Source organism: Perognathus longimembris, chromosome 2 (genome assembly GCF_023159225.1).
Source record: "Perognathus longimembris pacificus isolate PPM17 chromosome 2, ASM2315922v1, whole genome shotgun sequence".
NCBI lineage: Eukaryota > Metazoa > Chordata > Mammalia > Rodentia > Heteromyidae > Perognathus > Perognathus longimembris.
Genome location: NC_063162.1, coordinates 113,669,717 through 113,741,805, shown reverse-complemented (window position 1 = coordinate 113,741,805; position 72,089 = coordinate 113,669,717).

The window sequence follows — 72,089 nt, the reverse complement described above, 5'->3', positions numbered from 1 at the left end:
GGAAAATGCCTGAGTGAAGGCTTTATTAAAAGCAGTTCTTGAATTGGTAGTTTGTACATCCAGATTTTGCTCAGGAAAGCATGAATCATATAGATACCATTATGTGATTATGCAAATATACGCTAAATATGCAATTATAAGCAAATATGGGCAGTAAAATTTAATTAATTATTATGACTCAACTCATCCACTGAATGTACTTTTATTAACTAACAGTCTACAGATGTGTTTCCTCTCTTGCTTCATTTACATTTTAATACCATGTATAAATGATAAATTATTGTAATGGCAGATGATAAAAACAGATGGAATAAACAGAATTGAACTCTAGATGATTTACATAGATTTGAATTAAATATTTTGTGTATTTAAGATGGGTTTAAATGCTTTGTTCTGTATTGTGGCTCTTTAGGAAGAACTTTTTAAAGCCACACAAAGACCAAGGGTATTTAAAATGCACATTAAAAAGTTAAAAATAGCTCTTTAAATTGCTGTGCAAACATTATTTATATTTGAAAGCATACATGTCATAAAAGTAACCAAGAAGATTAGACATAATAACCTAGATGTTATACAACTTATCAGAATGCAATAATCATAAATACACATTTGACAAATTACTAGATAGTATTGAAATCTCAATCACATCTATTACTTTGACATCAGGAGGACTACTTTCCAAACTTTAATAATTGATCATCTTCCCAAAGAAGAAATCCAATACCATTAGAAATAATTCATTTCAAAATAATATTTGTACATCCATATGAATCACCAATTATCTTAAATGGCATACAGTTGAACAATCCCTTTCATTTGTTTAAAGTGACATTGATCAAAACTCATTGTGTTTATTAACTGCTTTGTTGAATGGCAATTTCTTTATACAACTGCTTGACAATAATAAAAAAATGGAAAAACATAAAAATGTTTTAAACTTGAGCATCTAACTCTTTAGTGTCTGAAGATGAAGAAAACTTATTCTTGCTCATCACAAAGATTTCAGGAATATAAAAGGACATAAACTAGTTGCTAGAAAAATAACTGTTCAGTGGTCCACAACAAGCCTTTTATTCCCCTGTGTCTAGGGCTTTCTTGGCAGATTCCCTGTGTACTTGAAAGTAGAGGATGATACTTCTAGCAACTTGAAACTACCCTTGCTCTATTTGAACACTTATTTTTAAACATAATTCATATCTCAGTTGGTATCCTTGAGTTGCATGGCCATGACATTAAAAGAAAGAATGAATGAAATACATTTTCTAAAATTGAGTGGTTTTATTATCTGACTTTTTATTATTTATTTTTAATTTTTAATTTATTTTAGTTTTGGGCTAGTCAATTTTCTAAAAATATTTGGACATACATTTCTAGAGTTAAATTTAACAGTGAATAAATGAATTTTGGAACCCAACTTCCCTTTAGAACTCAGAAATCCATGACACCTTACTTGTCCTCCAGGTAGAAAAGGCCATGTTTAGCTGATGGGAAGTCATCCAAGCTGACCACTATTGCAAATCCAGAAGTCAGAAGGGACTGACTCGCTGGAGACAATGCAATGGCAATAAACTAACATAATTTAATTAGGAAAAGCAGGCCTCAAGTGAGGGAGTCTCAAGCATGTGTTAGTCAGCACAGCTATTTGTTTAATTTTGAAACTTAAATTTAAAAACAAAGTGAGTACAACAAATATGTTCTTCTTAGAAGGAAAATGGTAATTGGTATTCATATACTGAGATATATTATACCCCTGGGTCTCACTGTCATTTGTGCTGGATGTAAGGGTAATTAATGGCTTACTTTTGAACTTCCAGTTATATCTAAACTAAAAGGATATAATGATGTCTGGAAATATGGATGTCACAACTCTCCCCTTACCAGCACCCTGACTCTCCCTCCACTGCTCTAGCACCCTGCTTTCACCTTCAGTGAAGGGATACTAGCTTCCACTGCCAAAACTCGAAGAAACTGGTTAAAATTAAAACAGAATGAAGGTGAGCACAGATGGCTCATTGCTTTCAACCTAGATAGTCAGGAGACTAAGACCACGGAGATCACAGTATAAAGCCACTCAGAACAGATAAGTCAGGGAGACTTCCTAACTAGCAGAATGCTAGACTGGAGACATGGCACAATGGGAGTGGGCCAGGTCCATAAGAAAGCTGAACAAAAGTATAAGTTCAAATCCCGGTTCAAACCAGTACAAGCCCCAAAAGAAGAAAAAGAAAAACACAATGTCCATGAATCAGGTATCAAAGCTAGATAGTTTGAGACCTCACGAAAAACTTAATATATTTATGCTCTAGTGTTAGAATTTTGAGCAATTATGCATGTATTTATTTATCTTTCCTTGAGTAATTCATTCCATTTTAAAGCCTTCAGAGTCACTGTACTTGAAAATCCCTGCTTCAAAGTCTTCCTTACTAAAGGGGTTTTGTATAAGAAACACTTCCTCAGCAGGGCCTTGCTTGAGTTCTCATTCTGAATTAGTATTTCCACACATACACATTATACAAATAAAGTTTCAACAGATGTACCAACATTATTACTATGATATTCCCCAATATACCTAAAAATGACTAACAGCTTAAGCTGGCAAACATGCCATCAATTTATTAGGCCAAGAATAAATTTTTCATGCTGTTTCAGAAATTGACCTAAGGTTAAGGTCTCCCCCCACCACATAATATGATCTTGAACCATCTTCTATAACAGAATCATAATATTACTTTCAGGATGAAGGCACTCAATTTCCATTTGAGTTCTTGGCAAAACAGCATTCTGTCTAATAAATTGCATGAGATACATAAATCTGAAACAATTTGCAATGACACAGAATACCTTGACTAATACAAGGGAGAGGCTTATTGATTAACTACATGTAGACCAAATTTTTAAAGAACTGTATATTCTCTAACAGATACAGTGATATGTGAGTCAACATTGTAGTATAAATTGAAACATTCTGAAATAAAGTATAAACACTAAATCTCTGATTCATTGAACTGTGTACCATTTTGGAGTCATTCCCTTCATTTTCACTAGGGAACTCATTTTTTATTTATTTTTATTTTATTTAATTATCAAACTGAATTACAGCGAAGTTACACTTTGATACATTAGGCATTGGATACATTTCTATGAGGGAATTCATTTTTAAATGCAAGTACTTTTGGAAAAAGTGCCACCACCTTATTGGATTGTATATTCAGGTTCTGTATGGCAGGAAATCTCCACTTGACCCCAATCAATAGAGCTCCTGGAAGCTAAGGGTTTATTATGTGATTTTGCCCTAACTAGGCCAGCCAAGCTTTTTTCCTTCCTGGTATTTAAAATCCTGATCTGAAAAAAAAAAAAGAACAGTCTTTAATACTGGCAAAATAATAGCAGAGCTCTCAATGTTCAATGCAGTGTCTATTTTACATTAAATTAAAAATTCAAATGTAAAATTCAGTGCTTCATTTGTATTAGCCATACTTAAAATATTCGATTTTAAAGAACATTTTTCTCATCAGAGAAGATTCAATTAGACAGACATAATTTAGAGAAAGGATCCATAAAATGCAGCTCATGGGACAAATATGACTTATTGTCTGTTTCTATAAGATCCACATAAATGTTTTGTTAGTTTGTTTTATTTGGTCATTGAAGAAAATGCCTTATGTTTGCTAGGCCAAGGCTCCCATACTTGACCCCTTTCTGTTTTATATTTGGTTTTTGAAATAGTGTCTCTCTCACTTTTCCTTGTTTGTCCTCCAACTCAGAATTCTCTCATCTCCACCTCACTGGGATTACAGGTGTGCACCACTATACTCATCATTTGGTCTTTGTTATTCTAATCATTATTTTTACAATAAAGAGTAATTTATGATTTAAGCATTGTGTGGAATTCAAATTTCAGAATTCATAAGTAAAGATTTACTGGAATACAGATATGTTCCTACATTTATATGGCTCTCTACTTTTATGCTACAACAGTAGAATTGAGTTCTCATGACAGGAAGCATAGGATTAGCAAAGCCATATTTACTGTTTTCTCCTTACAGAAAAAAAATAATTGCTGACCCCTGCCTTTGATGAAGACAAAGGTCTGCAAAAATGCTTTGCCCTCCCTGATTCTAACAATTTAAAGGGAAACATGATAATTGTACTAAGGAATGCTCAATATGCAGAATGACGTTACTGAATTCAAGATTGGAAAGGAGAAGCACCACTATTAAAAGTGTACCAGCTAAATATCGGTGGCTTATGTCTGTAAGCATAGCTGCTTGGAAGCCATGATCTGGAAAGCTGTGGTTCAAACCAATCTCAGTAGAAAAATTTATAAAACACCATTTCCAATTAGCCAGCTGAAAGTTGGGTTGGATGTGTCAAATTGTAGACTGCCAGCTGTAAGCAAGTTTGTGAAGCCCTGAATTCAAATCCTCGTACAGACATGGATGTGTGTTGGTAGAGGTAGAGTAGACATGAAGGAGAAGAATGGAATTGTCCCCAGTAAAAACCAACAGGTGTTGGAGCACCATAAATATGGTGCACCATATTTATGGTGCTTACCCAGTGGAAATCCTGCCCCACCATTGCTGGAAACCGTTTTGAGAAAAGTGAAGTCCTGGCACTTCTCCAGTCTGAACAAAGGTTCCCTGACAGCCTCTGTGAGCTACACTAAAATCCCTTTAAGAGCACAGTAGCAAATCTCCTCTCAACAATACAGGATACAGCCAGACATACAGGCCAGTGCTGATGGCATAATTAGTCTTCAAACCAGGTGTAAGTATCATCGGAGTGGAAAATACGCCCCAGCATCCTCAGTGAACTGTGAAAACTTCCCTGTACTAAAAAGACACAGAAATGCTTGTATGTGAACATTTCTCAAAAAGATTTCATTATCTAAGGGTAATTGTCACAATCCAAGGAATAGCCAGGGTCACTCACATTGTAAGAGTTAGATTTTACTGGGACTTGCCATAAATTGACAGATAAAAAAGGATCCCAGGCAGAAGGACACAGAGATCAAGACAGCATTCCTAGAATGTGTACAGAGAGGACAGCATCTATGAGCTCAGGAGAGAGGCTATGCTTCACAGGAATTCTGGGTCACTCATTATGACAAGTAATTTTCAGTTCAGGAATCTCATATAAAATGACTCCAGAGATTCTTGTCTCCAGTAATGAGCCTGACAAATCACATTTCATTCTCTCAAGTGGGTGCCAGGTAATCACTTTGCCTCTAGAGCTAATATAATTGCTGTGTAAGTATAGGTGGAGCACTAGCCTGACATCAGATGGCCTGAGTGTGAATCTTTGCCACTTAAAAGCCGCCTAATGTTTTTAGCTTTAAATGGTGGTACCTGATTCTGAATTGGTTTTGATTAACAATAAAGGTAATTCAGATAAAAGTACTTACCACTGAGCTACACAAAAGCAGCAAACATGAAGAATGATGTGGAAGACATTGCTAATGGAAACCTGATACACTTTCCCTCATACTAGGTCTCTTTCTTTTCAGATTTTAGAGAACCCTTACAGCTACTGCTTACTTTTGAGCAAAGAATCATGATAGGTCTAGCCCAATTGTTATAACTCTGATTTCCAATTTCCTAGCATCTCTTGAAGGTGGGGTTTACAGGTGACCATTTCTAGCCAATGAGATTTTAACATGAAGTTTCTAGATATGAAAGAAGAGAGAGGAGCTAATTAGAAAAGATTTTAATGTCATGAACAGAAAAGGCAAGCAATAAAGAAACAAATATGAGGGAAAGTCTGCAAGAAGCTTTTGGTCACAGCTTTTACTCCTGAGCCACTGAACGATTATTCTAGACTCTCTGAATTGAAAGAAAAGTAAACTCTTATCTGCTCTATTTTATCTTACCCAGCCACTTCAAAGAATGGATTATTCACAATAAACATATCCAAATTGTACTGGTGAAAGGTTAATTTTAATTTATCTAGATATTTTCTAAATACTACCATGAACAATAAATTAAAAGCTGTCAAGTGCATTTCCCCGACTTGCATTAGCATAGGAAGAAATCTACAGAGGCAAATAGAGAATCATGGCTGTCACAAGTTACTGCATTGTCCTCTGGCTGGGAAATACTTACATGTGTATAGGGAGACATGAGGACAATAAAAATTACTCAACATTTTTTGAGTACTTCCTATATGTCAGGAACTCTTCTAATAGTTTTAGGTATATTGACTTGTTTGACTCAAAATGATACAGTATTTGTGAACTCACTTTACCAATAGAGAAACTGAGGGACAGATGGTCTCAGTAACTTTCCAGAAGTCACACAGTTATAAAGTAGTGGAGCTAGGATTCAAAATCTAACATTGTCTGTAAAACTAAGGATCACCTCCTGGTGCCTTTCCTTCTAAAGATGATAGCAACCAACCCAAGTTCAGCAAAGTAAAGAGTTTGAACTGATTTGACAAATTGATCTGGCAGATCATTTAAAATACTTAAATTGCAATTTTTGCTAGGTTATCTATTTAGTTTTTTTTAAGTGCCCATCCATGAGGAAATAGGTCAATTGGTTTCAAAAGTTAGATAACTCAAGTGCCTCCAAAGTACTAGAAGTGGGTGGAAGGTGATTAACTTGGAAAAAATTGATGAAGATCCATTGAATAAAAGAGAAATTAACAGTAGATACAGATATAAAGGTGAAAATTTGAAGTGCTAAATAGCATTCATCTCTGAGGGTGCTAGCCCTTTTGCTATCAGATTGTAGCTCTCCTCTACCAGCATTGTCAGTGTTGAACCTGGCTTATTACTTCTTTGTTTGCTTAAGGCACAGTCTAGAAGTAAAACAATCTATATTTCACAAATTTATTGTTAAGAAGCAAAGACACAACATGAATGTGGACTAAATCATCCTGGTTGAGATAAATAACAATGTTAAATGAGACAGCTATAAAGTTCCCTGTTCGTATTTTATCTGAAGTAAATTATGTTTAATTTCTTTTAACAGGAATGAATGGCCAGAAAAAAATTTTTTTTCATTTGTATTGATTCTTGGTAGTTATTACAGTATTTCTAAAAGATGTCAAATTCACATAGCTTACAAAACCCAAAAAACAAACCATGTGTTCTTCTGATTGTGATGGGCACAGTACAAAACATACCAAGAAAATGAAATATCTGCCCCATAAACTGTAATTTTTTTTAAATTTTGGGCAAGGAAGCTAATTTGTATGCCATACATAACATGCCATATATTCACCTGCACTCATGAAACAAAACCATGAATTGTCAGACAAGTACAATGGTAAGAGAGTATAGTCAAGCTCTTTCAGAAAGGATGTATCTGGAAGTTAACCTCTGAATTGAAAAATGATAAATGACAAAGGACAATAAAGTATTGAAGGCAGAGGTTCCAACAAGGGAAGGTTGACTTTTAAAAGTATTTGATAAATTCCTAAAGATTCAAACCAGCAATCTGCTTCTTCTTACTCTAAAGAATGAATTCCTTCCTTTAGTCTGTCATTGCAAGGAATGTGGACTGTCTTCAGGGACACACACACACACACACACACACAGCTATCATCATTCACCCTAGATCCTTCCCCCAAGCCATAGATTCAAGGAATTCGAAAGTACTTTCTATCCCCCACACTCATACTCTAAACAAGTTCCCAGGATAATTTCATCACTAAATTCCTTGTTCAAGTTTCAGTCACTGTTCCGAAGGAATTTGTTTACATGTATAAAGAACTCAGCATCTCACTAGGTTTCAAGCAGTTTTTACCGAGCAAAATCAGACCAATGAACCTAAGACCCCAATACGTTTCTTTTTTTTTTTTTTAAGTTTTTATTATAAAACTGATGTACAGAGAGGTTTCAATTTCATACGTTAGGCACTGGATACATTTCTTGTACTGTTTGTTACCTTGTCCCTCATACCCCCCTACCCCCTCCCCCTTACCCTTTCCCCCCCCCCTGAGGTGTTCAGTTCACTTACACCAAACAGTTTTGCAAGTATTGCTTTTGTAATTGTTTCTCTTTTTTTACCCTTTGTATCTCAATTTAGTATTCCCTTTCAATTTCCTAGTTCTAATACCAGTATACACGGTTTCCAATATACTCAGATAAGATTACAGAGATAGTGTAGATACAATCACAATCAAGAAGATGATACAAGAACGACATCAATAGTAGAAACTACAGATACACATGGGATGTTGAAAGTAGTTCCAACTGTGATATAACAATCATTTCCATAAAATGGAGTTCATTTCACTGAGCATCATCTTATGTGATCATAAGGGTAAAGCTATTGGGCTCTTGTGATCCTCTGCTGTGACTTGCCTAAACCTGTGCTAATTATTCCCAATAAGGGAGATCATAAAGTCCATGTTTCTTTGGGTCTGGCTCACTTCACTTAGTATAATTTTTTCCAAGTCCTTCCATTTCCTTACAAATGGGGCAATGTCATTCTTTCTGATAGAGGCATAATATTCCACTGTGTATATGTACCACATTTTCCTGATCCATTCATCTATGGAGGGGCATCTGGGTTGGTTCCAGATTCTCGCTATGACAAATTGCGCTGCAATGAACATTGTTGTGCTGGTGGCTTTACTGTGATTTTGTTTGTGGTTTTTCAGATAGATACCCAAAAGTGGGGTTGCTGGGTCATAGGGAAGTTCTATATTTAGCCTTCTGAGGAGTCTCCATACTGCTTGCCAGAGTGGCTGAACCAGTTTACATTCCCACCAACAATGAAGTAGGGTTCCCTTTTGGCCACATCCCCTCCAACAACTGTTATTGTTAGTTTTCTTGATATATGACATTCTTACTGGGGTGAGATCAACAGCAAGCATAACTCTAAATGGTGAAAAACTAAAGCCATTCCCTTTAAAATCAGGAACAAGGCAGGGATGTCCACTCTCTCCCTGCTCTTCAACATAGTACTAGAATTCCTAGCCAGAGCAATCAGGTAAGAAGAAAATATAAAGGGGATCCAAGTAGGTAAAGATGAAGTTAAACTCTCTCTCTTCGCAGATGACATGATCCTATACCTAAAGAATCCCATAGACTCTACCCCCAAGCTACTAGAACTGATCCAAAGCTTTGGCAAAGTTGCAGGATATAAAATAAACCTTCAAAAATCAACGGCCTTTCTGTATGCTAACGACCCGAAGACCGAGGCTGATATCAGGAAAGCAACTCCCTTTGCAATAGCCCCCAAAAACATAAAATACCTAGGAATAACCTTAACCAAAGAAGTGAAAGCCCTCTTTGATGAGAACTTTAAAAGCTTGAAAAACGAAATTAAGTCAGAACTAAGGAAATGGAAAAACCTCCCATACTCCTGGATTGGGAGGATTAATATAATCAAAATGGCAATATTGCCAAAGGCTATCTACAAATTCAATGCAATACCCATTAATATCCCAACACCATTCTTTGATGAAAGAGGAAGCAATCCAGAAATTCATATGGAATAATAAAATACCTAGAATAGCAAAAACAATCCTAAGCAGAAAGAACAGTGCTGGAGGAATTACAATACCCAACTTCAAGTTGTATTATAAAGCTATAGTAATAAAAACAGCTTGGTATTGGCACTAGAACAGGCCTGAAGACCAATGGAACAGAATTGAAGACCCAAGACGTTTCTTGACAAGACAAAAACAAAGGAGTCTGGGGTCATAAAGAGTATTATTGCCTCTGAGTTCTGGAACAATGGCACCAGATGAGAGTAGGAACAGGTGCTTCTCCAGTTTGGGGGCCTGTGTTGTCCCTTTGCTGCAGTTATCTCTAAAGCCTTATAAACAGACATCATGACCCAACAACAACATCATCTGGGTTTTTAATCACATGACTGGAATGCTAGCACTCTGTAGGCTGAGGAAGATTAAGAGCTCACAGTCAGTCTAGCCTATAATAGTGAGTTTTAGGCCAGCCGGAGCTATATAGCAAGGCAGTCTAAAAAAAAAACACGCCAAAATCTGCAATATATTTAATATAGTCCTCCACAGGACTCTCTAACTCTTATGGAAATTAAGAAACAATTCATGAAAACTACAGGTGGCTACACGGTTCACCTCTCTTCTAAATTTGAAACAATTACTTTGTGTTCAGGTTTTTCAACCCCTTTGGCAGTGCCACTTGCCAGAAACTCTTAATAGAGCTGAAGAGACAAAAACTGTCAGCTGCAATAGTAGGCCACAACAGATGAATAATGTGTTTTCAAATTAGTAGGAACATTTGGCCATGTCTGCAAGATTTATTTTATTGTATGATTTTCAGGCTAATAATGAAGACTGAGTTCTTAATTATAAGGTTTACATTCCTCAACTCTATCATGAAAGCTCATACAAAAGCTCTCCTTTCATTCAATGAAATAGGAGTTTGAATGTTTGATAAAAAAAAAAGGATGGATCAGCAAACCACAAGCTTTCCTAATGAGTACTGTTTTTGTAATTTTTATTATTATATAATTTTTACTTTTACAATATATATTTGTGGTATGTATATATATATACATATATATATATATAGCAGTGTACTTTGAACAAATTTACCACCCCCTCCATCATATTCCCTTTCCTCTCTTCTCTCTTACCTCCTCCACTTATCAAACCATATTTGATGGGTTCATAATTCTGTATTTGTGTGTATGCATTTGTGTATGTATGAATGCATGTATATATGTATGTATGTATGTACATATGAAATATCTCTTCATCACTAAGTAGTATTTCTTTTTTCTTTTCTTTATGGTCATTGTCCTGGGGCTTGAACTCATAGCCTGGGCTCTGTCTCTGAGTTTTTTTGGTTCAAGGCTATCACTCTACCACTTAAGTCACAGGCAGGTGCATTTCTGGCTTTTGGTGATTCTCATGGAGTTTCTTTCCTGGGCTGGTTGAGAACCTCATCTCTCAGCTTCCTGAGTAGCTAGTTTTATCTAGGCTTACAGGTGTGAGCTACCAACACCCACCTTTACTAGTATTTCTTATGGACTCAGTTCCTTCTCAAGTTACAAGAAATTATCAATAAGAGTCTTATGTGTTGCACACTCCAAAATGTTTTGTTTCTTGCAATGTAAGCCAAAATATTTGGTATAGTTTTTACATACAAAGAAATCCCTACAAGGTACCATCACTTGAAATATGAGCTATGAGTTATTTTTCAGTGTAGATTTTAGTTTGAGCTAAATCCTATGTGGAACTGATTTAGCAACCATGAGATGACAAACTGAAATCAAACTGTGAACTCTGAACAACAGAACAAAATGAATCTGACAGGTTCCCCTACAGAGGAGCTCATGATACTACCTCAGTAGCTCAGTGACAAAACATGCTGAGAGACTGCCTAACTCTCCACTTAGCAGCACTGACACCTTGGAAGACAAGAATGATGGCAGTGACCAAAGCATAGAACACACTACCACCAATACTTTATAACAAAAGATAGGAGAAAGCAGATGGTTCTGGCAAAAGAATTTCATTGAGCTTGATGACAGAGGCCATGCCAGAAAGTGGTTCTTAAGGATAGAAGAAATTGAGAGTTTGTAAAGGTTCCTGATTTCACATTTTAGCCTTTGGTGAAAGAAAGAGCTGAGTGCAGAGGCAAAAGATTTGTAAGTGAAGACAAAGATATTTGAAATAATGTGTTTTAGTAATTGTCAAACCAACATGCATGAGAGTCACCTGAAATGCTTTTCAAAACATAGGCTCTGGACTACACTCTGACTAGGAGGCCAGCATGAAGGCCTGGGGTACTCACATGTTTAAGAAGTCTCCAGACAATGCTGATGCTGTGGGTCTAGGGACCAAAATCTAAGAACCACTGGACAGGGGGCTTGGATACATCTTTGTGCTGAGGGTTGGCCCTTCACAGTGTAGGATGTTTAGAAGCAGCTCTGGTCTCTACCTATGAAAGGCTCACAAAATATGCTTTTTGTCAGCTATCTGCTATGATTGATAATTTTGTATAGCCAGTGAATTATTGTAATATCTGAATAGCTATAGGTATTAAAAATTATTCCACTTCTGCATTCCTAGATATGCACCAATTAACACATTCAATGGACTAATTGTTCGAATAGACTTTTTTCTATAGTTTGATAACCTTTTATTTATTTATTATTTTTATTATTTATTTATTTTATTTAAATTTTATTGTAAAAGTGATGTACAGAATGGTTACAATTACATAATTCAGGTAATGAGTATATTTCTTTTTGAACAGTGTTAATTCCCCCCCCCCATTTTCTCCCACTTTCCCACTCTTGAACCTCCCTTCCATGTTGTAAAGTTCATTTCCAACACACTGTGTAGTTAGTATGATTGTTACTTTGGTCTACCCTTTGTCTCAATGTTCCTATGATTTCTCCTTCCTTTCCCCAAATCTGATAAACTTATATACAAGATAAAGGGTAGAGAAATCAAAAACAGTGACAATAGTGAATAAAGTAAAGAAAATAAAAGAAGAAATAACTGCAAATAGTGTAATTAAAAAAAAACTCTTGTTTCCATTTCTTGGAGTTAATTTCAATAAACAGCATGCACATACCTAATGAACCATTGTGATCCTCTCCTAAGAATATCCTAGACATATTCTAGTTATTACAAGTGAGTGAAACCATGTAGCCTATGCTTCTTTGGGTTTGGCTTAATACAATTTATTCCAAGTCTTTCCATTTCCTTACAAATGGGGCAATGTCATTCTTTTTGATGGAAGCATAGAATTCCATTGTGTTTGATAACATTTTAAACAGGAGAACTTGAGAGATTTAATTTTGTTTCTCATATATATATACATATATACATATATATATACACATATTATCCACAATACTCCAAAATGGTGGTATAGAGGAAGCGTGAGCTCTATGTAAAAGGAATCTATGAGATACTTGAGGAAGAATAAGAAGGCAGCATTCCTCAATCCTATCACATAGTAGAGGTGGGGAGTTGAAAGTCAAAATTTACTTACATTTGTAGCTCAAAACAATGTGTATAAATATGGTAGATGGGAAATAAAGGTTAAAATGTAAAATGATTATGCCTTTGATCTTCAGTAGAGTTATTTTTTTAAGTTTGGCATTGTCAGAAATGGAGAATTCTGAACAATTATTGATCAAACATTCCTGAGCCTGAGTAAGCTATCATAGAAAGATCTTTTGTTAATCCTTCTCTTCTTGCTGGCACAGATTTTATTTTTGTTTGATTGTTTTCCTCAAGGAGAACAGATTTTTCTAGCATCTATTTATAACACTACTGCGTGACTTCTCCCTTTCTAACTAATTCTACAACTCTCTGGGTATTAACTGTACGTACAACAGTCAAATTCAGTGCTGAGACTGACTACTTAGATAGTGGTCAGACCCACAAATCAAAGACCTCAGTTACAGAAACTGTCTTCACTTAGGTGCCAGGTGCTCAACTATTGGTTCCCAGCTTTCTATACTTTGCTCTAATGGCCTGGCCTGTAAGTTAGAAATTCCCCCAAACTCCCAGAGTTTTTATTTTGTGAGCATGAGTCACAGATTTTAATAATATTATTTACTTTACTACTATCACTTCATTATAAAAGATACACTTAGGAACAGCTACCTGTGAGCTAGAGCAAGTTATAGGAAAGGGGAAGGTAGGCACAGCACTTCTGTGTCTTCTCTATAAATGTTACCTTCTCAAAAAGTCTGTGTTCACCAACCTGAAAGCCTTCTGAACACCACTGTCAAAGAGCTTTTGTGTGGTTTCACATTGACTGATTAAATTACTCAGCATTTGTGACTGAATGCAATCTGTGGTTGTTCTCTCTCTCTACATATGTAGGCTGATGACAATGAAAGTTCCAACATCTAATCACATGATTTTGTCTTTCTAAAGACACACACATATTTTGACGCTATCTAGAGATCTCAATGTACTAGTTGGCTCATCAGCATACAAAAAAACATACTACTAGCTTTATACACAAAACCAGAGCCACAGATCAAATATGTATTTGCAATTATGCAAGATAATTAGTAGATAGCTTCTTATACAGAAGATGATGTAAGAGCCATAAAAATACCTCTAAACTGTATAGGTGTAGTTTCAACATATTTTATCTACTAAATATCGTTTAATAATTTTGTCTTCAAATCTGTTTCATAAAATGATAATCTGTGGGAAGCTAGTCAATGTTAAATAAAAATAAAATAGTTAATTTTCTTAATGTGATTAATATCTGCATCAAATATATGTAAAGATTTTATGTAAACCTATTTTAAAGAAAGAATCTTGATACAGTAGACACCAGAGAACAAAGTTTGGAGAACACTGAAGGATATCTTTGGTTCTATTTTATATTTCAGTGTCAGTGTTTCATTATGAAAATTAAGACAGGATAGATAGCACAAGTAGCATGCAGTAAATATTCGTTCATATCCCTCTTTTTATCCACTTAGAATTTTAGTTCTAGGATTATACTATTATTCTTGGTTGTGCAAGATTAATGCTGAACAAAGTGGGAATTTTCCCTGTGTAAGGTTTTCTGGATAGGACCCAGAGGTTTTTAAATGTTTTAGTCAATTACTTCTTCCTTAAAGCCTGGGGTATTATACCAACATTGTTTAATTGAGTTGAAAAAGGTTATTTACAGTATTTTCCACATAGCTGACTTTTTCAGCCAAGTGATTTGCATATAGTACACATTGCTAATTTATACTAATGACTGAGGAAACACTAGAGATCACAAATTCAAGAATTAGTGAGTACTATAAGAGAAAGCATGAAATTAAAAGCAATTAGAGCTTGCTCATCATGAGGATTTGCTAAGACTGTGCTTATTACTTATAGTAGTGATTTATTATATACTATCATTTATTTTGTAATGAAACCTTCTTGAGATGACAATTTTATTATTATCCTACAAGAAATATTGACAAACCTTCCAGAAAGTAACTTCTCAGCTTTCCTAGCGAATCCATATTCAGCATTTATTGCACTATGCTTCTGCCCATATAAAGTGCCTTTTCCTAAGTCTTCTCCTAAGACTAATAGATTTAACTAGAGCTTGGAAAACATTTAAAACTTCACAAAAACAGGAAAAAAGATCACCAAAATTCCATCATCTTATAGAGGACTACATTTGCCATGTTTGCTTCTAATACTTTTCTGTACAGTTATAAAAAGAATAGGTCAAATATGCATATTTGCTTAACTGTGGTCATATTTTATTTATATTTTACACACTGAATTACCCCTAAAATTTGATGAAAACATACAAAATAATATCTCTGACAATTGGTATTTCCTACTTAGAGTGTGAAGTTTCATTCATTTCAGTCCAATGGATACTAAAAAGTTAGAAGTTGCCTACTATTGATTGCTAGAAAATAAACTTACAAAAACAATTCCAGGAGTCTATGCTGGTTTTCTACTGTTGGAAGTAGCTATTTGAATATTTTTTCAGAATAGCAGAGAATATTCTATTTTGGAAGATAAGATAAACTCAATTCAAACTCAGTATCAGTCACACTTTCTACTGCAGGGTTGCCTTCTAGATATGAATAGCAAGAATATGATAGAGGTATGAACAAGTACTAAAACTTCATTTAGACTTCCAGTAACATTAAGCTCCCTCAGCCATTGAGTTGCTTCACAAAGTATCAACTTTAGCTCACTTCAATTTGAGGAGCTCAGGGGGAAAACAGATTTTATTTAAAATTTTATTTGAAATTGTTACTATTTCTGTTCCATGGAAAAATTAGTCCACACTGAATGAGTAGGTGATTTTCATAGACTGCCCAGGAGTTGGATTCTGACATTCCTAGAGGGTTTTTTTTGTTTTTGTTTTTGTTTTTTATGCTACATCACCTACACACTTCTTCAAATGAAGACTAAAATTGTGCCTGGAGGAAGCAGATGTGTCACAGTCATTCTCAATTGAAGCTATGACTTTCACATCAGTTAACTAGCATTAATTAACTCATTAAACAGCATTCAGCTGACTATGCATTTGCACAACTTCCCTGAAACTTTTCTAAGACCATTTCCTGAAGTATACCCAAAAATGTTTTAGAAGCCCCTCAGAATCCCTTCAGCAGACTTGATAGAAATATTTAGCCCAACATGTTTCCCATCTCTTCTAAGGTTAATTCTACACCTAATAAGATGTTCAATAAGACTGAACATTGAACATTGAACATCTAATACAATTGCGAGCTCAAAGTAATCCCTCAATAAATATCTGAAATCACACATTCTTAGTGGAAATGTAAATGGCTGCTTAGGTCTCTCATCACCAGAACTGATGAATTATGTTCCTTTCATTGATTTTCACTGGCAAGCTGCTACCATCTGAAAATATCTATTGTGAATTTGAAGTATTCAGAGTTAGTTTTTATTTTAAAAAGGAAGCAAAAAGCCCTTCATTCTATTTCTTCCAGTTCATAAATTAATCTCCTTAGTGTGCATTCATGTGTTAAGGCAAGTTAAATTCCTCTGTAGTACTAGGGGAGATTACAGTGGGAGGAAAGAAAAAGAGCATTTTTCCCAAGAAAAGAAAAGTCATACTACCTAATTTGAGCTTCATAGTACCTTTTAGTTGAAAAAGAAAGCTTGGCAGACAAGGGCCTTATATCTAAAATATACCTACACCTCCAGAAATTAAACACCCCCAAAACAAATCTCCAAAGAAACAACCATTCCATTAACAAGTGGGTTAAAAACTTAGAAACTTCTCTGAAGAGGAAATACAAATTACCAATAGACACATGAAGAAATGTTCAACATCTCTGGCCATAAAAGAAATGCAAATCAAAGTTGCATTGAGATTCCATCTCACCCTATTTAGAATGGCCATTATCAAGAAATCTAATAACAACAGATGCTGGCAGGGATGTGGCCTAAAGGGAACACTACTCTACTGCTGGTGGGAATGCAAACTTCTACAATCACCCTGGAAAGCAGTATGGAGGTTCCTCAAGGGACTAAACATAGATCTCCCTATGATCCAGCAATCACACTTCTGGGCATTTTACCCAAATGTCCACAGACAAAGCCATATTAAAATTAGCAGCACAACCATGTTCACTGCAGCATTATTTATCATAGCAAAGATATGGAACCTGACCATATGCCCCTCAGTAGATGAAGGAATCAAGAAGATGTGGTACATATACACAATGGGGTTCTATGCCTACATCAGAAAGAATGACATTGCTACATTTGTAAGGAAATGGAAAGACTCAGAAAAATTATATTCAGTGAAGTAAACCCAAAGTAAAGTAGGTTGCAAGGTTTCCCTCACTTGTAAAATCTAAAATAGTTCTATGATATTCTTAACAGGGGATCTTAACAACCAATTGCTTAATACATAGGACTAACATGCACTAACATGATCTCCAAGATATGGAAACAAGAGGTTCTTATTATGTACTGTATGTACATTTGTTGCTGTTTTATTTTTATTTTCCAGGTGATATACAGAGGGGTTACAGTTACATATGTAAGATAGTGAGTACATTTCTTGTCAAACTTTTTACCTCCTCCCTATTTTTTCTTCCACCTTCCCTCCTCCCCAATTCCCTGAGTTGTACAATTGGTTTATAACATATTGTCTTGTAAGTATTGCTGTCGTATTGGTTCACCTTTTACCCTTTGTCTCACCATTTTGATGTTTCCCTTCCCTTCTCTAATTCAGATAAACATATATACAATACCCAGGGTACCAAAATAAAATAAATTGACAACAAAGGCTAAAGCATAGGGAAGAAAAACAAAAGAAAGAGGCATAATTTCACATAGTACATTGAAAATAACAACCACATTGATAAACCAGTTATTTCTATAACTTGGCATTCATTTATTTTAGCATCATCTTATGTAGTCATATGTACATCGCTACTGAGATATTGTGATCATCTGTTAGGTCTATTTATTTTTGGGTTTTTTTTCTTTCATCTCTTTTAATTTTCTGTACCTTTTGTCTTGTATATAGGATTATCCAACCAGGGGAAGGGAAAGGAAATCACAGAATCAGCTGGTCAAAGGGCCAACTAATACAACAATGATATTCACTTATCAATAGGTTGGATATCAACCTTACAACTTGGGGGAAGAGAGGGGAATAGGAAGGTATAAACAGGAGAAAATGAGGGATAAGGTAACAATGTTTTAAAAATGTAATCATTACTTATGAAACTTACTTATGAAACTGTAATTCCCCTCCTGCTCATCACTTTTTCAATAAATATAAAAATTTAGAAAGAAAAAAAAAGCTTGGAAAAGTTAAATCCATGATCTGACCTGAATCTACATCTAACTGACTTCATACTTGTGTCATTTTTACCTCAGTAGAACTACATAACATTCTTTTCATCTTCCAATACATTTTCATTACCCTAGGATATGTCATATGACTGTGAGGTCTAACCTCACTGAGACCTATTTGGGTCTTCTGTACTCCAGTGAGTATATTGTCAGACTTAAGTCACTACCCAATAACACAAGTCTAGATAAAATCTGGGTATTTCCTTCATTTACTAATATTCCAGTCCAGATACTAACCTTGTAGGATACTTCCATGAAATCGTAGCGAGACAGATTTTGTTAGTATTTCAAAGGAATATATAATTGGCCAACTCTCCCTCAAAGTCCCCCAAAGAATATGTTGACTCTTTCTAACAAAAAAGTATCATGACCTAGAAACACATAACCACAAAGTCCAAAATACTCTAATGCTTAAAAAAAAAAATAAAACCTGAATCTCTAGGGCAATGAGGGCCCTAAAGTCACTTGTTCATTCAATAAATACATTTTGAACCACTTTTTTGTCTTGTCCCAAGAACTTAAGATATATATCAGCGAACCAAGCAATGATCTTAGGATCTCAGCTTTCAGGAAAAATAGAATTATGGAAAGATAAAGGCAAGACATAATAGGTATAATAAATGTGTTATACACAAGAAAATTATGCATCACATATCAGCCTATTAAAAAAAAAACTATCCAGCATTGCCAAGAGGATCCAGGAATGCCAGGATCTCAAAGATTACATTTTTAAGCAAACTTGCCATAGTAGACCCCATTGAAATGTTGGTATCTGACCAAAGACTTAATGGAGTGAAGTGATTAACCATGTACACATCTAGGTGTAGGAAGTTTCTGAGAGAAGCACTAAATCTCTAGGACAGAAGCATGCTTAACATGATTGAAACAGAAAAAGTACCTGTGTGATTGTGGTGAAACACACTTCAGGGACAGTAGCAAGTTAACAGAAGGAGAAAGGGTGAACCATGAATTCTTTTTCGAGTGGTATCTATTGCTAGATTTTAAGCAGAGAATGAGGAATTATGTGTTACAGGCTCATAAAAATGCTCACTCTGGATGCTGTTTCAAGAGCAGATAATAAAACAGTGGGAAGTTAATGAAAACGATAAGAACAGTAGAAAGAAGCTTATGTTACAATGCTATTACAGTAGTTAAGGTGGAAGGGTGATGGTGCCCTGGACCAGTGGTAGTAATAAAGCTGGTTAAAAAAAAAGTGGTCAAATTCTGGAGATAAACTAAAGGCAGAATGCATAGAGTTTTCTGAGAAATCAAATGTGGAATATGAGGGAAATAAAACCTTAAGATGTCTCCCTTATTCTGAACATTTGCGAAGATGAATTTGTTGTCATCTACAGAGAGGAGAACAGTGTTTTATATTGTGTGGGTCAGTTTGTTTTACATGTTCTAAATTTGAAATGACTGCAAGATAGCTAAAGAAAGGGAAATTAAGCTTCCAAAAATAATAATTTCAAGTGATTTGTGATGAATGTTGTAAATCAGCATTATTTATTTGTTTTGCTTATTCAGTTAAGCCACAAGATTTCAGGAATTCACTTAAAGAGTAAACAAAGTTAGATAAGCATCCAAGGAAAGAACCCTGGGTATGCCAAGGTTAAAATGTCTGTGAGATGAGGAATAACCAGCAAAAGCACCTGAGAAGGGAAAGCTGAAGACATAAAATTAAAAGAAGAGCATTGTGTCCTGGAATTAGGAAGAGAGAGTTCCGTGTCCCAAATGCTACAAAATTAAATAAGATGAGGAATGACCACTGAAAAAGTAAAAAGGAAGACAGATGACCAAGAAAAAGAGATAAGTGGGTATAAAAAATAGAAAGAAGTTAAATGGGAGAAGATAAATTGCAAACTGGGTTTAGATAGCTGTCATTCAAAAAGGTTTCCTTCAAAGAAAGAGGTTTTTGATGGAACTAGAGTTGAAAAGAGCTGGATTTTGTTGAATTTTTTATTGTTATAATTTTTTTGTTTTTTTTTTATTGTCAAAGTGTGATACAGAGGGGTTACAGATTCATATGAAAGGCAGTGAGTACATTTCTTGTTCTACTGATTACCTCCTCCCTTATTTCCCCCCTCCCTCTTCCCCTTCCCCTCTCCCCCCAAGAGGTGCAGTTGGTTTACCCCAAATGGTTTCTAATTGTTGTTTTTTGTCCCTTGTTGTCAGATGGGTCTCTTGACGACAACAGACAGCTATATTTTGTCTGCAAATCCACTCTGCCAATCTTCTCCTCTTTATCGGAGAGTTTAATCCATTTATATTTAAGGAGATCATGGATAGGTGTGTTTTTTTTCCCTTCCACTTTCCTGTTAGGCTGTGTTTTGCCTCCTTCCTCTAAGTGTTGCTTTTTGAGTGACTTGTCTGTTTGTTCTTTGTCTCTCAATTTTGGTATTCCCTCTCCCTTCCCCATTTCTATTACCCATATAGACAGTATCCAGGGTTCTCAGAAGTAATACAGTAGTAGCAAGGGTACAGCCACAGGAAAGGACTACAAGAGAAACAAAACTAGACAAACCACTCAGTCAAACAAACAGACAAGGAAAAAGAGAAAAAAAGGTAGTACAAGTTCACATAGCATGTTGAGAATAATTACAACAGTGGTATAACTCTTGTTTCTGTAACATGGACTTCATTTCACTTAGCATCTTCTTGTGCAGTCATATGGGTGTAGCTATTGGGGTATTTTGGTCTTCTACCATGACTAGCCTATTCCTGTACTAGCTATTCCCTATGAGGGACACCATAGGGTTTATGTTTCTTTGGGTCTGGGTCACTTCACTTAGTATGATTTTTTCCAAGTGCTTCCATTTCCTTACGAATGGGGCAGTGTCATTCCTTCTGACGGAGGCACAAAATTCCATTGTGTGTATGTACCACCTTTTCCTGATCCACTCATCTACTGAGGGGCATCTAGGTTGGTTCCATGTTTTAGCAATGACAAGTTGTGCTGCGATGAACATAGTTGTGCTGGTGGGTTTAGTGTGGTCTTGCTTGTAGTCTTTTGGGTAGATGCCACAAGTGGGACTGCTGAGTCATAGGGGAGCTCTATGTTTAGCCTTCTTAGGAACCTCCACACTGCTTTCCAGAAGGGTTGAACAAGGTTGCATTCCCACCAACAATTTAGTAGAGTTCCTTTTTGGCCACATCCCCTCCAGCATTTGTTATTATTAGATTTCCTGATAATAGACATTCTTACTGGGGTGAGGTGGAATCTCAATGTTGTTTTGATTTGCATTTCCTTTATGGCCAGAGATGTAGAGCACTTTTTCATGTGACTCTTGGCCATTATCATTTCTTCTTCAGAGAAGTCTCTTTTTTAGGTCTTTAGCCCATTTGTTGAGAGGGCTGTTGATTCTTTGATTGTTTGTTTTGGAGGAACTTAACTTTTTGAGTTCTGTGTATATTGTAGATATCAGGCCTTTGTCCATTGTATGGCTGGTAAAGATCCTTTCCCAATCTGTGGGCTTTTACTTATCTTAGAAGCTATATCTTTTGCCCTGCAGAAGCTCTGCAGTTTGATACAGTCCCACTTGTCCAGCCTTTCTTTGATTTGTTGGATTTCTGGGCCTTTGTTGAGGAAGTTTCTTCCAGTGCCAAGGAGTCCTAGAGTTTCTTCTAATTCTTCTTGTAGAGTTATCAGGGTGTATGATTTTATTTCCAGGTCTTTGATCCATTTGGAGATGACTTTGGTGCAGGGTGATAGATAGATAGGGGTCTAGTTTTAGTTTGTTACAGATGTTGACCCAGGTTTGCCAACACCATTTGTTGAAGAGGCTGTCTTTGTTCCAGCCTATAATTTTAGCTTCTCTGTCAAAGATTAGGTAGTAGTAGGTCTGTGGGTTTATTTCTGGGTCTTCAGTTCTGTTCCATTGGTCCTCAGGCCTGTTCTTTTGCCAGTACCAAGCTGTTTTTATTACTATAGCTTTGTAGTACAATTTAAAGTTTGGTATTGATATTCTTCCTGCACTGTTCTTTCTACTTAGGGTTGTTTTTGCTATTCATGGTTTTCTTTGTTCCATATGAGTTTTTGAATTGCTTTCTCTATTTCATTGAAGGATGATGTTGGGATATTGATGGGTATTGCATTGATTTTGTAGATATCTTTTGGCAATATTGCAATTTTCACAATGTTAATCCTCCCAATCCAGGAGCATTGGAGGATTTTCCATTTCCTTAGCTCTGCCTTAATTTAAATTTTTTTTGTTTTTAAATATGAGGTAAGTACATGTATGAATGATCATTTAAGTAAATAGATTTATAATTTTACATAACCTATAGGGAGAATTTCTGAAGGAAAAACCTTGGAAAGAAAAAAAAACAGAAAACAATACTTAGTGGCTCAGATAAGGATGCTCACCTGAGGTCACACCTAGGAAGGAATTTTATGGGGGTTCAGGCACTGAAAGCTTGTTAAAATGTGTATCATGAGAGTATATGAAAATACTTTCACAGTGTCCCAATTTTCTTTTGAAAATGGAAGTGGAGAAAAAAATATTGACGTATAGGATTGAGGAACAACCTAAGTAATTATCATGTACAACAGAAAATAAAAGGTTATTCATTTTTGTATGGTTGTCAGTGAAACATTTAGAGCTTAGTTGAAGTTAAAGAGTCAGTGTGCTGTATATTTTACTACAGGTGCATAGATGATGGCCTGGAGAATTCAATGAATTGTACTTAGTCTGACTTGCTGTTTTGGAAAGAGACTATGATAAGGGGGATGAGATGTGGGGAAGTCTACAGTCCTTGAACATGGAGGGACATTCCATGTAGAATCACAGGTTGATTAATTCTCCCTTTTGATTCTGAGAACACTACTCAAGGAACCATGTAGAACATTCCTGAATTGTTACTAAGGACTCTGTCCAGCCAGCCCCAAGACTAGCCCCTCTACTAGTAATAGAGGCCTGGACAGAGTGAGAGAAAATTTTTTTTTCTCTATGTGAATTTTGCTCTTTGATCTACACAATTCAATCTAATTCTTCACTCAAGTGACTCTGAAAGATTTATGAAAACTATAATTAATCTTCACATTTTTGTTTTCCTGTTTTTGGTTTGGTTTTAGCTCTTTTGATGCATATTTTATAAATAGCTCAGACTGAGCTTGAACTCATAATTCGCCTATGTTTCAAGCACCAAGATTATGAACTTGTGCTGGCCCCCAAAGTACTTTTATATTTGGATTCTATATGGTGGTGTGTTTCCATGTTGTTCAAACCAAATATATTTTTTCTTGTTATATACATAAATATTGCTATGTGTATCAATTATTTCCATTGCTTTTCTTCTAAATCTCTTTCATTTCTGACCATCTAGCATCTTTCTGATACTCAGGCCAAAAATGGAATGCAGAATGTAAAACAAGTATACTCATCTGCTGATAGACTTATTATATCCAAAAAAAAAAGTAAGCCAGTGTTTTTCAGGATTCTTTTTATGTGACAGTATACATTCACTGTTCACTTTAATCTTCAAAACAATGCTCTAAGTACACTGTTATTATCAGCTTCATTTTATAATGATAAAATTGAGCTCAGAGAGATTATGTCATTTGCTCAGTAGCACAGAGATTGTACCTGGTAGAGCCAGATTTTCACACAGTTGTACATACGTCTTATCACATGCTGTTGTGTCATCCCATTTCATTAAATTTCTAGCTCTCTGAAATGTGTTTTATAAGAAATGGTCTCAAAATGTTAAAGTTAAGATTTCTGAAGAAATTGTACTGCTTCACTCATTGTCCCATCAGACAATGAATTTTGATGTTTTTACAACCTCAACTGCACTACCAAAATCTCCACCCCAGGAAGAGAGTCCGTCTGCTGATCTAAAAGCAAAGGAAAAGGGAGAGCTATATAATTATTCTGTTTTGTTTTGTTTTGGGGCAGGTCTCACTATGTAGCCCAGGCTAGCCTAAAGATGTCTGCTTCACTTTCCTGGATGATAGGATTAAAGATATATACCAATATGCCTGCCACAAACAAAAGGGTTCACAAGAATGAAAATTTTTAAATTCTCACTCTGGGAAAATACACGTTTATTTGTTGATGGTACTGAACTAAGGATACTAAATCCAATTTTTGCTCAAAGTATGTTTTTGCTAGTCCTGGGGCTTAATTTCAAGACCTGGGTGCTGTCCCTGAGCTTCTTTGTGCTCAAGACTAGCACTATACCATGTGAGCCACAGAGCCACTTCTGGCTTTTTTGAGTAGCTTATTGGAGACAGTAGTCTCAGAGATTCTTCTGCCTGGGTTGACATTGAACCATGATCCTCAGATCTCAGCTTTTTGAGTAGCTAGGATTACAGGTGTGAGCCACCAGTGCCCAGCTCAAAGTATTCTTCATGATGCTTTCACACTGAGTCTCAAATAAATGATCAAAGTGCTTGACATAGTAGCAAAAAGACAATCTGCATGCCGGTTAGTTATCTGGAATTTTTTTCATCAACTGGATCTCATCTTGTTTTTGCTTTCATTGATTTATTTAATTGATGCTTTATGTAATTTCAAAGTCTCTGCATCACAGACAAACTACTAAATGAAGAGAAGGAAAATGTCACACTGCCACACAGACAGCAATTTTCTAGAATTAGCTAAGACAAATTAAATGGTCTTTGCAGTTTCTTCAAAAGTAATTAATGAGGGCTGGGGATATAGCCTAGTGGCAAGAGTGCCTGCCTCGGATACACGAGGCCCTAGGTTCGATTCCCCAGCACCACATATACAGAAAACGGCCGGAAGCGGCGCTGTGGCTCAAGAGGCAGAGTGCTAGCCTTGAGCGGAAAGAAGCCAGGGACAGTGCGCAGGCCCTGAGTCCAAGGCCCAGGACTGGCAAAAAAAAAAAAAAAGTAATTAATGAAACTAGAATGGTGGTAGAATAGATAGACAAGGATAGAATTTCATGATTATGTTCAACTAATCTTAGTCTGTAAACATCTTGAAAAACAGAACTCCTTCCTTAAAGCAGTGAATTTCCCCTAGTAAAAGCATATATATGTCAATTTCCAAATATTGTAATGTAATTATAATGTTTTTATTATATATTATTTATTTGTATCACAAAGTGCCTTGTAAACTGGTTTCTGGCTCAATACAAGGGCATATACCTTTAATTCCAACACTTGAGAGGGTAAGGATTTAGGATCATAAATTCAAAGTCAGACTGGGCTACATAAAAATATGCTATTGCCAATGGATAGATAGATGAAAATAGGTAGATAGATGATAGAGAGACAAACAGAACAACAGACAGACAGATAGAGAGACACACAGACAAACAGATAGATAATTTTATTTGAATGAAGCAGGAAAAACTGGCCTAAAAGAGAATCATAGCTGATTGAATGGCTTTTAACAGATCATTTAGATAGCAGAAAGTTGAGTATTATGGAACATACCTACAATCCTGATACTCTGGAGGAAGAGGCAAAAGGACCAAAAGTCTGAGGCCTGCTTACATAAAGCAAGCAAAACCTCATCTCAAAAATAAAAACAAAGGTTTTAAAATGTGTAACTCAATTGGGAAATTACTTGTCTAGCAAGCACAAGGCCCTGGGTTGGCCTTGGGATCAATCCTCCTAATGAAAGAGAAAAAGGGAAAGAGAAGGAAGGAAGGAAGGGAGGGAGGGAGGGAGCGAGGGAGGGAGGGAGGGAGGGGGGAGGGAGGGAGGGAGGGAGGAAGGAAGGAAGGAGATACACATCCATACTTTTCCTTCACAACAAAAGATTCTTTAGAGCAAGTAATCCCATAGCTCTTCATAACAGGGAGAAGATGCAACAACTAGCTATTTAAAGCTCCCTGCTCCTATGTGTAGACAATCAACTGCATCACATAAACCAGTCACAGAACCCCTCTCTCCTGGAACCATCTACAGACCACCTGGGTCAGCTAACATGCACCATGCAGTGTGCCCATCAACTAACAAGATTACAACATTTCACTGAGTCAGCCTGGGAGAGAGAGCACTGCTTTAAGTACAACTACTTTATTATAATGATCAGACTTAGAGGAAAACTCCAATGCAACATAAATGCTCTTGGCTCAAAACCCCATATTCTCTTTCTTATCAACGCAAGGGTTCTTCTCTCAGGAAGTCCTGCTTTGAGCAAAAAAGTATCTCTTCAGCATATCCTTGAATTAAGTCAGCACATAACAGCAAGCAGCCAAGAGAGCCATGAGGCACTTCTTTGCCATCCTCATCACATTCTCCTACAATTGTATCCCTAGTGAGGCCAGAGATCGCCATAAAACTTCTTTTGTAGTCAGTATGCATTCAAATGGAAGTTCTGTCGTTAAAAAGGAGGACATTCTCATTGCTTACCTGCTCTTGGATATCTCTTGTCTTGGGGGAAAGCAGCATTAACTTAGGAAAACCAAAGACAGATTTCCAAGTCCAGTGGCAAATATCAGTTGACACTAGTCTGGACACAGAATGTGTTCTATCAAAACCTTTCCAAAGCATAAGTAACTCCCTTTCCATGTAAGAATAAGACTGTACAGTATAGTCTTCAGGTCTGCAGGTAAATATGCAGTGTACAATAAGGAATGGTGAAATCTGAAATTGGAACATCCCAGTCTCCTCTCATTATTCCAGTCATTCACAAATTGGAGGTTCCCTGTGGTGCTTTGTTGATAAGTGTGAGATACTGTTTATTTTCTGGGAAGGCAGGGTGCTGCAGTTGTTTTTCTCCTACTGAAAAAATGGTGTAAAGTTAACTTGTATCACTGTCAAGCGACTTAAATAATTTAAAAGACTTTACCACAACCTAAAAGTAGCTCACATGAAAGATAGAAGCAACCTACCACAGACTATCAAAAAAAAAAAAGTCACTACACAAAGGATTTAATGGCTCTGAGTATGAATACCTATTGAAGGAAAAGTAGCAAAGTAATAAGGTAGAGAAGGAACATCCAAGAAAGTCAACTGTTGATAAAACTCAGGCCCTTCATCCTTAGACTCAAAGGGAAGAAAACCATCTTAACATCCAATTCAATAATGACTGACCCAGCTAATGAAAATGTGACACTCTGCACTTAGAATGACATCAAGTCTCTGCCAAGAAAATGACATTACGGCAAAAAAAAAAATGGACAACCAAAATAGGATAGTGACTCTCTAGAACAAAAACAAAGCCTGACTTTTCAAATAAAAAGCCAATAAGCACAAAATTGATGTGCAGCCAGAGAAAGGATATACAAAATGTCCAGAACTGCCTACCCAATTATCTTTCAGTATTTTGTGGTTTTCTTGTAACCCACTGTTCGACAAACAGAGAACAAGTCATTTCGCAGATAGATGGTAATGGCTTTCAGTGTTTCTCAAATTGGCTCATAGCCCATACTGGGTAAATTGCTAAAAGCCCACATGTAATTCTGTACCTCTTGCAGGCCCTGAGACTGTGTGCTTGTAATAATTACACAGACTGGATAATTAACTTCTGACATAAAAAGGAATGAAGGTAAGGGAAGAAAATGTAGATCTTACCATCTATTACCTAAAGCAAAGACAAACACTGACCAAACCTCCAGAGGCATTCATTTGGAGAAAAATCACTGAATCTCTCCATTGTTTCCTTGTAAGAATGGGATGACACTTCTCCATGTTCACCTGATGATGCTTTTCTGATATTTCTGGGATTGACACCCTTATTCATTTTCATTTTCGTTAAGCCAATTTTACCTTATTTTAAGCTTGCTATGGTGAAACACAGGCTCAAGGCATGTAAGAATGAACATAGAGCTTTAACATTTGAAAAGGAAGAGTCAACTTCTGCCTTCAATAAGCAGACTCTCTGATAGCAAGCCCCTGCATGGGGAAGGTAGTGTTCAAAAGCTGTCGATGCCATGAAAAAAACAACTAGAAAACTCAAGGGAAGCAGTTAAAGTTTGCCATCTGTCTGGTCTTCTGGGGAAAGAAAGGAGTGCTACAAAGAAATGCATGAGACATCAAAGCTCAGGCACTCAGGATCTCAATCCGAATCTCAATCTGCACTAATAATCCTGTGAGGGACTCTCAAAGACGAAAGATTAATATACAGACCTTTCCACAACTACTGTAAATGTGAAGGCTCTGGAAGAAGTAGCCATAAAACTGTTGCCGGATATTTGCATAACCAGGAATTCAAGGGAGTCCTCTGGGAAGAATGTAGCTCAGCTGAAGAGGAACTCATACTGAAAATTGTGAACCGCCAGAGGAAAGGAAGTGGCTGTAGAAACATAGCACATTCTGAAAACTGGTGAAGTTGATCCTTGTAAGCTAAAAGAGACTAAGACAAATCTATTATTGTTATTAAGGAGCTAGAGGAATAAATAAAAACTGTAAGCAAAGACCATAATATGAAAAAGAAAGCTCTGTTTAAGTTTAAATAACTAAACATCTGTATATGTAAAAAGTTATTATAATTAAAAAATTAAATAAGTAACATCATTGCAGATTAAGCAGCATATATTTCCACACATAAAAATAATGACAGAAGGGCTGGGGATATGGCCTAGTGGCAAGAGTGCTTGCCTTGTATACATGAGGCCCTGGGTTCAATTCCCCAGCACCACATATACAGAAAATGACCAGAAGGGGCGCTGTGGCTCAAGTGGCAGAGTACTAGCCTTGAGCAAAAAGAAGCCAGGGACAGTGCTCAGGCCCTGAGTCCAAGCCCCAGGACTGGCCAAAAAATAAAAAAATAAAAAAAATAATAATGACAGAAATGACAGAAGTCATAAAGTCAGCCTGTATATAAAAGAAATGTTGTTTTAATATACTATGTGAAATTATTTCTTTTTTCTTCATTTTCCCTCCTATGGTTTAGCTCCTATTGTCACTGTATTTAATTTTTGCACTCTGTGTCTTGTATATAAGTTTATCTGAATTAGGGAAAGGAACAGGAACACCAAAAGGTGAGACAAAGGGTAAAAGATGAACCAATACAACAGCAATACTTACAAGACAATATGTTATAAATCCACTGTACAACTCAGGGGGAACAGAATTGGGAAGGAGGGAAGGTGGGAGAAAAAAATAGGGAGGAGGTAACAAGTTTAACAAGAAATGTACTCACTATCTTACATATGTAACTGTAATCCCTCTGTACATCACCTTGACAATAAAATTAAATTAAAAAGTAGAAAGGAATGTTAAATAGTTACGTTATTATTTTTGGATTTAGTATTTTCTTTATAAGAACAATATAAAACCATTATGAAGCAAACTGCATAGCATTACTCAAAGGCAATATGAACCCATGGAAAGATAGGCTATATTTTTAAGGAGGGAGACTAAATAGCCTAATCTTGATTCTCCTAGAAGTAATTTGCAAATTAACACAAGTCTAAAGGAATCATTTCTTTTTGGCTAGATGAGACTACTTAGGAAACCACTCAACATAGAGATCAAAGGTGGGGGGACACTTAAACATTTTATTAAATATCAATCAATAAATCAGTGTTGCAGTGACACATGAATAAACCAGTAATATAGTCAAGTAAATCCTGAACTAGATCCAAATGCTATGGTAGTTCACTATTTGATAAAAATCAGTCTCATACCCAAGAAGAAAATAGACAAACCAAGAAAGGAAATTTTATAGGAACTATTTCTTACTTCCTGGAAAAAATAAAGTTAAATCTATAATATCTATCTACAAATAGCAACAGTTTGATTTCAAACTCCAGTATTGCCATCCTGAAGAAAAAAAAACCTCTGGGATGGCAATAACTATGGTAGGTATATGTTTTGCACATTGTTGTATAGTGTGTAGATATCTTTTTCTGTGTAAAAATACCAGACATAAATATTAATAGTTGATGGTGAGCAAAAAGAAACCAATTAACTTAAAATTTGTGAAGAAGATTAAAGATGACCTAATTATACAGATCACAAACACTGAACATCACCATGAGGAGTGTATCTATGAACACCTAAATTTAATTTTAAATCTATAAAATCCGATTATGCAACAGTCAGGTTAGGCCAACATACTTAAAACTAGAAAGTCCTATTCCAAACTGTGAGGCTCACTGGCCTAATGTACAGATTAATGCTTCCTCAAATATTCAGAAGCAACCAACTTCCAGTGGCTGTTGATGATATATGTTTTTTGGTCTTACCCAAGATTCTTATTTGTGCCTCATGCTCTGGTTTCAAGGGACTTGGTGTCTTAACCGAACCTCCAGTTACTCTCACACAAGGTTTTTCAAACTCTAGGTAGATCACCGATTTTTCCCCCTTTTTCACTCATAAAGAACTATGCCCAAGATATAGCTGGAAGGATGCAGAGTGAATAAGAACATATTAAATGCCAAAAGGTATTTCCAAAGGAAATTATAAAATCTACTGTTCTGGAAATGCTAAAAAAATGCACTCTTGCCTGATAGCAAAAGGCTAAACTAATGACCTCTGGAAAGCTTTCATAGCCCTATGATTTTAGATATAATTAAATGCCCAAAGGTAAAACAGAATAAGAAATTGAATGGGGTTTTGGATGATAAGTTAATAATACAATAATGAACTAGGCAGAGACAATTTTGCTCTACCTTTGAAACTATGCAATGAATTTTCAAGTCCTTTAGGACTGAAGAGAACAATTGTGGTATGTAAGCCGTGTTTCATAACTCGCCTGTATTCAGCTGCAAACTTATCCTGGCTTGTGATGATTACCACATTATTTCACTAGGTGTTGCTGGTGGCTCCAGACAGAATGCAAAACTAAGCTTAATGTATGCACATGTGCATACATCACACATACATACATGTGTATGTGTGTGTGCAGCACTATACTCTGAGCACAATTTCTATAAAAATAAATTTGTGTAATTTGCAATTACAATAAGAAAGTTGTTACATTTTCAACAAGCTCAGAGCCAAATATTTTGCAGCCTTTATTAATTGCAAGAAGAATGATGCCCTTGCATGCGTACACACACACACACACGCACACACACACAGAACACACATGCTTCTTTGAAAGGGTCAATTGCACTGTATTGAAATAGTCAACTACAAGTATATTCCAGTCCAACTATTCATTTCAAAGACAGCAGATACAAGCAAGTTCTTCTTTAAGAAAGTGAAGACTGAAGTCAGAATTACAGGTCTGAGCTTAAATGTAAATCCTAACCTTTACTGGCTATATTATTTTTACCCATGGCAGAGAGACATTTGTGTGTGTGTAAAAGTGACAATTTTAAAATACATTTGTCATAGGATTATTTTCAAGCATAAGTGGGGCTAAGATAATGTATAAGACCAGAAATGGAAAAAAAACCTTTGTAAAATCAATACTCAAAAACATGTTATCACTTTAATACTTTATTACAGGCCATAAATTTGACTGAACTTTCTAGAAGGCAAGACAAGTAAGCAAGCATGATCAGTTCCATGATTTACAGTATTTATGAGACCAAAGCAATTTTTCATGACAAGTACACTTATTACTACTATTTTTTCCTATTGGGATTTTATAATGACTAATGCAGTGAATAACGTTCTCCAATAGTGTTCGATAAATAAAGGTAAGAATGAATTTCCTATCATGCAATACATGCAATCCAAGAGCACAATGTCTCATAAGCACAATACTGTAAAGTCAGTTTTACAGAAAAGACTAAATAATGTGTTAGTTACACAATCTCCTGATTGGGTTCTTATAGGATTCTGAACAGAGATCACACAAGTGGATAGAAACTATGTGGAAAAACTGACTTACGTTGGCCCATGAAGTTTGGGCAGTGTATTTTTCCTATGTGATTATTGGAGGATTTCAAATGTCACTTTGTGTTTGTCTGTCCTTAGAAGATCACACCTTTCCCCGTGTGCTGGCTGCCTGTTCCCACACAGGAGGTCACTGGGACCTGAAGAGCATTCTCTACCCGTTCTCTTCCCATTTCAGTCATTAACTCCTGCCCCTTTGGTCCATTACTCCCACAGGAGTTTGGAACTGCTGACCCAAATGAATGAGCAGACCATATTTTTTGCATCATACAGGACTGAGGTTTTACACCTCTCACCAAACTTTACTAAACATTGAACAGCAGCAAATTCAATGTGTCCTTGACCAAAGAATTTATCCTCTCTGAGCCTAATCTCCAGTTCCACATCTGGAGGAAGGAATAGTTACTACCTCACAGAATAACTGAGTGTGAGATGACGTGCTTTCAAAAGCACCTAGCTTCTAATTAGTATTCAAATCAAGCAAAGTATTACTAGAAATTATCCACAATGCTCATTTACAACATTTTAATCATAATGGATTATGTAACAAGGTTACTTCTGCTTTTTTTCTTGTAACTGTACTTTTTTTTTTTTTGCCCAGTCCTTGGGCTTGCACTCGGGACCTGAGAACTGTCCCTGGCTTGTTTTTGCTAGAGACTAGCATTCTACCTCTTGAGCCACAGCACTTATTTATGAAGTGGTGAGGAATTGAACCTAGGACTTCCTGCATGCTAGGCAAGCACTCTACCACTAAGCCACATTACCAGCCTGTAAATGCAATCTGTTGCATACCACTGTGAATTCTCTGGACCATATTTCTTATTTCAACCACTGCAGCAATGCCAAGTTCAACCAGTTTAGCAATGCTACCACTCAATACCCTTTGAGGGGAACCCACCAAGCCCATCTCTTGCCTTAGGCCCTGTTGCTCCATGTAATTGCTGCACACTATACAATCAGAAGCAACTTTTGTTCAGGTGCCAGTAACTCATGCCTTGATTCTAGCTACTCAGGAAGCTGAGATCTAAGGATCACATATGTGAGCCAACCGGTGATGCTTGTTTCCAATAGAAAGCCATAAGTGGAGCATAGCTCAAATGGTAGAGTACCAACAAGAAGTGAAAATGGTGAGCTATACAGAGCATGAAGTCCTGGGTTCAAGCCCCAATGTGAACACAAAAACAAAGAGAAAAGCTAGCTTATCATTCATTCCCCTTAATTAATGCATTAATAAGAACATACGATGAAACAATCCCATTCTTTCCTGTGGATTGACATTTCTTAAAGACGTTTTCCAAAGTTCTTTAAAAAAAAAAAAAGTCTCAGCAAAGATTAAGTTATCCATGATTTTGTCTTTCCCTCTTTTCCTGGCTTAATTCCTGTCCCTTCCTTCTACTCATGGGGATCACTTTTAAATGAGCCTCTTATTTATAAGCTTTGTCCTCACCTCAGCTTTGAGGCAAGCATAAGTTCAGATATCCATTCTCTAAAATACAAATATAAATTATTTTTCAAAAGATAACCAAAAGAAAGTGAAAAGGATAACATTTCAAATAGGTGGGAAAAATTCAAGGCATTAAGAATTATAACTCCATCATAAATAACACAACAACATGAGACAATCCTCCTGAAAAGATATACAAATTACTAATCTGCACATGAAAAAAAAGCATTCAACATCATCACTCACCAGGGAAATACTCTCATACATTGTTGCTGAAGATTTGGAATGATACCATTGCTTTGAAAAACTACCTGGGACTTCCTCAAATTTAAAAAGTTTCCCCAATCACCAAAACACTTAGAAAGACGGAATAAATTCTAGTGTTTTGTAACACAGAGAATGAAGGCTGTAGTTTACAATAACCTGTCATATAGTTTGTGAAGAGAAGACCTCAAAGGATGCAAACATAAAGGAATGGTAAGGAGATGGAAATGGTAATTACTGTGATTTGATCAGGAAATACTTACTGCATGTGTTGAAGTAGCACACTGAACCTCAGTGGCACATACCATTTATTTAGGTTAATCAAACATCAATTTTAATAATGAAATAAAATTACTATATGATCCAAAACTTCTACTTGATACAACCATCTATGTATCCATCCATCCATCCATCTACCTACCTACCCTAGATATATCTATGTCTGTATATTTCTAGATGGATAGAGAGATAAAAGGGTGATGGATCCATGGAAACACCTTCACACAAGAACTTGCACACAGTGGTCATAGTAGCATTATTTGTAATAGTCAAAATATATAAAGAAGCCAAATATTGATAAGCTGATGAATTAAGTCTTCATATAGTAGAATATTTATTATTCATTATTAAAAAGAACTAGATAATGACACATGCTACCACACATATATTATGTTAGATGACATCCATAAAGAACCATGTTTTTTGTTTAATCTGTCTGTGTGAATTATTCACAATGAGTAAAATTATATGGAGAGGAAGATAAGTGGTTTCCCCACATTGGTAAGCATGGAGGGTTTGGTGGGCACAGTTAAAAGGAAATCCTTTTTCTTCTGGATGTAATGAAAGTATTCTAAATTTGATTTGTGGTGATGCAAGCAGAACTTTAACTTAATAATAGCCAGTGTGATGAGTGGATTGCATGGCATGCAAATGATAGCTCAATAAAGACTTTTTAAATACAAATCATTACAATGGGTCTATAAATTGTGGCTGCTGTTCATTATCACAAACACTACAGAATTTTCCTCATGCCTAGCTCTTCACTTATGGGGAAAATTGCAATCTCTTTAAAGAACAATATTTAAGAGGCAAGACAGGGTCTGCAATATTAGTATCTCTGTCTTTCTGGCCTTTTCATAACCCCTTGCTTTTGCTACCATCTCTTACATGAAACATCTGAAGTCTGAACATATGCTTGTAAGAGATTTAAATATTACTAGGGAATTTTCATCTCCCTGAATTCCCTGCCACACCTATACCCACAATGAAAACTTTCCCACATCCCATATCACCTTAATTAAATTGACATTCATATCCTCATTCCTACAACCTAACCCCTCATTTTGTGAAAAAATAAAGTAATCACCACAAAAAGTATAAATCCAGAAATAAGAAGTATGGTGGGCATTTTCACTGATCCAACAGCAGAATGGAGTGGTAGATGAAAAGTTCATCCACATAGGTGTCTTAATGCATTCCTCGAAACTTCTCATGCATTGGGTTGCACTTACCACCTTGGAGGGAAAAAATAATGTGTGTTTGTATTCTTCTGAAAAAATATTTTACTGAGTTCCAACATGACTACAGAAATTTCTACCCTTCAGTCAAGTCCAAATCTATATTTACACTAATGAGAATTACTAGTCTTAGACTGGAAGAGGTTTATGCCAAAAAGTTCTTGACATGGTAGCAAAAGCAGAAGATGCATTGCTTGTCATGATGATGGTTTATTAAATGAATACCTGTATCTTTTAGACAGTATGATAATGGTGTTAGACCTAACTTTCTTAATTTTAATGTAAGGAAAAATTATCCAGACCCACATGAAATATATACATGAGGAGCTGAACTAAGCTGGCATCACTGCATAGTGTCAGCACTGTGAGTAATGGAAACCCGATCTAAGAGAGGTGCCTCAGGAATTAAGACAAGTTTCATTGGCTAACACTGGTTGTTGCTACTTTTATCCCTAATTTCTCTATTTTCCTACATCCTGGGCTTTAGGCCAGACCTGCTGGGAGGATGGAAGAGAAGAGAAACAAAGACTGCTTATCATAATCTCTTTTCAAGCTGTGCATGGAGTTACTGCAGTTTTAGTTCAGAAATAAGCTGACTTTAACTGCAGGAAAAAGGTCTAGATTTTACTGCATCCTTTTAAATATCAGGCAGAAAAGACTTTTAGGAAGAATTTTTAACTGTCCAACTTCTCCAACATCTCTTAAGAACACTTCATAATCTACTCCATCAAAAATAATAATAATTTCATTTCATATGTGTAAATACATCCCCTTACAAATTATACTTATTTATTATTGTGCTCTTGTTATGTACTCCATTAACAGTAACAAAAATATAAATGATAAATGAAAAGTCTAAGATAAAATAAACACCATTAAGCAGTTCGTTTTAAGTGTTAACAGTAACCAGAATGCTTCGTTCTGGTGAGGCAAAACTCTATAGGCCCATACCACAGCAGAATAGGACTCATTTTAGTAAGACTATCTTCAACCCACAGTTTCTGTCTTCCTCCTCTTTATCTCTTCCACTGTTTTCCCCCTCCCACCTCATAGTATTGAGGATTACATCCAAAGTCTTGCATCTACTAGGCAAGCATATGCAAGCCATATATTTGAGCCATATGTACAGTCCTTTTCTAAATGTTTTCAAGTCTTTCAGCTACTTTTTAAGTTAGCTTCATTAAGCTTAAGGAATATACCAGGCACTGGTGACTCAAGCCTGCAATCCTAGCTAATCAGGATCCTGAGATCTGAGGACTGTGGTTCAAAATCACTATGAGCAAGAATGTCTATGAGAGTCTTATCTCCAATTAACTACTGGAAAACTGGAAGTGGTGCTGTAGCTCAAAGTAGTAGAGTGCTAGCCTTGAACAAAAGAGCTCAAGCCCTCAGTTCAAGCCCAAAAATCAATAGCAACAACAACAAAAAGGTTAAAGAATATGATATGCAACTCTGCTTAATCAGCAAAGTGATGTGTTTACCTGTTGTAATACACTATAGAGAACTCCAGAAATTGAAGGTACAACCACCAGTTCCCCATGTTGTGAAATTCCCTCTGGGATACATGATTGTCTAACAAGTCTAAACAAGGTGCCAATCAGTCTGAGAACTGAATGTGAATGCATCTTAATCTTTCTCCTGTTACATTCATATTATACTTTTTAAAAGGAATGTTTTAACAGTTTCTTCCTACATACCTATTGATCATTTTGTGTACATTGTAATAAACTTACCTCCTTCTGGAGAGTAGATTAGAGGTCATTCTACCTATACAGTCACTAGTTCTTTGATTATAATGAAATACTTGGAATAACAGTCAATGCATTTTTAGAAATGGCTTTTAACTTGGTATCAGTAGCTCATGCCTATAATCCCAGCTACTTGGGAAGCTGAGATTAGAATTACTGTTGGAGGACAGCTAGTAAGAAATCTTCAAATGGAAGCAGTCGGCAGAGCATGAGACTCTTGATCTCCGGGTCGTGGGTTCAAGCCCCACATTGGGCGTCAGTTGCCGGAGTCGTTTGCCCCCAGCACTCTCCTGGCCAGTGGGAGAGGCAGGGAGCATACCCCATGAGGTGAGCCAAGAGGAGGTAAAGAGTCGCGAACTGCCCGCACCCAGCCCCCTTACATTAAAGGACAATCAGAGGACTCAGGGGATGTCTCAAGCAGTGTCTGCTTTATTAAGGGAGCAACCACATTTATAAAGGCCAGGGAGCAGCAGGAAGGGGAGGGGTGTAGCGCACCTAGCTAGGGGCTATGATTGGAGGCCTGGGATGTCCGTCAAGGGTGAAGGGCTGAGGGACCTCCCTAAGGGCGGCCTAAATCTACATCACAGCCCACAGGACCACCTCAGGTTTCACCACCAGCGGCCATCTTGGCTACACATGGTCCCAAGACTGGGAGGCGGGGCCGGTTAGAGCGGCCTTTCCGGTTCCAGACCCAGAAGGCAGGCAGGGCTAACAGCCACACAGCTCCAGGGCTGGGAAAATAGGCGGGCCAGCTGATTGCTTCTTTTTTTTTTTTTTTTTTTTTTTTTTTGGCCAGTCCTGGGCCTTGGACTCAGGGCCTGAGCACTGTCCCTGGCTTCTTCCCGCTCAAGGCTAGCACCCTGCCACTTGAGCCACAGTGCCACTTCTGGCCGTTTTCTGTATATGTGGTGCTGGGGAATCGAACCTAGGGCCTCGTGTATCCGAGGCAGGCACTCTAGCCACTAGGCTATATCCCCAGCCCCAGCTGATTGCTTCTTAAGGCTGCAAGCCCTGCCCCACACTGTGTCACATAACTGACATTCAGTTGTGGGGAAGCGTAGAATAGGCACATCCCAGTACAAAAAGCAAAAATAACCAAAAATAACTCAAAATCACTCAAAATAACTCAAAATTACTCAAAAATAACCAGTACAAAAACAAAAGGCTGCGGGCATCGTTTATAGCGTTCAGACTCCAATACTTCCAATGAGAGAGAGAGGGAAAAAAAGTAGAAAACAAAATGGGTTCTTGCAGAGAACACAAAGTAGAATGAGTTAAACAAAATATAAGTTTATTTCCTTCTCATATAAACAAAATGCTAGAAAACATAAAAATTATAATTAACTCTGAATCCTTATGGCTGGCCCTTGTGCCTACAAGTTTTACTACACTAAAGCAAGAAGCTTTGAAAGTTTTAGAATATAAATTGTATTAAATTCTGCCTTACATTCCTGTACTTTTGGGACAACAACTCTTTGTTCTTTGATGTACAGCAAAATTGCATTTTTAAATGAAGTGTAAAACTTATAGATTGATATTTGAAACTTGGTTTTTTTGTTTGTTTGTTTTGCCAGTCCTGAGGCTTGGACTCAGGGCCTGAGCACTGTCCCTAGCTTCTTTTTCCTCAAGGCTATCACTCTGCCACTTGAGCCACAGCACCACTTCTGGCGGTTTTCTATATATGTGGTGCTGGGGAACCCAGGGCTTCATGTATGGGAGGCAAGCACTCTTGCCACTAGGCCATATTCCCAACCCCTGATATTTGAAAATTGGGAAATTAAAATAAAACAAAAATGATCCTGTGTATATGTACAAAGTTGAACTATGCTCATTAGTTAACACTAAAAAGCAGCATTAGTATTTTCCCATCCTGGAGTTGCAGACTTGCTTACTGAAGATTTTATAAGAAAAACTAATAAAACATGAAGAGAAAATTTGGTACCCTGTGTCTTTCTCCTTCTGCTTTGCTTCTCTATTATCCTCATACAGTCTTCTGCCTCATAGTTTAAGATGAACACTTGTATTCCAGACATCTCATTCTTATTCTAATCAGCATTAAATTAAAATGGATAAAAGCAGACAATTCTCAGACATTTCATGTACTACTCAGATAACATCTCATTCTAATGGTGGGAAATTATCCACTGTCTATACCTAGCTATGAGGCTGAATCAGGATTATATTATGAAAGAGAATATCCAAAGGTCTCAGCTATAATGTATAAATAAGCATGTGCATACACATATGTATGTATGTATGTGTGTATGTATATATGTATTTTTGGAGAGAGAGAGATAAATGAGGGAGTTCTAATCTTTCAGTATCATCTTACTCTACCACCATAGGATTAGCACTCTGGAAAACAAGTCTTTCCCCACAATGACCATGGGGTCAAAATAGTCTATTAACTAGTGTGCCTCTTCAAAATTATAACTCACCCTGCATGGTTGAAATGACCAAGTTCCACAAAACACACTTGTAGTTAACTTTCCTGAACTGTAATTTGAGAATTATGGGATTCTACCTTAACAATAAACTTCTCTAAAAGGAGTAGAAGAAAGGAGAAGAGAGGAGAGGGGAGAGGAGGAAGGAGAGGAGAAAAGTCATATATGCTTTAAGTTTATGTACACAATTGTGCAGGTAGAAGTCACGTCAGAACTGAACTGTTTCATGTCACAGAAGGCATAACTGAAGCACAAAGGGCAGAGGGTAGAAAGAGTAACAGCAGAGCATTGACAGGAGAGTGAAAAGGAGATTTCCAGGGCAGAACCATTGAGAAAGGTCTTTGTCTAAGACACATTTTTAGTCTTGTTGGATGAGAGTATGAAACATAAATTTTCTTCTCCTTCCTCTAGTCTGCTTCAGTAAAATCTTTTTTACTTACATGTGAGTATCTTATGTTTCATTTGTTGGTGAGAAACTTCAAGTTCTGAATTTTGTGCCCAATTATTTGACTTTGGTTTCTTGTGGAATAAGTTCATAAAACAGAAATTAAATGATAAGGAAGAGAATCAACATCAAAATGACAAGAATAATTCAAAAATAAATAGAGACCATCACATTCTCATTAAAGTCAAGTTAAAATATGATTACACAAAACTGATGATGGATTTTTCTTACCCTTCATATTCCCTCTAATAGAACTTGAAATTAAATATAGATCTACTTACATGGCTTGATACATTTTAAGATGCATTTCATATTTATATTGGATACTTTTGCTTAAGGGTGTAGAGATTAACCATACTGTAAAATCTTTAGAGTTCATGTAAATTACTGTAATTTAAAGAACTGAATAGAAAACTTTACATAGATAAGATCTTACTTAAAGCAGAGATGGGAGAAAATGGGCAGAAAGACAATGTTGCTGGTTTGAGGCAAAAGGGTAATCTTGCCTCAGGGGTAGAATTGAGCACCTCTGCATAACTAAATGTAGGGTTTAAATAGTTTAATAATCTGTGTATAATCAAGTTAGATCTTGCTCAAGAAAGAAATCACATGTACTGAGAATTTGAACAATGGCCTAGGGACTTAGATACAGTGGCAAATACTCCTGCCTAATACAACTGTTATCTACTGTAGCTTATCCCAGCCAGTGACTGGGCTGGTAGTGATCACATGTCCCATAGCCAATCAATCAGAAAAAAGCAGAAGTTTCTTGGTAGGATATTCTAGGAAGGATTTCTCAGAAGAAGACCAGCAGGTGGCATATATGTTGCCTTTCACCTTCTCGAAAGAAAGAAAGAAAGAAAGAAAGAAAGAAAGAAAGAAAGAAAGAAAGAAAGAAAGAAAGAAAGAAAGAAAGAAAGAAAGAAAGAAAGAAAAGAAAGGAAGGAAGGAAGGAAGGAAGGAAGGAAGGAAGGAAAAGAAAGAAAGAAAGAAAGGAAAGAAAGAAAGAAAGAAAGAAAGAAAGAAAGAAAGAAGAGAGAGAGGGAGGGAGGAGGGAGGGAGGGGAAGGGAGGGAGGGAGGAAGGAAGGAAGCAAGGAAGGAAGGAAGGAAGGAAGGAAGGTACATCAGCTATTTTACAACAAAAGTGAAAAGGGGGGGGGGGGGCTGGGAATATGGCCTAGTGGCAAGAGTGTTTGCCTCATATACATGAATCCCTAGGTTCAATTCCTCAGCACCACATATATAGAAAAGGCCAGAAGTGGTGTTGTGGCTCAAGTTGGCAGAGTGCTAGCCTTGAGCAAAAAAAGGCCAGGATAGTGCTCAGTCCCTGAATCCAAGCCCCAGGACTGGCAAAAAAAAAAAAAAAAAAAGTGAAAAGGAAAGCAAATGAAGAAGACAAAAGCCTTAGACAGTAAGGATATTTTTCAACAGCTACATTGACCTTGGACTATGAATTTTGATTGTATTGAAATGTTCAATGAAAATAAAGAAAATCCTTCCATTACTTTTTAAGCCACTGTTGATTTTGTTTACTGCTATTACCAGATGAATGAATCAATAACTGATTCTGATAGAATCTAATGCCCTAAAGCAGGGTACTTCAAATAATAATCTACAAGATATCATTGCGTGAGGAGAATATACATTCGTCAGCTATGACAGGCTGTCTTAAGGAAGCCTATGTTAGAAGGCAAATGCTACCCAAATTGTGGCTGAATGCATCATGCTGGAACAGAAATCAGTTCTGCACAGGATATAATTCTGTAATGGCTGGCCATTTCAGTATGCTCAGGTATGATGTTTAGCACTTTTTATTTTCATCCAAAGCATACAAAAAGAAGGGGACAGGAGTCCATTTTTTCTTTCTTCTGGCTCACTTCACCTAGTATGATTTTGTCCATGTCCTTCCATTTTCTTAAGAATGGGGCAGTATCATTCTTTCAGATAGAGGCAGACAATTTAATTGTGTATATGTACTGCATATTCTTGATCCACTCATCTACTGAGGGGCATCTAGGTTGGTTCCATATTTTAGCAAAGACAAATTGTGCTGCAACGAACATAGTTGTACTGGTGGCTTTAGTGTGGTCTGGCTTTTAATCTTTTGGGTAGATGCCCAAAAGTAGGACTTCTGGGTTGTAGGGGAGCTCTATGTTTAGCCTTCAGAGGAACCTCCTCACTGCTTTGCAGAGTGGCTGAACAAATTTACATTCCCACTAACAGTGTAGTAGAGTTCCATTTTGGCCACATCCCCTCCAGAATTTTTTATTATTGGTTTTCCTGATAATGGACATTCTTATTAGGGTAAGGTGGAATCTCCGTGTTGTTTTGATTTGCATTTCTTTTGTGACCAGTGATGTAGAGCACTTCTTCATGTGTCTCTTGGACATTCTCATTTCCTCTTCAGAGAAGTCTCTTTTTAGATCTTTAGCCCAGTTGTTGACAGGGCCATTGGTTCTGTGAGGATTTGTATTAGAGGAATTTAAATTTTTGAGTTCTACATATATTTTAGATATGAGGCCTTTGTCAGTAGTATGGCTGGTAAAGATCTCCCAATCTGTAGACTTTCTGCTTATCTTGCAATCTATGTCTTTTGCCATGCAAAAGCTCTGCAGCTTGATGCAGTTCCATTTGTCCAACCTTTCTTTGATTTGTTGAGTTTCTAGGCCTTTATTAAGGAAGTTTAGTACTGTGCCAAGGAGCCCAAGTGTTTCTCCTATTCCTTCTTGTAATGTTTTCAGGGTATCTTATATTACCTGGAGGTCTTTGAAGTGAGCCAGACCCAAAGAAACATGAAGTCTATGGTTTCCCTCATAGAGAATAACTACTACATATCTAGGATAGTCATAACAGAAGATCACAGTAGCTCAATAGCTATGCCCATATGAACACATAAGATAATGCTAAGCAAAATAAACTCCAAGTTATGGAAATAAGTGGTATATCACTGTTGTAGTTATTTTCAACATGCCACCTGAAACCATATCTTTTTTCTCTCATATTCCCTTCCTGTGGTTTTACCCCTGCTAATACTCTAACTGATCTTAGTACTCCAGATACTGTATATACGTGTATTGGAACTAGGGAATACCAAAAATCAAAAGACAAAGGGTAAAAAGACAAACCATTTCAATAGTGATACTTACAAAACCAATTGGTGTAAACCAACTGTACAACTCATGGGGGGGAGTGAAGTGGAGAGGGGGGAAGATGGAAAAAATGAGGGAGGAGGTAACAAGTTGAATAAAATATATTTGCCTTACATATGAAATTGTAATCCCTCTGTACTTCACTTTGACAATAAAGGAGAAGAAGAAAGAAAAAGGGGTAGGAGCAAGACAAAAAAGATAAAGGCTGCCTAGAACAAGTCTCTTTACAGAAATAGCATAATAGAGAATCACTGAAGTATGCTCTGCCTTCAGGAACAAAATTTAGATTGACTGAAGTCCCCAATTAGGATTCTTGCAGGGTGAAAAAGTCAATTGCTCAGTACGCCATCCTAAAAGTGTTACAAGTTGTGAAGTGCCAGCCTTGACAGAAAATGAGGTTGGTGACCTTGGAATTACATGAAAATTCTGTGGTAGAAAAAAGAAGTGGGGAGAGGAGGACTCAGACCACAGAAAGTGTGGTCACCCCATAAAATTGGATGTTCCACAATACTGTAATCAACACAGTTTTTAACTAATGTTCCCAACATAAAAACAAGACATCAAAAATTATCATGCTTCCAAAATGAATAAATCATTGTCACTTCTCACATTTACATCTATTGGACTCACTGCACGAGAAACTTACTAAGGTTCTGAGAGAACCAAAGTGCTAATGAAAGCCCAAACCTCCAGACAATGACCATTGACTCTATCACTCCTAAGACAGTCATAGGACCATAAGTGATGATGGAATGTCACGAACTCAGAGGGGAAAAAGTAATGTCTCTAAATTAAAAATATAATAACATGTATTTGTTCATGAAAAGAACTGGAAGATAAAGTTGATGAGGCCAACCAAAAGTCAGGATAGGAAAAGAAAAAGAAAAACAAGAAATGAAAAGTTGTAGACTGTCAAAGACTCAAACTAAAGGAGACAAATAAACAGGAGAGTAAAACATTAAAGGAAATGTTTACAGGCACTGTTCAGTTACCCTCACAGGGAATAATGAGTATATGTCTAGGATAGTCCTAGCAGAAGATCACAATAGCCCAAGAGCTCTGCCCCTATGAACACATATGATTATAAGTGAAATGAACTTCAAGTTATGGAAACAAGTGGTATATCACTTCTGTAGTTATTTTCAACATGCCACATGAAACTGTGTCCTTCATTTTTGGTTGTTTTTTTCTTTTTTTCTGCATTCCCTTCCCATGGTTTTACCTCTGATATCACTTAACTGATTTTAGTACCCTGTATATTGTATATATGTGCATTGGAACTAGGAAAGGGAGTACCAAAATTGGAGACAAAGGATAAAAAGACAAACCAATGCAACAGCAATACTTACAAAACTATAAACCAACTGTAAACCAACTGTACAATTCATGGGTGGGAGAGGGAATTGGGAAGGGGAGAGGTGGTGGGGAAATGAGGGAGGAGGTACCAAGTTGGATAAGAAATGTACTCACTGCGTTATGCATGAAACTTTAATTCCTCTGTACTTCACTCTGACAATAAAAATAAAAAAATAAAAGCACTGTTCAGAATTGGAGTGTGTGATCCAAACTAAAGTATTCATCTAGTTTTCAGTAATATCTATGACAAATAAGTCTCTAATGAACATACGAATGAGCAAAATTCCAAACTACTGGGACCAAAAAGAAGATCCCAAATATGATCAGAGAGAAAAGGCAAATTCCAGACAAATGACCATGAGAAAGCAACACTGCAGATTAGAAACAGGAAATGATATTTCAGAACTCTACGGCAATTATTTCTAACCTAGAATTTTCTGTCCAACCAAAGATATACACACACAGAGAGAGAGAGAGAGAGAGAGAGAAAGAGAGAGAAATGAAATCATTATTAAACTTCTTAAATCTTCTCATTATCATCTCATGTACCTTTTGTCTAAATGATGTGAAGTATACATCCCAAAAGAAATGAGAGAGTTTTTGTTTTGTTTTAAATGAATATTGGAGGTATAGACAACAAACAATGAAATAGCAAACAAAACTTTAGGAAATCATGTGGAAGGGAATTAAAGGATACGCAGAGATGCTGACACACTACTTGTATAGAAGGCTACTATTTTATACTGGACTGGGCTAGAACACTTTAAGAAAGACTTTTCCATAAATATTGTTAAAAAGAGTAGAAAACTGGAGCTGGGGATATAGCCTAGTGGCAAGAGTGCCTGCCTCGGATACACGAGGCCCTAGGTTCGATTCCCCAGCACCACATATACAGAAAACGGCCAGAAGCAGCGCTGTGGCTCAAGTGGCAGAGTGCTAGCCTTGAGCGGGAAGAAGCCAGGGACAGTGCTCAGGCCCTGAGTCCAAGGCCCAGGACTGGCCAAAAAAAAAAAAAAAAAAGAGTAGAAAACTGGAAAAATAATTTTAGAGGTTGCAACTGGGAGTGGTGGCTCATGCCTATAAACCTAGGTACTTAGGAGGTTGATTACAAGGTCACAGTGAGAAGACAGCCAAGCTAGAAAAGTTCTTAAGAGCTCATACCAACAAATAAAATCTAGGTTTGGTGGAACATGCTGTCATCCTGCTTCTTCCGAAACATAAATAAAATCATGATCCAAACACAGCTGCAAATTAATGGGAGAGCCTATTTAAAAAACAACAACAACAAATGTAAAACCAGATGTTGACGGCTTATGTCTAAAACCATAGCTGCTCAGGAGGCTGAGTTCTTGAGAGTGTGATTTAAACAATCCCAGGCAGAAAAGCGCAAGAGACTCCATCTTCAAAATAACCAACTAAAAGCCTGATGTGGCTCATCTCTAAATATGCATTTAGGAAATCACATAGAAGAAATAAAAGGAGATCCAGAGATGCTAAAACACTATTTGTCCAGAAGGCTACTATTTTATACTGGACAGCACTATAACATTTTAAGAAAGACTTTTCCATGAAAATTATTGAATTGGATATTTAATATGAGTAAGAGCAGAAAACTGGAAAATAATTTTAGAGGTTGCAACTAGCAAGTAGTGCAAATAGACTTAAATGACCTAAGACTGCAGCATGTGAATGGCAAGATAAGAATGTATGTGCAAGAGGAATAGTGGAAGAGATACTGGAATCTTCCTATCTCCAAGAGAAAATGAATTGATCAGTTTGTTTTAGAGGCATAAAATTGCATCAGAAGAATGAAAAAGTATAAAAGTGGTTGCTTTCAGGAAGAGAAACTGGAGGGCAGAAAGAAGAGGAACAGCTGTTTTTCTCCAGCAAGCTGTTCAGCTAGAGACTCCTTAAACAACATTAACATAAAATTTTGATGAAAAAAATAAGTGTATTAAAATATAATAAGAAGAACTCAAAAATCTTAATAGAAAAATAGGCCACTGTGACATTTCACAGAATAATAAATAACAAGAAACATTTCAAAACTGAGTCGCAATAGCAAATGAAAGAGTGGTTTCACTAGCAAATGACAACGTTAGTGGGAAAGATTAATAATAACAATTTGTATAACAATAATAAAAACACTATTACATGATTAATGAAGGTTGAAATTGATACAACCCTCAGCTGAGCACTTTAGAGGAATTTCAAATGTATTAAGCCTTCCATGTCCTTTGATCTGGACATTGAGTTTCATCCAAAAAAAATATACTTGTGCATTCCTCCCTTGCCCAGTACTTCTAATCCTGGATACCACATGACTGTTGCCTTTGAAGTGATATTTCTTACCACAATATGTCAGACATTACACAGAGGAAATATTCTGCCCCATGCCTTGTGTTTTGTACTTTGTTCTAGTGTGTACCAACAGTGTAAAGGTATTTAATTGTGAGGTTTCCATATATTCATGTAATGTACATTGGTCAAATCCACCATTTCTACTAGTCTCTTTTCTTCCCCTCCAACCTATTTAAATATAATTTTAAGTTTCATTATCCTATTTTTACATATGCATATAAAATATTTTGATCATCTTCACCCCCCTCATCACCTCTGTTTCCACACAGTCTTGATTAACACTCAAGTTGTATGTTCTTTATTTTTCTTAATCTAAATTCTACACAGGAATCTTACTGTCTGGTTTATTTTACTTAATATGATGACCTCCAGTTAGTTCCATTTTCCTGCAACATTACAATTTCAATATGTGTCACCTACTTGGAATTCCTGTCACTTCCATTCATTCCCTCGTGTTTATGATAAGCCATTGATTTTACTTCAGTCTCTTGTCACTTGGTCCAAGACCTATATTCTCTGGCTTTCTCTGCCTCTTCCTTCCTAGCTGCACTGTCATCTCTCATCATTTTCTAGATATTTCTCTTGGCACCATGGATACTTTTTGTAAGGAAATGCAAAACTGACCATTCCAAGCATGTACATCAAATATTATTCAACCCAATTAAACTGCACAAACATCAAAAGCTGAGTGTCTTCTAAATAACAATTTATTTCTCACTCTTGTATGTAATCCAATAACCAAGAACCTCAACTCCACTCAAGAGAACTGTTAACAGAAGACATTCTCAGCACATATTTTATATAATCCCTAAAGCAGGGATAAAATACAGTGTATCACTAATACTTACTGAACCATAACTTTTCTTTCAGAATATGATAGACATCAATCACTTCGAGTCATATTTTACTCTCCCAAACAAGTCACCTAGCCAGGACTGAGATCAAATAGGCAGAGAAAAACAACTCTACCCATATACCCAGAGTAAAAAAGAAATTTCATTTTTGATCAGGCCTAATGACTAACATGTCAATATATTTGTTCCATATTCTTTTTGGGGCACCATAAAGTCAAATAAATAAATAAAACTATACCATGAAGTCAAAATAAAAGGAAGTTGTAACAAAGGTTATAATCATTTATTATAGGTGTCAGTAGACATTTGAAAATACTGCTACAAGCTGAGAGATTTTTTTGAGGATCAAAAGGGTCAAAAGACCTTCACAAGTCATTCTTCCCTTCAGATTTCTCTTGAATGGACTAAATATTAACACTGGCAGTCACCCCAGAAAGCAGAAAATCATGTCCAGAATGTAACCATCGAGGTTAGCCATAGTACAGAAAAAGAAGGAGTCATATAATTCTTTCTGGTTTATAAGGTATGAGAAATGTGGACACTTCTCTCTGTGACACAATGGGATTTTCTTATTCCATCTGTATGTCTCACATGAAATGTCATTTGGTCAGGCACCTAACCTTCCCAGTCTCGACAAAATGATACCCTTCCATCTCTCTGTTCTGTTTAATATACTTTAACTTCATAGCACTTTTCACTGTCTGACACATCTCAGTTATTTCTCTTCTCACCAGAATGTAAACTTGAATGCTATGGATTTTACTAGAAGGATGTTTAGCATTTAGTAGTTCCTTATTAAATATTTATGATTAATTAAATGATTGCATGAAAGTGCTACTCAGTGTTTGATAGAAATCTAGTTTTTATCTCTGAAAGAGACAGCAAATTACTAGAAAAGTCTGAGCAAGAAGACCTCTGCATTCTGTTCCTTCAGTGCAGGTTAGACTATTTCAAATATGTATCCGTGTACATGAATCTACCCAAATGTATGCATAAATATAAATATGGATATATTAATATGTACAAATGCTCCTCCTTTTAATCCATAGGAAATGTATCTTCAGTAGTCAATGGCTCCCTCAGTCCTGTGCCAATTTTCTATCATCTTCATAGGTTCTATTCAGCCTTCAATTCTATTGCAAGCCAATAACTCAAGAAACCTTTCCTGACACATAAGTGAGATTACTATGCCTTCCTGGTAATCTTCATTGTAATCTTCATTCGTTGCAAATGTTATACTCTGAGCTCCAGGAAGACAGAAACCATCCTCTCTGGTTTCTGCTATATAAGTATTGCCTCTCAGTATCTGTATGTATATGTGCACTGTGGATTAATGAAGTAATAATTGAGCTAATGCATAAGGCCAATAAATGAGTTAATGAAGTGGAATTATGGTAACCTGAAGAAATTCACATGCACATCATATATTGTCTACATAATAAATAAATATTTCTTTGTGTACATATGTTACATTTCAGATGTGGAGAAATAGTTCTCATATTCATAAAATACAAATTAATGTAAAAGAGTTATTGAAGTCAAGTATGGACATGTGCTCCATTAATCTCTCAGCTTGGGAGGCTGATGCAGGAAAACTGCAAGTTCAATGGTAGCCTACACTTCACAGAGAGACCCTGTCTCACAAAGGAAAAGAAAGAGAGAGAGAGAGAGAGAGAGAATATGGAATTGAGAATTGAGTGAAACTGCCTTGAAATGGTTCATTACCTCAGTTAGTGAGTGCTAACAATACTGTCATATGAATATTCAAGTAATGATCTCATTTTTAGGAAGAGTACTACATTTGTAAAAGCTAGAAAATGAGTGATCTAGAATAAGACACAATTAATTCACATGCAAAATGATGTGATATAGGCTGCAAATGTACTGCCTCTACTAAGACAGGATTTAACAATTACATAAAATTAATTCAATTATGATTTTGATTGGCTGAATATGAATGGAGAAGCAGATTCCTGTTCATTCCTTTCAATGACTGCAGATTTCATTTCCATTTGATAAAAGTCCCTCAGACATAACTCAGTTAAATATTGTCCTCCATCATGAATCTCTTTCTCTCCCCAAAATAGGTATCAACAGTCTTCCATACGCAGTAGAAAATTCATGGGTGACCTCACACATGCTATAATCAAAAACAAATTCCTAAAGCTTTGTGAAAGGATGTGAAAGGATACAACCAGATGATCATTAAGATTTTCTTTGTAGGTTTAAATTATATAATTTCCAAAAAACCTAAATTGGAGGATAATTTTACTGTTGGTCAAAGGAGCATATTAATTAAATCAGCTATTACATGCTCAGTCTAAACTTATTGTAATGTCTGTGTATTACTACTGCCCATGCAATCTTGCCTCCATAAAAACAAAACCCAGACATCATTTTTCAGAGTGGAATATTTCTGCTTCAGCAAGCTGCTCACCAATTTCGTAAGTGAAATGGGCTGTTAGTGTAAGGACATTGTGAGCACAAGTTAGAAATCATATAACCTATGAATGAACTCCACTTCTCTTGTCACTTATGACAAATAGATAGTCAACCAGAAGGAATCACAAGAGGGAGCAGTTACCAGCTCACTGAGAAAATGACTATCTAGGGAGGGTCTGCCTTGTCTCCTTTATTGAACAAATCACCTTGCCTTAGTTACAAAGTAAGTGCACAGAGCTTTTGTTAGATCTCATTTATTACAAGGTCTTCCTCTAAACACTTGAATGGAAAAAAGTCTCTGCTTTACAGCAGCACTTTCCTGACATATGCCTGTTTGGCCCAAAAGGGAATGTTCCTTACTTAGTAATCGGAAATCTTGTAATTAGAAAAGGAAGAGAAAAACTCTTCAGAAGTTTTTACATAGAAGCCTAAGGTTCTAATGCCTGATCCTATTCGGGCTGCAAATACCTTGTATGTAGTTTGCTTATTATGTATTTAAAGTTTTACATATAGAAGTACATGAAACTGTGCACAGATTCAGTCTGTCTCTTCTGAGTTTAAAACAATGTAATGCAGTTCTGATTTTGATAACTGACTCATTTTCATGAAGATACAGAAATAAATAGTACCAATTTAAGTTCTGAATACTTGGAATTTCCTGTCTTAACAATGTAGAGGATTATTATTGATCTCTTTGTCTCTCTTGTTCTATGTCTTTATCTTAGATTCATGATATATATATATATTTATATTTCAACAATTCCCCATATTAGCCCATAAATCTCTCTCTCTCTTTATCTCTCTCTCTCTATATATATATATATATATTTATGAGGTTGAAAGCTAAAATACTCTAAGAGACAGTTATATATCACAAGGATGCTTCTTCAGTTGCTCTATTGAGGTCCTTAAATTTTGAACCCTCACCGAAGGCCCAAAATCACATAAACGAATCAAGTAAGCAAAAATCTTCTTCTTTTATTTTTGCAGGAGGCTTTGGCCAGACCATGCTCATGGGAGAATCAATCTGAATTCTAACCTCAAGGATAGAAGTGGAAAGTAATAGAGCAATTTTCCCTGGAGGAGAAAGCTTTTGATCTTACACCGGTAAAATGCTATTGCCTCTACTCTGTGCAGATTCTCATTTGTCCCCCTACAAAAGGGTCTGCCTCTAAAAAGCAGAGGAGAAATTGAGGTTTACCAAATGCCTGATGCTCCCCTTTCCTTTGCCATCTGTAGCCCAATGGGCTCCTTCTAACATGTGAAAACACTAGGTAAGTAAAGAACAGATCCTAGGTTTATTTTGAACCCAAGATTCTGGTTGATTTTTTTTAATAATACATACATCTTTATATTATTTCTGCTTTCTATTCGAGTTTGCTAATATTCCCATTCATTCGACCAATTTCTAGGTATTTGTCCACTATTCAGAATATATTGCTAAAGGAAATTAATAATTATGAACGAAATGTTGAAGAATATTAGATAATTGAGGAGGAAATTAGCAAATTAGACTTGCAATACTTTACCTATAAAAGAAGGCCATCCTCATCAATAACTGGGTGCCAGTGGCTCCAGTCTGGAATCCTGGCTACTTAGAAGGCTGAGATCTTAGGATCACAGTTTGAAGCCTGGGCAAGAAAATCTGTGAGACTAAATGACCATAAAAGCCAGAAGTGGAGCTGTAACTTAAGTGGTGGAGCACTAACTTTGAGCACAAAAGCTCTGGGACAACACTCAGGCCCAGAGTTCAAGTCTCAGGACTGGCACCAGAGGGGAACAGGGAGACAATATCATCATTTTATCAGAACTAAAGTAATTATTACTTCACTAAAGAGAATTTTAAAACGAATCTGTGAAAAAAGAAGAGGTAGCATACTGTACTACAAGACTATTTTGAGGAATTTCCATTCCACTTTCCAGAATGGATGAACAAGTGTACATTCCATCAACAATGCACTAAGGTTCCCTTTTGGCCACATCCCCTCCAGCATCTGTTATTTTTAGTTTTCTTGATAATGGTCATTGTTACTGGAGTGGGGGAGAATCTCAGTGTTATTTTGATTTGGCCATTTGGATTTCTTCTTTGGAGAAGTCTCTCTGTAAGTCTTTTTTTTTTTTTTTTGCCAGTCCTGGGGCTTGGACTCAGGGCCTGAGCAACTGTCCCTAGCATTTTTGCTCAAGGCTAGCACTCTACCACTTGAGCCACAGCACCACTTCTGGCTTTTTCTATGTATGTAGTATGGAGGAATCGAACCCAGGGCTTCATGTATGCAAGGCAAGCACTACACCCCTATGCCATATTCCCAGGCCACTCTCTGTAAGCCTTTAGCCCACTTATTAATAGGGTTGTTTTTGCTTTGAAGATGTGTTTTGGGGAGTTTTAAGTTTTTAGGCTCTTTGTATATTTTCAGTATTGGGCCCCTGTCTGATGCATAGCTAGTAAAAGTCTTCTCCTGGTGCAGACTTTCTATTTATCTTGCTAGCTATGTCTTTTGCCATGCAAAAATGCTTCAGTTTGATGCAACCCCATTTATCTAGTCTTTCTTTTATTTGTTGTGATTCTTGATCTTTACTTGGGAAGTTTCAACACATACCAAGGAACCTTGTTTCCCCTGTCTCTTCCTTTAAAATTTCCATGGTTTCTGGCCTTACACTGAGCTCTTTGATGCATTTGGAACTGATTCTGGTCAGGGTGATATGTAAGGATCTAACTATAGTTTTCTGTATGTGTATAGACAGTTTTGCCCATACCATTTGTTGACAAGGCTTTCTTCCAACATGTATTTTTGGCTCCTTTATCAAATATTGGTGGCTATAGGTCTGTAGGCTTATTTCTGGATTTTCTATTGTATTCCATTGGTCCTAAGGCCTATTCTCGTGCCAGTACCACGCTATTTACAAGAGTTTGAAGTTTGGTATTGATATTCTTCCACCACTCTTCTTTCTGATAAGGGTTGGTTTTACCATTTGTGTTATTTCATAAAAAAAAATTGGATTGCTTTATCTACCTCTTTGCAGAATAAAGTTATTGGACTTTTGATGGGTGTTTGAATTTGTAAATTGCCATGGGCAGTATTGCCATTTATACAATGTTAGTTTTTCCAATCTAAGAGCATGGAAGGTTTTCCCAGTTCCTTAAATATACCTCAAGTTCTTATTTAAATAAAATATTTTCCCATTTGTCTAAGTTTATTTAATAACTTCATGGTTTGCTAAATCAGTCCCACTGTATTTTTTAAAAGAGTGAAAATTTCAAAACCTATTAAGTGTAGACATACAAATATTTATAAACATACTTAAGTGAAAAACCTTCATTTCAATATCAATTTTAGTGAGTGGTAGCATATTAGAAGAGTTGTCCAATTTTACATGTTATTGAAAGTACACCATATCTTACAAGGCTCTTACGCCATTATTGTCTGTTCTTAATAGAGTATTTGTGTTTCATACAATGTACTAGTTGGCTGCATTGTTGATTGATAGGTGCATAATGTACCATAAAATTATGCATGTGACATATTCCATTATAGTGACTTATTTCTCATACATTGTCTGCAATTTGTGTTGCCTAATTGCCCCATTTTTAAATATAGCTGAATTTTAACAAATGTGTCGTTCTCATCAGATAATTGTAAAATTGGGTAAACTAATGGCCACAATAATAGTAGAAATATACCCAATGCTTATTTTTATATAATAAAGGAAAACACTCGCATATTAAATTGGATGTATAAAATCTATGGATCTGAAACCCTAGGATGGCTTGTTAAAATGAACAAGAAATTGATAACCATGAAAGACATAGGCTATATTTTCATAATTCAGTGTGTATTCCTGTAAAACTAAAACTCCTCACTATGGTCACTGATCAGAGTTGGCTATGGATATTCTATCAAGAAAAGACTCACCGAAAAGACAAAAGACAAAATATCGTCCCAATTATCAACCCAAATATTTTAAATTCAGTAGCAATTTATCATTAAGTATCAGGCTATAATTGGATATTGCCTAAATTGTGGTTACTGCTTTTATCCTCACTTCAGGGTGCCAGTGTCATATTGACAGCATAGCACAAGATAATATTAACAACCTAAGTAAGTTCCAGTTAAGTATAGGATTGTAGTTACTGACAAATTTTAGTGATACTTTGTGGAGAATTCCCATTGTTTGCCTCAAAGTCTCAAGATAGATCTCTGACTGGCTATCCTTTGTCACCTTTTAACTTCCTTGAGAAATAAATGGAACTCTTCTATGAGAAGGGGATGAATACAGAAAGCGAATGAAGTCATAAGCTTGTCATTTATCCTGTCAGGCAAGCTGTACATTTAGAAAAGAAAAAGTCATTACTCTTTTGATAGTGTCATAGAAAGTCATGAATCTAAAGTGTAATTGCTGCCTCGTCGTGGTTTTCTTCTACTCTTCTCCAGTCTGTATGTAGCTGTCACATATGCTCTCACAACTTCACAATATTGTCTTAATCTCTCCCACTGCTTGCTCTCTTATATGGCCTGTTTCCAATGCTATGATTTTAATGGATAAATTATTGTTTCATTGATCTTTGTAAAGAAGCATCTGTTCTTCACTCACTCCTTCAATATGTGCCTGTTTTGAACTGGGCATATATAATTTTGTCATCATTGAGTGTATATAATAAACACTAATATAAAAGATAAGAAATAATGATTGTTAGCAATTATGTGGTGAAAAGGAAACCTTTATTTACTGTCATTAGCAATGTCAATTGGTACAAACATTATGGAAAACATTAATAAATGGCCATATAGCTCACCAATTGAATATATATCTAAAGAAAATACAATGAATATCTCAGACAATTGTACCCTCATGCTCATTATAGAATTATTCACAATAGACTCTTCAGCCATAACACCATAATCATTCAGCCTGAATCCATCTAATATCATCTGATCTTGGAAGGTATACAGAGTTAGGCATTAGCACTTAGATGGAAGAATTATTCACAATAGCCAATAAATGGAATCAACCAAGATGTCCATCAAACTATCAATACACACACACACACACACACACACACACACGCACCATTAACTAACATTCTGACATTTGTGACAACATAAATCTGAAGGATATCATGCTAAGAGAAATACAGAAAGAAAAAGACTGTATGTTCTTGCTTATGTATGGAATTTTTAAACAAATTAGTCATGGTATTATAGAATTATTTTCCTATACCACCAAAAAGACAGAAAAAGACATTTAAAAAGCAACTCAATTTACAATAGCTTTTTTAAAAATGCAAGGATAAGTTTAACTAAACAAATGTAAGATATCTACAGTGAAAATTATAAAACACTGGTTAAAGAAATTATAGTCGGCACCTAAGAATGATATATCACACTCATCAACTGGAAAAATTTATATTGTCAAAATGATCAAGCTACACAAAGCAATCTGTTGATTCTAAAGCACTTAAAATCAAAATATCAATGACTTTCATCACAGAAATAGAAAAAAATCCAAAATTCAGAATAACAAAAGACTAGAATACACAAAGCAATACTAAGAAAAAAATCTGGATTTATCACAATATATGACTTCACAATGTACTATAATTCACCAGTTGAGCCATCCCTTCAGCTTTGAGGCTGAAGTCTTATGACTTTTCTGCTATGGATGTCTTCAAACCTCACCTCCCTAGATCTTATCTGTCAGTGCAGCTAGGATTACAAGTGTGAACCACCAGTGCCCCATCTGTATCTTACTACTTTTATTCGATACAATATTTTAGATATGCATATTTTATGTAGTAGTAATGTATTCCTTTGCATGGCTAAGTGGTATTCTACCATATGGTATGTCCCAATTTGTTTATGAATTCTTATGATCATAGCATTCTTCTTATCCAAAATACTTTAGAGACACACTGTTACTGCTATCAGTACAACACAACCATGTGTATGTTTATGTATGTGTGTGTTCATGTATGCAGTGCATGCACATGTGGGAAAGATAGTTGTATGGTATATAAGATGTGGAAGTTTATTTTTTTCATTGTAAGTATTTTACCACTGGTGATTTAGGAGAGCTGCTATGGATAGCTGCAGATGGACTGTGAAGTCTAGTGCACCAAGCTTGAACATGATAGTCCCTAGCTTACACCCCACTTCTTCCCTAGAGTCACAGAAGACAACACACCACTAAGACCGATTCTGGTTTTCTCTTACCTCTAACTAGTTCTCTTGACAAAAACTTGGGATGGAAAATGGGCAAATTCCATTAAGGAATTGTCTTAACAAGAACCTGCTTTATTAAGCAGCATGTTGGCTTAGGTGGGATTTTTTTCCCCTTCTGAGACGCTACTTCTTAGAGGATCATAACAAGGTCACTGGGTCCTTAGACTGTTTCCTAAAACAGCCAACAAGTTACCACATACTGAATGGCTTACAGTCATGGATTTTTATTCTCTCACTGCTCTGGAGACCTGCAGTCTAAAGTGAAGGACTTGAAAGGGCCTTCCCTTTTGAAGCTTTGGGGTAGCCATTCTTTTTCTCTACTGCCTGGCCACTGTAGCATCGCTTAACTGTCACTGCTCCTCTCTTCCAACTTCACATCATCTTCTCCTATGTCTGCATCATCTCCCTTTGCCTCTAACTTAGTAAGAGTTCACAAAACCACACCTCAGGATCCACACAAATAATCCAGATTTCGCCTCTCAATGTTCATATGCCAAATATAGAGAGTACCATAGAACCTTTTACTCACCAGCAAGTTGGGTCCCAGTTTCACTGTTTATAGAGCAAAAATCATGGAGAAAACAATTTCCAGCCATCAATGCATTCTTACAAGATAATCAAGTGAATTTGCTCTTTCAAAAGTTTTGAATCCTGGCATATTTTTTTCTTTTTGCTATACTGTATTCCTCTGTATTGCATTCAACAAATATTTATTTACCTACTTTTTTGTCTGGAAATCTTTGAGGTACTTAGCGAAGTCCATGCCCTCAAGAAGCTTGTATTCTGAAGAAGGTAGTCCCTAAGGAAATGTGCTATTGGAAAGTTAAGTAAAGTAGAGAAGGAAGTAAAGGAAATTAAAGAGAAGACACACTATCAAACTACTTGTGGTAGCAACAGAAACACACTGAGTCACTTTAGGAATGCACTTCGGGATTGCCTACTAAAAAAGTCAAAATTCTGGATTGTTTACAAACACAGGCTCCTATGTACTCCTGCTTGAAAATGGATTTCAGGATGTTAAATTCCCTGCATCCTTGACAGATGTACTTGGGTGTAGTCTAAAACAAGCAAGCTTGTTTTAGTAGAAAGAAGGTTCTGGAGCACAAAACTGCTCTCATTAATGGTGACCTGGTATTTTTAGAGGGTTTTGTGCCTGCAACTGAAACTCCCTTAAGTTGTGGAGAAAATTGAAATCAAGTTAGTGGGACAGAAACAGGGGCACCAGAGCCACCTGACTTCTTCATAAAAGTGACAGTGTTGTAAGTGTCTTTGCTGTTAAGTAATACTTGTGGAATTCTCAAAATTGAATAAATGTTATCTATTGATCGATATATTTTAGTCTGGTTCAGAGAACATTTGAATAGTTATAAGCCAAGGAATTTTTGTCGCTCTTCCCTCATAAAGTTTCTACAGGGAATAAGTAAGATAGTTCATGAGAAAACCAATATATATATTAAAATATTGCCTAAAGTTATGTTTTTACAAACATATAGAGGGGATTTAAGCCTCATATCTGTTCTTATTTTAGTGTATCAGATTCAAATACCAAGTAACCTAAAGAATGCTATTCTTGGGGCTGGGGATATGGCCTAGTGGCAAGAGTGCTTGCCTGGTATACATGAGGCCCTGGGTTCGATTCCCCAGCACCACATATACAGAAAATGGCCAGAAGTGGCGCTGTGGCTCAAGTGGCAGAGTGCTAGCCTTGAGCAAGAAGAAGCCAGGGACAGTGCTCAGGCCCTGAGTCCAAGCCCCAGGACTGGCCAAAAAAAAAAGAAAAGAATGCTATTCTTATTTTTTTACTTCTACCTAGAATATCCTTTCTATGATTTTCAGCAGCTAAGTTTCAAGGTTCAGTTCAGATGTCAGCCAAGAAAACAGATCATTTTCCTCCTTGCATTCCTCTCTCCTCATCACCAGTCCAGAATTTCCCACATTACGTTATAGTTGATTTTAAACAAGTATTGGCCTCTCAGGACTCAACTTCTTGAAAGCAAGAAGTATACCTGATTGGAATTCGTCTTTGTATGCTTAGCATGTAGGTATTTGGCATATTGTAGGCATTCAATAAATATTTGTTGAAATTGTTGAATTAATTTGCCATCAAATAACAACATCCCCTTTCCTACTTAGCCGTGTCTCACAGCAAGCAGCCAGGCCCAGCAGGGTGGAAGAAATGAAGGGAATTCATCTAAAATCAATTTATTTAGAGAGAAAATGTACGGTATTCAATGAAATGATTCAGTTTCATCTTTTTCCACATAGCTTTGGAGCTTCATATGACTATAATTTTATGTCAAATATCAAGTCCCTTAAGTCATGTGGAGATGTATTATTTTTGTACATAGTGGAACACTATAAAAACAATACTAACAATCCCCCAGGAACTAGATCCTGGAGTTATAAAAAGGGAAAATATGATCCGTTTAACCTGATAATGGTTGAGTCCTGTACCATTTCAAAAGAAAAGAAGTCTTGTAAACAGATAGCGAGATAACACATATGCTCAAGAGTTGGTTAATTTTCAGGAATACCGCTTCCAAAGAAAAGAAAAGAAAAGAAAAGAAAAGCATGAAATAAGTAGACTCCATTCCAATTAAAATGCAGATCAGAAGACAGTACAAGGTGGCTGTGAAGGAAGACAGTACAGGTGCATAGGGCTTTTCCCTATCTTTCCTAAAACCGATAAATAAAAAAGAAAATAAAACAGTATATGTCAAGGTACCAATCAGAAAGGTATATAAGTCTGGCTGAGTAATACCTCTTCTGAACTGAATAAGAGGATGTGTTGAAAAAAAGCACTCTAATTGACTGGAATTATGTTTGAGTATAGTTAGTTAAAAGTAGGCATGCTATGTGTCCTACTTTCTTATCAAGAGAGGAAAATAGCTGCCAAGTAGGATTTTAAGGGGGAAAAATGAAAAACTGAATATTTTCCCTGTGTGCTTTAGGGTTAAACCACTCTGCACAAAGAGCTGGAATTTTACTATCTACTTTACAATAATATTTTAACACACAGTCAATGTTTGCAGAGAGCCAATCCAGCTGAGATAAAGCCATGAAGCAGCTAGTCTTTCTGCTATTATTGGTGCATTGCAGTACCTCTGTCTAAAATGTGCTGGCCTGGCCACTCCTCAGTCCTCTCAAACTCATAGCTCCCAGCCCTGCACATATTCTCAGACTGAAGTTGGAGCTAATGCAGCTCAAAAATAGGTTCTATTTTTAATAGATATTTTTCTCATGGCCAGTATTAAATGGTGGAGATTTCCCACTCTATAGCACCCTGTGAGGAAGATACCAGTACTTCCCAGGTCACAGCATAAGCATTTTGTTGTTTGCCTTTCTTCCAAATAAGAACTTCTAGTTCAGCTATCAGAAAGATAAAGATTTTCAGGTCCCAATAATTTTCTAGACATCACAGAGGGACTAGAATACAATCCATACTATGTAACCCCAAATATATTCTTTATTGCTTCCAATTAATGGTCCTTATCAAACCTACATGCAGACACAAGTGAGTTCTGGTAACCTAGAAATAAGCCTGCAGTCTTTCATGATTTGAATCCAAAAATGTCATCCAAAATGTCAGCTTATGTGTAAAAGATTCTTTTGCCAACTCATAGGCTTTGGGGAAGGGAATTCAATCCAAATCAATTCATTGACTTAATCAATAAATGAGTGAGTTATAATAGCTCCTGATATATGCATATATAGGGAGATGGTGAAAGAGGAGGTGGGGGCTAGTTGGAGGAAGTGAGTTACTGTGAGCATTCCCTGGAAATATATACTTTGTCCCCAGCCCTTCCTAGAGGTTTTACTTCCTGTTGTGTATGTAGTGTGCAGCTCTTCCCCATCATGCCTTTTGATTCTTAACACTCTGGCTCTCCATAAACCCAGAAACAATGGAACCAAGCAACCCTCAGCTGAAGTCACTTGAAACTATGAGCCCAAATAAATCTTTTCTCCTTTCACTTGTTTTTCTCAAATATTTGGCACAGCCGTAAGACTTAACAGAGCCTTATATTCAAAGTATATCATAGGTATTTGTGTATGCATACATAATGTCACAATGTCACCTGATATCTTGTATCATTAACATAATGCTCATTACAAAAGGAAACTCCCCCAAATTCTAGGAAAATATGAACATGGAGCAATTTTATCACAGTACCTACAAATACTTCAAAACATAGTTTGAAAAACTGTGTTTCTCATTATGTGTATTTCCTACAAACTGTTATGTTTCCTTGGGCAAAAAATGAAGGGAAGTGTGAGTAGATGGATGGGTTGATGAATGCTTGAATAAGCAGATGGTAATTGGAGAGAAAAAAAAGAAAAATAAGTGGAGGAGAATATTATTAAATGATCACGTAAAAGGATTCATTTTTAGTCTGAAAAACTTTGTAAAATTGAAACAATAATTTTCTTTGTTATTTGGTTTTTGTTCTATTTTTATCAAACTGAATTACAGAGAGGTTACAGTTTTATACATTAGGCATTGGATACATTTCTTGTACTGTTTGTTACCTCGTCCCTCATTCCCCCCTTCCCCCTCACCCTTCCCCTCCCCCTCTCCCTTCCCCTCCCCCCCATGAGTTGTTCAGTTGTTCAGTTCATTTTCACCAGTTTGTAAGTATTGCTTTTGTAGTTGTTTGTCTTTTTTTACCCTGTGTCTCTCGATTTTGGTATTCCCTTCCAATTTCCTGGTTCTAATACCAGTATACCCGGTTTCCAATATATTCAGATAAGATACAGAGATAGTGTAGGTACAACCACAGGAAGGTGATACAGGAATATCATCTATAATAGAGGCTACAGTTACATATGGCATGTTGAAAGTATTTACAACTGTGATACAACAATCATTTCCATAGCATGGAGTTCATTTCACTTAGCATTATCTTATATGTTCATAAGGGTATAGCTATTGGGCTCCTGTGATCCTCTGCTGTGACTTGCCTAAACCTGTGCTAGTTATTCCCTATAAGGAGACCATATAGTCCATGTTTCTTTGGGTCTGGCTCACTTCACTTAGTATAACTTTTTCCAAGTCCTTCCATTTCCTTACAAGTGGGACAATGTCATTCTTTCTGATAGAGGCATAAAATTCTATTGTGTATATGTACCACATTTTCCTAATCCACTCATTTACTGAGGGGCATCTGGGTTGATTTCAGAATCTAGCTATGACAAATTGTGCTGCGATAAACATTGTTGTGCTGGTGGCTTTAGTGTAATTATGTTTGTGGTCTTTTGGATAGATACCCAAAAGTGGGGCTGCTGGGTCATAGGGGAGTTCTATGTTTAGCCTTCTGAGGAATCTCCATACCACTTGCCAAGTGGCTGGACCAGTTTACATTCCCACCAACAATGAAGTAGGGTTCCCTTTTGGCCACATCCCCTCCAACAGTTGTTATTGTTAGTTTTCTTGATATAGTGGTTTTGTTTTTTTTAAATGTATTTTGGGGACAATTACTATATATGTACATGCATTCATTATGTATCTATTCCATATATAGTCATAATAGCATAATTTATTTCTTTATAAATTCCATACTTGGAAAACATCCATTTGAAAAACTAATTTAAAAAATAGAAATATCCTCTTTCCCTCTCTGCAATTCTTTCAAAAGCTATAGCTCACTCACAGCCTAAGTTCTGTTCTCTATAGCCCTGAATTAGTATCTATTGTCTTTCTCCTCAACTACATCCACTTCTTCACCTGATATTAATTTATAGAAATTGGTTGGACAGGAAACCATGTTCTCTATAGAATACTTCACAGATGCAGGACTCCAGCCCCTATGTCCTTCATACAGAACACTTTTTAGCCTTCTCTGTCTGCTGTTAGAATGTCCACAAGGTTCAAATGAAGAATCCATAAGCACTTCCATTTCCTTCTCAGGCAAAAACTCTATACTTGTGTTTTACCAAAGTGAAATTAAACACTTGCATTAAAATATTCCAGAAGAAAGGCTATGAATAGAACTGAGAAAATCAATATAAATGTGAAGGAAAAAAAATGCAACCTCAAGAAAACCTAAGGCCCTCAAGTGGTACCATTTGCCCAGCACAGACAGTGAGGATTAGTCCACCCCCAAGAAGAATGCATGCATCTGTCTGGATGGTGGAAATGGATAATTGAAGGTAGTTGGTTTGTATGACTGGAAAGGCAGAGGGTGAATGCTTTGTGGGAGAGAAGGGGAGGAAAACTCTGGTGACAATAATTGTGTTTTGCTTAGAGCAATATGTTAAGCCAGCCAAAGAAATGGAACATCTCAGATAAGAGGGAAATAAGGAAAACGTAGACAAAGAAATGCAATGTTCAAGAAATAAAGGAACTGATCAAGTGAGCTGCAAACTACAGATGGGAGAAAATATTCCTTGATTTATTTTATCATGGTTGTCAAGCTACCCATTTATCATTCAATTCCTCTGATACCTCCTATTTTAAGCCCATGGACAGCCCATCACTTTCTGACTATGAACTAATTTCACATATATTTCATCAAGAACAAGATCTTCAACCATTTCTAGTCCTCTGCAAAGATGTTTTGTGATTAGTTAATAGAAGAGTTTCTGATCACGTGTTGCCTTACTATATACATATATAGGAGTATATTAGTTCATTGGTGCGGCTATAACAAAATACATAAGGATAAGGTACTTAAACAACAGATATTTATTTAACATAGCTATGGAAACTAGAAATCCAAGATCAAGTCACCACTGAATAGGTCTCTGGTGAAGTGGCCTTTCTTGTTATACAGATAGCCACTTTCATGCTTCTTCATAGCAAGAAGAGCAGTCTCTGTCTCTCCTTTCTTTTGCTCTCTCTTTTCATATAAAACTACTAATCCATTCACGAAGATCCCCCCATATCTAACTCTAATTATCTCAAAAGGCTTCAATCTCCACATATGATTACACAGGAGGTAAGCACTTCCACATATGAATAGAAAGAATTGGATTACATCCATAGCAGGAGAAAATATCAAAATTCCCACATGACTGTAATAGTTTTTCAATAGGTATTCACCAATAGTTTTTCAATACTATTAAACAGGTACCTGTGTTCTAGTCAGCATCACATATGTAATGTTATTTCACCTAATAGATAAATCATTCTTTTCAGAGAAAAGCATATATCTGGACTTAAACAATATTAAGAAAATCCTACAATAGGCATCACAACAAATGTACAGCTAGTATGAGTCTGATGGTCCCAAATAGCTTCTCACAGGTGACAGTCATAGCTTACACAGTGAAATCTATCATCCAAACTCCTTTGCAAATAAAGAAGTGAACACATTTCCTTATCTATAAATGTCAACAGAACTGAAAGCCACTTCCAACTTCTATTCACTAAGGAATTGATGATATCCCTCATCAGGGAATATTGTTTTATCTGTTCCAATCTATAGTCCTCTTTTTTGCAGGTCTGGAGATCATTTTTGTATGCCCTGTACAGTACTATTGTGTGCATTCTACTAAATTGCGCAAAATATTTCACTGTCACTTTCTGCATACTACTATACATATATTTTTATAACTAGTTGTTTTGAGATTCCATGTAGCAACTTGTTATTTTTTCAGTTTATACATTTTAATTGACTATCAATTTTCCTAGATAGTCTTTTGTGTAGATCTGAGTACAATATTTTGCTACTACTCAGGATTCTGCTATAGCACACGTGCAATACAGGCCTCTCATTCTCAAAAAAAATTATTTCTTAAACTTCACAGTGTATTTCTCAAATATTTATCAAAATATAATTATACATCAAGTCTACTGTGTTACTAACAACAATTGGTCATTTTTCAACCAATTTAGACCAAAACAGTATCATTGATTTTACAGAAACATGAAATTATGATGGTTTATGTAGCAAAGATGACACTATTTATTGGTAACAAAAATTTGGATTATGATATTTAGCTTCCATTCCTTGGCTCCAATAAAGCTTTTCTTAAAACTAAAACTCGGTTATAAGAGTTCATTTCTTTCTTAATTAAATGTGTTATTTGCTCTTAGTTTCAGGTAGACAGACTTTATTCCAAAGTGTATAGTCTAGTTGTGAGAATCTTTGGTTCTGTAATCACTCACTACTATGTTCATTCTAATTATTGGCTTTGTTACTTTAGTATCTTTTGTTTTCAAATACCTTTGCCAACTAAAAGGAACCAAGAGTTCATATAAAAAATAATCAAGTGCCAGAGCTGGGACAGGGAAGTTTAAAAAAATTAATTAATATGGGACAAAGTTTTATGCCAATAAAAAGAATGTTCAGAAAATATATAAAAGAATAACCAAAAGATACAGTAGTCAGCTTGAAGGGACTTTCACTAATCAAACCTGGAACCATTTTATTTTATCACTGAAATAAATAAGAGGGCAGTATATTGTGATCCACTAAAATGAATAAGAATCCCTCAGATCTTTTTAATAACAAATAGGTACGTAAATAAATGGGAAAAAAGAAGTTCTCTCACAGTGAAATATTAACTAATGAACATGGAAGGGTATTGAGGAGCACAGTTAGAAAGTCATCGTTTTACAACCATTTGAGTAAGTATTGATTCAGGTAAGAATCATCAATGGGCGTTAAATCTACTGCCAGACATTTGAAAGGAGTAAGTTATTTATATAGTTTCAAAGTATCTTCCCATGAGTCATGTATTAATTCCAAAAGGAAAACAAGATTAACTGTTGAGTTGAGGAGGCTGACACCACCCTAAGAAAGTAGTCTGGATTAGTATCATTAATCTCTGTGCTCTCCAATGTGAGAGAACAAAGTAAACATATGTTTTGTTCAATCACGAATATACATCTTGAATGTAAACATAAGGAAATACCAAAGACACTTGAAGAGACATTCTGTAGAAAATCTAACCTAGATTATTCAAATATATGAATAATATGAAAAATCAAGAGAGGCTGAGGAACTATTCACCTTAAAGAAGACTTAAAACATATGAAAACTAAATTTAATGTGCAATCCTGCACTGGATTCTAATCTAGAAAAGTAAAATCAATAAAAGACAATGTGTAGTCAGGCTCCTAGAAAGAAAGAGCACCAATGCACAATTCCTTATTATAATGAATTTCTTCCTATAAAGAACTAACAGGCTAACAAATATCAAGCTCTGTAATGTAAGTCAACAACCTGGAGATCCAGTCAGAAGGCCAGCAGCTTCAAGATTTAGGAAAAGCTAGTATCCCATTTCTAGACTTAAATCAGGAAAAAGTCTAATGTCCTCAGTTCAAAGGCCATGGAAATATATATGTGTGTGTATGTACACATATGTATGTATACAGATATTTTATATGCATATATTTATACTTAAAATATGTATGAATTTTACAAACATGCATTATGTATATATGTGTGTACACATATATGCATGTATATATGTACGTGTGTGTGTGTGCTATCAAGTTCTTCAAAGTCTTATTTCATTGTTTGGAATGAGGGTGAACATTCAAAGTCCTCCAGGTGGAAATTCCAAAGTACAATCAAACTCAGGCCATGAAATCAAAGGTGCTGAATTGTCTCTCATAAGATGATCTCACATATGATACATTGAGTTTGACCCCTAAATTTTATCCCAAGTTTTCAAGTATGTCACACTGAATCATAATTATAACCAATAAACACACTTGCACATGTATTAATAAGGTAAATATGAGAAAAAGTATTACTGAGGTTTGCTTTGTATATGAAATCCAAGCACTATACCCAGTGGGCACCTGAGTTTTTTTCCTTAGGTCACCTACGGGGTCCTTATCCTCCAGCTGAACACTGAAGCCTCTTTTTTTGTGTTGAAAATTCCCAGAAAAAAAATCATCCTTCTTGTAGTTGTGTGAGTGATAAGAACTCATCTTTTAAAAAAAGACAAACTACAAAAGCAATACTTGCAAAACTGTTTGGTGTAAGTGAACTAAACACCTCAGGGGGGGAAGGGAAAGGGGGAGGAGGGAGGGGGGTATGAGGGACAAGGTAACAAACAGTACAAGAAATGTATCCAATGCCTAATGTAAGAAACTGTAACCTCTCTGTACATCAGTTTGATAATAAAAATTTGAAAAAAAAAAAAAGAACTCATCTTTCTAAGCATGACAGTTAATCCTAAAACAACTAGCTGCCATCCAGTGAGTAATGAACTTGAGCAGGTCACTAGAGTACCACATGATTTACATTCATTAAAACTAAAACCACAGGCAGGAACTAAAAGCTGGAGAGTTATAATCAACAATTATTGAACTATACTACAAACTACTTCAAAAAACTCTTTTTAAAAGTTTCTCCTCCATTTTGTTATTCCCTTTCAATTTCCTAGTTCTAATACCAGTATACATGGTTACCAATATACTCTGATAATGTTACAGAGAAAGTGTAGGTACAACCACAGGAAGGTGATACAAGAACATCATCTATAATAGATGCTACAGATACAAATGGTACATTGAAAGTAATTACAACTGTGATATAACAATCTTTTCCATAACATGGAGTTCATTTCACTTAGCATCATCTTATGTGAAAAAAAAAAGTTTCTCCTCCACTGTAACACCTCTATATATTACTTTAACAATAAAGAAATTAAAAAATGCTAGAAAAAAGTTTCTCCTCTAAAGTTAACTCTTTCTTACCCTCTCCCTCAGCTGAAAGAACAAAAAACTTGGATTTTACAATCTACCACTGAGAAATGATTATTCTGAAAGAAATTACATTTCTCTCCAATGTTAAAACATGGTCTACACAGAAATTTAGGCTTCACTTCACCCAAGGGAGAAGATAGTAACCCTATTCCTTCATGCTTCCCACAGCCATTATTAAACACCTATTGTTTGCTAAGTACAATATAGTGTTCTTTTAATGTATGAGTCACATAATTTGTAAGGGACACAGAGGAAAAGCTCAGTGTCCATGCCAAAGTCATCTGCTAGATTTAAATCCATTTTTCAGCTAGCTCTTCAAAGTAAAGCTTTGCTCTAATCTTTAACCCAACCTTCTAATCAGTCAAGTGGAATTCTGTGACTAGATAAAAATTACCAGCTTCTCCAACTCCAAAACCTTTAATGAGTGTTGTAATATTTATAAACTCAAACGGTACATTCCAGTAAAACATGGAGTGACACCATGGACCAATTTTTAATTCAACATTCAATTACTGTAATTTTACATCTTCTACTAAAGAGTTGGAGCAGGAAGTACAAATGGTACACTGGATGTGTAAGAGATAAAGCAGAAAGAGAAGTTAAAAACGACTAAAGAGTGAGCAAGTATGGTCATGAAATTCAAAGTACACTATGTAAACTTTGAACTACATTACTTGAGGGTAGGGCTGTGATGGGGTGATATGGGAGAGAACAATGGAAGGGGTGACATTAATAAAAATGCATTGTATTCATAAACTAACTTGTAGAATTGAAACCCCTTATACAACTTCTAAACAAAAAAAAAGTTTTTTTAAGAAAAGAAGATGACAAGCCTGTGTGGTGGAACATACCTAGAATCCCAACACTCTGGAAACGGAAAACAGGGGCCCTCAGGTTTGAAGCAAGCTGGATTCACATAGAAACACACCATCTCAACAACAACAAAATAATGACAAAGTCATGGAGTGGCTGATAAACAACTGATGACCAAAATTGCTATAATTTGCCACAAGCTGGACTACTCATTATTTCCTAATTTGGTAGTACTGAAATCATCACACAAAATCTTTAACACATTATTTTTCAACTGGAAATCTCCCTCCTTTTTCTCTGCCAAGAAAATTAACTGAAATGAATAAAAAAAACAACAACCCTTTCTTTAAGATTCATCTTAATGTAGTAAGTCGGGGTATACTGTTGGGTTTTTTTTGTTGTTTGTACTTATCGCCTGGGCATATCCATATCCAAGTCCATATTGCCTGGGAATAATTATTTTTTTAAGATGAGACTTTTATAGCTGCAAGTAGCTAGCAAAGTACACAGTGTAGGGCTTCAATAAAAAAATTGAAAAAATCTGAAAGAAGTATTATCATTGTGATTGTAAAGAAAAATATTTTTTTATTATTGCACAGATGCTGCCAAACAACAAAAATATGTTTAAGTTATCTGTTTCTCAACTCTTTTTAAGGTGGAGAAGAAGAAGGGAGAGGCAAAATGGGGATATCGAGGTGACCAAGGAAAAAAGTAAAGAAGGAAGAGAGAATCTTACATAGTACTGTGCAATGAACTAAGAAGACATTTAGTCTACATATAACAATTTTTAGACGACATATTATACAAGTTCTCTTCCCAATGACTTGAGTCATACAGTTAGCCTTAAATGACAACCACATGGTTGTCTGAGACAAGATATAGCACTTTAACACATATACATATACTATAGTAGGTGATATCTCCAAGTTAAGGCTATAGGTTTAAATTACAAACAATACAAAACTATTTAATTTTCCCTCCCTCTGGGAACTTACAATGAATCAAAAACATCGAAATTCCTTGTCATGGGATTTCTTGCCAATGTGCCATTTCCTTTCTGTCAACAGTAAGAATTCAGTTATTTTGATAAGATGAACCATTCTAGGTCAAACCATGAGTTTTTGGGGTTTTTTTGTTTTGTTTTGTTTTGTTTTTTGGCCAGTCCTGGGCCTTGGACTCAGGGCCTGAGCACTGTCCCTGGCTTCTTCCCGCTCAAGGCTAGCACTCTGCCACTTGAGCCACAGCGCTACTTGTGGCCGTTTTCTGTATATGTGGTGCTGGGGAATCGAACCCAGGGCCTCATGTATACGAGGCAAGCTCACTTGCCACTAGGCCATATCCCCAGCCCAAACCATGAGTTTTGTCAAGGGTCTGAATATAGAATACTCCAACATGAAGTCATTCTTTAGTTCTTATTTTTATCCTTTATGATGATAGGTTACACAATTCTTTTACAATAGCAGCTATCAATATAATCAAAATCAAAGCTGTCTGGCCAAACCCACCTCTAGGAATATTCTTGGAAATGATTAAAAACCCTTATTGTTACTTTTATTGTTACTTTCGTACCATTCAAAATCATCACCATAGCCAATTCAGTGGACTGTTTTATTTGGAAACTGACACAGAAATTGTAAAGACATGAGGACTATGTTATGGACAGCTTAAATACAAGATTAATAAAATATTAGAGGAGAATGGTCACTGTATCTCATCTGAGTACCCTGGATACTGTATATACTAGTATTACAACTAGGGAAGTAAAAGGGGATATCAAAATTGAGAGAAAAAGGATAAAAAGACAACTCCAAAAGCAATACTTGCAAAACCATTTGGTGTAAACCAACTGAACAACTCCTAGGGGGAGAGGGAAACGGAGAGGGGGGAGGGGGAGTGAGGGAGGAGGTAACAAATAGTACAAGAAATTTACCCGTGGCCTTACATATGAAACTGTAACCCCTCTGTACATGATTCTGACAATAAATAAGTAATTGTTATTTAAAAATTTCTTGCTAAACAATATACATCACAAATAAGAATTCACTAATGAAACCAATATTGAATTCGTTCTGCTCAATTATTTTGATTAACTGCATGGATTGTCATTTTTTTCCATCCATTCTATTTCTGCAAATCAATATCAGAACATGGGGGGGAAAAGGCCTAGACAGAATGATAGCTTCAAATTTATATTCATCAAATGCATTTTCCTACTTTGGTTTCCTACTTTGTCTGACCTTAGTAATTCAGATCACACCATTAAACTCAATAATGAGAACGTTGTATTTTTGCCCAATGTACTTTCACTTCACATGTGAAATTGGAAAGTGACCATGATAGAATTTATTTTATTTAGAAATTGGTGGAAGAAAGATAGGAGAAAAAATATTTTAAATACGGGGCGTTGTCAATTAATTGTAAGTTGTATTCTAAGAAAAAAATGTTTTTGGTCCCAAAGGAACTAACTCATAAGATGCTTGAAATATATCTAGAGAATATTTAAAATAGCACAATAATGCTAACAATTCCATGACTCTAAGTGCTTCTCATCAACTAAAAATAAGATAGTGCTTTCATTACTTTAACTTCACATATTAGGGAAACTGAAGTTTAGTGAGACTAAATAAATTAGCTATTGCTAAATGTCTTGTGAGAAACTGGAATGCACTGTAAGGGAATCTAACTGCTAGGCTTCTACTCTTGCAGTCCTAAAAATCTCTTCCAAATACAATTTTTTTTCAGACCCACTCTACAAGTAAAGAGATTCAAACTAGGAGGAACAGAAATAACAGAAAAGGAAGAAAAAAGTATCCCTTTCTTTTGGTGTTGATAATACTTACCTTAGATAATATGAACCCAACAATAATTAATTCACTAAATTTATTTTTGAACCAACACTGGAACTTTGTGCTCCTTGATCTTTATAAAATTCATTAATGTATAAATAGTGCCATGATTTGTGGAATAAAGGGAAGAAGTAGTCCTTTTTATTCCTAAAAATTATTTAGTTCCAGAAAGCTATTATTTATTGAACTGAATATGCATTTGGGCAATATGACAAGAACTCACTATTCATGGAGGAACTTAAACTATCAAATTCCTACTACATAGACGTGACTGTTTTGGAAGTGATAGATGAGAATAGTAGGAGGAACATGGGGATTTGTAATGTTTTCAGACCCAGAAGAAGTACAACAGTTTTATGTTGATGGGGGTCAGAAATAAAGAGACATGAAAAGCTGTATTGGAATCTATGGGTCCTCTCGCTACCATTTTGCTGCCATAATGCTAGGAGTTGTGTCAAAAACTGCAGTGGAAGAGAGGAAATAAATGGACAGGATGGTCCTAAAGCTGTGTCAAGCATTTAATTCAATCCACCACTGAAATTGACTATCTCTTTGAATAGATAAAAGAGGAGAATAGATGGTATTTTAAAAACAGGAAAGAGAAAACTGTCAGATCATTTACTCGCTTCCGTACTGTGGCTTGTTACTAAATTAACAGAATGTTTCATACATGAGCAAATTATCAAATCTGTAAATGGTACATTTTAAAATATCAGTTCTAATTATATTTTCCTTTGACGAAGTAATTATACTTCAAGAAACGATGATCAGAACAATTTTTTTACTGCCAAATCTGAGAACAGAAGGTAGAAAAGGTGCTTTTAGATTATCTTACAAAAAAGCAAGCTAAACTTTATGTAACCTTCTTGCCTAGCCTTATAAAAGAAAAGCTTAAAAATAGACTAACAAATACACATTTTAATCTTCTTTCAAGTCACTCATTGATTTGTAATTCAATGTTCTTCAGGACAATGGTGGTCACATACTGTAGGCTGGCTGCTTTTCCCTCCATGGATTTGTTTTCTGCCTGTATTTAAAATCACAGGGTTGTGCTAGGAGCTTTTCTGTTATTAGTCCAAAACAAATGAATTGAACCTTAGGCCTCTTTTTCCCATGAGGAAGCAATACAATGCCCTCAGCTAGTTCTTTAGACTTCAGATTTTCCAACAATTTATCTACCCAGGAGTCTATAACTATTTATTTCCTTCAAAGGTCTTTAGCCCCTTCCACTTTTCCTTACCCGCCCCCCGACTTATGTCATGGTGAATAAATATTTCTCTATTCACCTGAAAGGGTTTCATTTTGCCTCTTCCTGCCCTGAAAATTGTTCCCTCAGGATCCTGTCTGACTTGCCTGCAAAATCCTTTCCACAAAGGTTTAGGGGCAGCTTACAGCTACCAAGTCCTAACACCTCTTAGCTTTATCCTTTTGCAAGTAGTTTTTCTTCTCTTGTGTAAGGAACAATAGAAAAAAGTCTATAAAATGTCAACATATAATGAATAAACCTTAGATATACTAGTCATTTCCTTGGTACATA